Raw genomic sequence first — 66138 nt, forward strand, 5'->3', positions numbered from 1 at the left:
AAATATGGAACTTACTTTTTTTTTGAAGTAAATTACTACTCTATATCTGAAACTTAGCTTTTGGAGAGTAAGTTTAGTTCAAGTAATAGTAAGTTTTTATAGATTAATAGTAAATATTGTTGATAGAATAGTAAATTTGGTTAATCATCAAAACTTACTAGTTTGTCGCATAAATTTACTATTTTACTTAAAGAAACTTATATGAAACAAGTATTAGGAAGTTTATTTGAAATAATGCTAAGATTTTTTTATTAATAATTGTAGCTTCGTATTATAGTTAGTAATTACTCGTAATGTAAATGTATGATACACAATTGTATGTATCATTTATAAATGTTATATGTTTTAAACATTTTAAATATACTATGAAATTTTATTTTTTTTTGCATATGACCTTATAAAATATGTAAGAATAATTTGTCATATTATAAATTTTGAATCATTTTTGAATTTGTGAAAGGTTAGAAAGATTGGATGACAGTAACAACAAATCTTTCGAGTTATATATAAAATTGCACTTATATGTACATCACCATATTTTCTATAGATGAGTTTTATGTAAACTGTTAAAATTATGAATTCACAAACGACTAAATCTGACTACTTTATGGCATATATTAGTCTAAAAGACTAAAAAATTACTGTAATCATGTGCACGTTGATTGTTGAATTGAAATTTCCTTTATTACTAGTACAAGTTCTTCTAATCAAAGCAAAATAAAACAAAATATCTTTTCCTATTGTATGTAGTAGTTATGTTTAATAGAAAATTATTAAAGCATTTTTACAATACATAATTTCTCCTAAAATTAGTAACACTTTCCATGACCTCTAACCTTGTCAATAATAGTAACCACCGACATGTAGATAATCTTAAAAGCAAAAGCCATCAATATGACAAAAAAAGAATGTTTTCATGCTGAACAAAAAAAATTGTGATTCTATATAGAATCGAAGAAATTCATCATGAACGAGAATGAATTGCAAAGTTATCACATTTCTAATTTCATGTGCATCCAAAATTTTACGCAGCATTAGTTTAGAAGAACTTTCCTTTTTCACACTAAGGAACCAATCCCAGTCTCTACGTCTTTTTTATCTTTTTCTTTAACCATTAAATGGGGTCAAAGTTGTTAGCAGTAAAATACTAAATAAATTTAATTCCATTTCAAACTCTAGTTAATTGTATACTAATATTTTACACCACAATCAATTGAGCACCAATTTTCCTGTTTTTTAAGTAGTTTTTATTTATTTTATTACTTAGATTAAATATTTACATATAAAATAATAGCAATAAAATGCCAATCCTTGGATCAATAGAACTTCAATTATTGTTAATAAAACTAATTTTGCATTGATAAAAATTAGTCTACAAAATGAAAAGTCAATGGCAACAATTGCTAAAATATAGCAATTTTTAGAGAGTAAGTTTAGTTCAAGTAATAGTAAGTTTTTATAGATTAATAGTAAATCTTGTTGATAGAATAGTAAATTTGGTTAATCATCAAAACTTACTAGTTTGTGGCATAAATTTACTATTTTACTTAGAGAAACTTATATGAAACAAGTATTAGGAAGTTTATTTAAAATAATGCTAAGATTTTTTTATTTTTTTAATGATTGAAACTTAATATTATAGTTAGTAATTGTCGGTAATGTAAATGTATAATACATGATTGTATGTATCATTCATAAATGTTTTGTGTTTTAAGCATTTTAATAAATGTATGTATCATTTATAAATGTTATGTGTTTTAATAAATTTATTTTCTAGGTGACAAGTATAAAAGTTAAAGTTGTACTAATGTAGCATAATCTTTGAAAATTATAGTAAATTTACCCATATATTAAGTTTCGTGAGTTTCAAATAAATTTTGTATCATTTACAATATGGATTTATATGCACATTTTTATCAAAATTATTTTTAATTCGCAAATAGCATGTAAATTATTATAAAATGTCATTTTATAATAATTATAATTTTTATAAGTGAATGGTCTATGAACTGCTAAAATTGTCAATTTATAAATGAGTAAATCATACTACTTTATGGCATATATCAGTCTGATCAACTAAAAAACATTACCTTAATTAAGTGCACGTTGGTTGTTGATTTGAAAGTTGCACCCCTGTCACTATTTCGTTATTACTACCACAAGTTTTTCTAATCAAAGTAAAACAAAATCAAATATCTATTCCTTTTTATATGCAATATTTATGTTTAGTAAAAAATTAATAAACCATGATTACATTTCATAATTTCTAATGAAATTAATAACATTTTCTAAATAAATTGGAATAGTTTGTAAAACATGTTATTTTTTTACCAATATAATCAAAAGAAATTTGCACCCTTAAAAAGCAAATGGGAAGAAAGGACGATGGCATAAGTATAAATGTAAACAATTATATACATATCACACCATGAGTTTAGGTTTGATTTGTTCAAAACATCAATAATTTATTTGTTGGTAGATATAAAATGCATATTATTTTTCTACATATGAAAAATACAATTTCATATATACTAACCATTAATAGAATATATAGTTTGAACACGATCAATTGAGCTCATATTTCATTTGTTTAGTTATCATTTATTTTGTTACTTATTAATTTCATGAAGTCATCTGAAGTGGAACAAATGAGTTCAATCATGGTACAGTTTTGTAATTTAATACGAGTTTTTTGTAGTGACTAATTTTAAATGTCATTGTAACCGTTGTCTTCACTGGCATGGTTAACTCACTAATTCTATTATGGTGTCATGAATTTTCAGTTTCAATCCGAGACTGAACGTTTTAACATTGCAATGGAATTGATCCTACACCCTAAGAATTTGTGGGGATTTCTTCTACAAGATCATTTGCAGAGAAGATGAACAATAAAAGTATTCATAGTTGGGAAAAATTATAATTTATCTTTGCTATTTCTAGCTGAATTCAGGCCTGAGAAAATGTATCAGACCGAAAGTGTATCCCCAAGTTGCAGTTCAGTAATAAGCCATTACCTACGCTACATATGAGAATGAAAGACTGAAAATATACATTTTTTTCAGTTATTTTTGGAGAATCAAGGACCTACAAAATGATAACCTTCAGGATTAATAAATGAGTAGCTCGAAAACCAGAGGGTATTGAAGTTTGATTCTGCATTTCCATTTTAAACTAGAAAGGCTGAAGACTTTTTTTTTTTAACAGGAACATGCAACGTTGATATCAATTACATTTTGAGCTTAAACAATCCACAGGGACTCGAATCTTTCTAAATTGTACACAAGGGACAATCCCTTCTAAAACCATCAAAGCCTGCATTAAAAATCATCAAAATATTCCATGGTCTGATTTGTCATTAATCCTTGTTGACAACTGCTGCCGCAAATTCTTGGTGTCAAGATTCCCCAGTTGCAATTGTTCGGTTCTCACGGCATTGTTGTGGACTCCACCTAGTGATTGTCCTTTCTTCAACAATGTAACTTTCTAAACATGGAGGCAATGTTACATTCTCTCCACATTTATCAATATTAACAAGCAACAATGTCTTTGCAACACTGCCACAAAGTCAAGTGTGCAATGATAATCAGACCAAACCATCAAACGCCCATTTGTTTCACCATTGTTATCAGACAAAACAATCACAGCATACTCTGAATGCACCAAAGATGGATGATGCCGGTAGGCGACAAAGTCCACACCATACTGTGATCCTGATCTAACCACCCAATTCTTCATCCGAAGATGAGAATAAGATTTGAATAAATTCGTAAAATTTTCCTTTTTGGACATCATGTACATCCACAACTCTTCACTATCAATTTCACAATTATTTTCGTTGACAATTTTGATGCATTTTAGGACATAGAAGAGGTAAAAAGCTTCCTCCAAACCTAATTGGAACCACTGCTTATCCTTCTCAGCTGTGACTACCGGGCGGCCAAAACAAGCTCGATTAAGTAGATCAGTTTGGTTGGCATCTGCTTGGAAGAGTACGCTCTGACTTTTGAAGACTTGGGAAGCCTCCTTTGAACGTATATTGATCACCAGTAATACAAAGCCACATGCTCTGACTTTTTCTGAAACCAGGATATATATATACACACACACACACACATATATGCTTAAAAGCGTCCCATTAAGGCTTTCTTAACTACAACTTCACCAAAGAAGCATCTCGAAAGCTTATTACTATGGAATTCAGACTGAAAGTGTGGGAAAGTCTTATGGAATTCAGACCGAAAGTGTCTTCTTGTATGCATAATAGTTGAATTTCATCAGAAGATAATTTGTCAAGCCGATCAATAATGGTTCTCCCACTTATACCACCACCATGCTTGGGCGATTTGTTAGATAACTGTACTAGCTCATCTACATGAACTGTCATTTCTTCCATTTTCAGCATGATGCTAGAAGCTATCATGTCAACATTTGTGTTGGTGTATGCTTTCTAAGATTTTAACTTAAATTTTTTGTAGTACATATGAAATATTGCAACTTTGTACTCCTACGCAATCCATACTCAAGCTGATCATACCTAAAGATTGCAATCCTACGCAACCCATACCCAAAGATTGCTGAAAGTTATCTCAAATTGCATCCCTGTTTCATATGTAAAAGTTTAGAATTAATAAACCACGGATTTAAATGATTTATTTAATAGTTTTATCATCTGATTTTTCTTTTAGTCTTGAAGAAATAGATTTTACCGAACAAATTTGTGCAGTCAACTTGTCCTCTTAAATTATGCATAAGATCGAACTTTTGTATGCCTAATGAAACACTACATAGTAAGAAGTTAAAAGGCTTTTTGCATTTGACAAATAAATTACTCTATTTGGGTCGGTGGATTTGAATTCAATAAAGCATTCAGTTGAATGGATTCGGTGGATTTGGAAGTTAAAAGGCTTGTTGCTTTGTGCTTTTAACCCCGTACAGGCATCAATCATATCATACAAATTTCTTTTTGACATTTCAGCAAACAGCTTATATGCATTCCAGAATTAACTGCTTTTCCCATGAATGCCGACACCCTACTATGTTTCACATACAGGGTCTAAGTCATTTCCCATACATTTTTCAAGTTGACAATCAAATCAAATGAAATATAAACAAATTAAAGCAATATAATGAAGCGATTTTCAAGAAACATGATAGTCTAACCTTTTGGCTGTTATTTTTTATCTGCTCTCTTGCTTGATACCACCACCCAGCCTTAATAAAATTCTCAACCTTTCTGTTGGGTTTGCATATGCCCGATCGATCAGGAAGTAGAGATGGAAAGTGTGGACTGAAAAATTTTGCAAGGAAAAAATTTCTATTCCATCCTGTTTTGAGGTGAGAAAATAAAAAGAAAGCAACCAACTTTAGAGAGGCAAAACCGTTTCAGAAATCGGTGGTTTTTTACTTAAATATGAAAATTTTTTACTTTTAGTATTAGTAAGTTTAATTTAAACAAAAGTAAATTTTGTCAAATAATAAGTAAATTAAATTACTCAAACTGTAAATTTGTATTTCTGACTAAAACTTATCTTTTAGGCATATACTTACTAGTTTTAATTAAAAACTTACTAACGTTAATATTAATTAGTTTAATATAATATTTAAAAAGTCACTAAAAAACTTGATCTGTCACTAAAGATAATAGAAACCTATAATAGTAGGTTTCTCTAATATCGTTATCATAACTATAGGCACTGTAGCATTGTCAGTTTGTTTTACCCTTTTTTGCTTCTTAAAACTAGGGTTATAAGCGTTGCAACTTAGCGTTGATTTAGGAATTAGAAGCTGATTGATTCCAAAAAAAAGGGAGAAACAGATAATAAATAAAATAAAAAATTACTAGAAGAAAAGGAGAATTCTAGTTTGATATAAAAATTTACTATCAATACTACTACATAAGTTCTTGCATAATTCGTTTACATAGGCATCGAAAGTTGTAGTTTGGGATTGTAATTATGAAAATACTAGTTTTTTTTTATCATCTTTCTAACCTATAAAAATTAGACATTTCAATCCTAAATTTCAAAAGTATTTATTTTAATATTCGCATACCCTTGTTAGTTATTGTATAATATAAGAATTTTACAAGACATTAGTTTTATTTCAAACTCAGCTGATAGCCTATTGAAATGCAAAAAAAAAAAAAAAAAAAGATCAGGGAAGTTTCTTTATAGTATATATTCTTTATATTTTAAAGAAATATTTAATAAAGTTGTTTAATTATCAACAAAAGTAAAAAAAAAAAATGATAGAACCCATTACCAGTTAATTATTACTGGCGAAAAGTAATACATACACATATTATATCAAATTTGATATCAATTATGCAAAACTGAAGAAGTACATTAGAAATTAGTGGAATGCATAAATGAAATAAACATAAAAAAGAGAAAGAAAGTTAAATTAGAACTTTTTCTTTGTCTCCAATTTTATTAATAGGCAAGAGAGACACAACGGATCTTCTGTCTCACACCTTATGCCACTCTCTGTGCCACTTTTTACTATATTGCTATTTCTCCTTCATAAATATCATGTTTTAGTTCTTTTTTGTTTCCTTAAGATCCAATAACTATTAATTCAATAATACACAAAATTTAACAAACTCAAAAAATCAAAATGCATAAAAAATGAGATTTTTTCTAAATTTTCTGCTGTATTTTTTAATTTTCTATTATATATTACTTTTTTGAAACTGTTGTATTTATTTTTTACTGAATTAATAGTTATTGAATCTTAAGAAAACAAAAAAGAATTAAAACATGATATTTATAGAGGAGAAATAGCAATATAGTAAAAAGTGGTACAGAGAATGGCACAGGGTGTGAAACAGAAGATCCGTTGCGCAAAAGAGAGTGTACAAGGGATAAAACCCCCAAACGTGTATAGTGAACTATGAGCAACAAAAGCTATAATAGATACAATCAAAAGAAAATAGTCTAGTTATACAATTGTTCACAGAAAAATTGACAGATCAAAAGCCAAACTCATACTCAGTTCCCAATTTCTTCTCTCCTTTGCTAAACTTCTCAGCCATGAACAACATGGCACAATCTTGGATTATCCATTGGATAATGGAGTGAGTAGGCCTATGCTTATGTTTTACTAACACCAAGTTACAAGCTCACCAATCTGATGAGGAAAAGAGTTAGAATTGGCATGATGGCTCCACCAAGCTAGTTCAGTAGACCACCCACAACTCCTCTGTACGTGAAATTCAAGCTTTGAATTTGCTTCCAAGTATCATCAGCATAGGAACAGAGAAAGGACAGGTGCTCAACAGATTCATCCTCGCTTCCGCACAACAAACAAGTAGCACTTTGCGCTCAGCCCCACCTATTTAGTCTATCCAAAGTGCTGAGCCTACGTTTACACAATAGCCACATTATGAAAGGAAAACGAGGCCCGTAATTGTTGAAGCACATCACATTTGACTAGGTAACAGCAGGGAAAGGCTGAGCCAGAATCTGGTAACAGTAAATTTACCCAATTTATGAGGTAGCCATAACCGATAATCTGAATTGTGACCACTAGCTAGGCTTAACCGTTGTAATCAAGAAAGAGGCTTAAACGTTGCAGGGGTTCCTTGAACTCATTGTAACTCCTACACCTCTTCTTTTACCACAGGGTCACCGCCAATTATCATTCTAACTCACATTTCATTCCTTATTGAAAACAATTGCTTTCTAATTCACATCTTATTTCATCCTAAAAGGCTAAAACCCTCAATAGCGTTATTCAAAAATTTGGAGGCTATAATGATTCAAATTCTAAAAAATATGGACCAGAAGTGCAATATTAAAACTGTTGACTAACGACAACTTGATTCTAACCGTGAGTCATTATTGAATTTCATCAATTATCCTAATTGTGTCTAATATCAATTACTTTAAGGACTAGATTTGTTTTGGTCAAAATATTAGGAACTAGTTTGGCACACAGACTAAATATTGAGGATTAAAGCTGCATTTCTTCCTAATGAAATATATATGGCTTCATAGTAAAGAAAAAATTTCTAAGAGTTTTACATAGATGATGATAAATTATACAATCTATTGGAATCAATTGCCTTTAGGAATTTAATAGTTAAAATGACAAAAGAAAAATAATTGTTATCTAGATTTGGGGTAGTATAAGGTGCTCTAATAAAGGGTGAGATATGGTTGAGCTTAAATAGAGGATTCAAAGCACTCTAATGTATGCTCAATTCGTAATGTTTATTGTTTAGAGGGCAAAATTAAGTTTGGAAATGCTGAAGTTGGATGAAGAAAAGTCATTGGTATAAGAGTATTGGGTTGGGGTTTATTCCACCAACTCTTGGGTTTGAATTTTATCTCACCAACCATTTATTTGTTGGGGTTGGGTTCACAATCCAAACCCAACAAAATGAGCGGTCTGTGCGATAAAATCCAAACCTAACAAAGAGGTAGTACCTTTGAATGTCTGTGTCTGTATTATTTATTAGTGCAAAATCATTGCCTTTTAGTTAACTGACAGGTTGTCAACCTGTGCAATAATAAAAACCTGCTCAGCTAAAGTTAATTTCTGTAGATAGTGGTAAGCAGGGTCGAATCCACAGGGACTGGGAGTAATTATTTCTTTTCAAGTTCACAGTGACAAGGGGGGTGTTTTATATCAGGAGTGACAATTTAAACAACTCAACTAAAAGTAAAATAATAAAAATAAAATAGCCAACTAGAAATTAAATTAACAATTTACTAAAATCAAAGGATCTAGCCAAGGAATAACTTCAGCAATGGTTCACCTAATTGATCATCGATAAGCAAAGGCAATTCCAATTATTTACTAATAAATAGGTTATAACTGCCAAACAAGCGATGACAGTCAACCCCTCCTTACTGTGTCGGTGATCAAGGTACGCCCGTTAATCACTGCTCTAATTGAGAAATAATCCTAGGTACGCCCGTAGAATTTAATTCCCCAATTGCCTTACGTATTAGAGGAGCCCTATTCTAATCAAATAACGCACTACCAGGGTTATTTTAGATTAGCTCGCGTATCCCCCTGACACGAATCTAATCGTGCCAGTTATCACTATTTTGAGACAATTAAACAATTACGGATTTAACACCTCAATTGACAATAGATTATTAAATTAACTAATTATCCGGATCCAAGACAATCAATTAATTAAACAACCATAAGCACTGCAATCAGGGAATATGCAAATACCAATAAATAAGAGAAAAATATAAAATTAAATCGATCTCACAATTTTAGATGACCCAAAGCATCCGTTGTCCTTTGACTAGATAAAAGGGTTTAGCTCATTGTTGATGAGAAAAACCCATACAAAACTGACGCAAAAGCTGCGGCCATGGTCTCCGATTTAGTGGACCCAATTCGTTTGAATCATCAAATGAAAAGCTGAACTACGAAAGTGATTGTTTCATTCTAATGGTCCCTGCCATCCGCAGGGAGCCACTACTCAAAAACAGCCATGGAAAAGTCAAAGTGAAAAGCTATACTACAGGACGAAAAGCTAAGGAAGCCAGCCGTTCTCCTTCTCTGCTGTTTGTTTGGTTTTTATCCTCTGCCTTCCTCAGATGTGCGGCGGCCCACAGGAGAAAGGAAGACTTCAGCCCAAATTACAAAGGGCTCACGTCTTTTTTTGTGTTCCCAAAATGCCCCTGTCAACCTCTTATTTGAATTCTTTCCTGATGACTGTCAAATTAGTATTGATTGTAGTATTTTCGTTCTACTCCCTGAAATAAATGTAAATTACTAAAAGTGAGTAGAATCCCGCAATTAATCCACATCAAGTCAGGTAATAGAAGGAATTAATAATAAAATAAATGATAAAATTGCAACCTATCAATTCCCCCCACACCTAAACCATGCTTGTCCTCAAGCATGAGAACAAGAAACAAACACCAATATTTGATAGTGGCTATTGCTCTATCTAACAAATTGCCAAGATACCAAGAAAAATAATATTCAAGCAGCAATGGTCAAGTCCAAGAAACATCACTCCGGTTAGCTTCTAAACCACAAACTCCTCTAATTCCAGGTTAACTAATCTAAGAAAAAGGAATGACACACAACATTTATCAGCAAATGGTCCAACTATTAACCAAAATCTCAACATTAAATCCATAATTCGGCAAGCTGACTTTTAGTACACACTAACACAACCTTCACTTTTTTTCACATTTTTTCTACTTTTCTCTCTTTTTTTTGTTTTTTTTGTTTTTTTTTTATTCTTTTTTTTCTTTCAATAGTAACAAAAGACTTAGTCGCTAGCCATTTGAGCCTTTTGACGCGAACTCCAACATTGGCCAGATGAAGGAGCCCGGTTACTCAGCTTCTATTGCCACGTGACCACGTACTCATAGCAATTACTACTTTTTGACGCGAGAATCGACACTTTTGGTGAAAATCCCCGGTTACTCGGTAGTAAATACTAGCGGAGTACAGTCAACTCTTATTCACAGCCAAATAATACCAAAAATTCAAAATAACACAAAAATCAAAAGGAACTTTGCAGCTGCTAGTCTCATTTTTAAATATGGAGAACTAAGGTTAATAACCGGACCAATTCACATGAAAATGCCAACAGTCATTCCCTATGCCCAGGAAAGTTAACCAAAAATTATAAGAGTAAAACAATCATCGATATTCACCAAAGAGATGTTTTTGGATTCAACCACATTAACTTGGTACCCTTTTATTATTAAAACTTGGCAAAAGTAGAAATAGAGGCAATAATCCAACATCAAACTTGGCATCCCATACGAGCTAATCACTAAAAAAAAAAAAGAAAAAGAAAATGAACGAAAGACACTAGCACCATAACTGCTCCCCCCACACCTAAATCCTACATTGTCCTCAATGGAGGGAATAAAGCAATTAAAGCGAAAAGGGCAACGAAACTTCCCTCACGAGTGGTGAAAGGGTAGGCGGGAACGGTGCACGGAAACCGATGTGATAGAAGTACGCGGCCAAGGTCTGAGACATCTCAACTCAATTCAACCAGCAAATGCAAAACTCTGTCCACCCAAAATCTCAAAAAAAATGGCTCCAGTTGGCCAGTTAATGCCTTAACTTAAAATCAGCAATTTCAACAATGACAACTTAGATATTTGACAATAATAACTCAGCCAACCAAATAGAGGTACCAAATTCAATTGAAAATATTTCCACCAATACCACTGGGGTAAAACGTAGTCCAAAATCAATGAAATTGCTATAGCAGAGTAGAGCAGTAGTAAAGCAAAAACCCCCAAATAAGTATTCACCCACCAACAAATACAAATACCCAATTTTCGACAGCCAGACTGCCCCCCAATAGATCAATTTGAAACTAGCAACAGCAGCAAGTAAATCATGTGGCACAGGTCTCCCAACTCAACATACAATTTCCAAATTACTTCAACCGAAATCTCAATAGAAACCTCAGCGAGAGTAACAATTGGAAACAACGGTCAGAATGTCCCCAAGAATTTCAAGCAGAATATTCAAGCAATTCACGTAGATGCACCCAACTTGAATAAGCAATGTAAAAGGCATAGAAGCTTCCCAATCAGACAAACGAAAGCAGGAATAGCCCCACTAAAGTGGCAATAGACGATCCAAGCAGACGATACCCAAATTAATCTCCACAACTGACCTCAAGTTACTCAGTAATAAAGCAGCAGAGTGGGTCACAATTGATCACAAAAGTTGTCCACGCACTCGAATTTGCAAAGTCACCAACAAGAGTTTCTGGATACGTTAAAGAGCAGGAGTTAAAGGAATACCTCCACCTTGACAATGGTGCTGCAAGAGGGAAGGCCGGTGGCGCTGCGGCTTGGTCGCGGACAGGAGCTTGCGACGCACAGGTGGGGAGCGGCGGCAAGCATGTTCTGTGGGAAGAGCTGCAGTGGTGGCGTACGGAGCTGTGCGTGGCCGTCGCGTGGCTGCCAGCAGTTCGGGCGGCGAGGTGGGAGTTGCGAAGAGGAGAGGGAGGGCGCGAGGGCAGGTTGCGGTCTCCGTGCGGACAATAGGTGAGGTGGAGTGAGGCGTGCGAGGAGCAGAGGAGCGAAGAGGTACAAGAGACGCGAGCTCCAGCAGCGGCGGCGCGCGGCTGCTTGGCATGGCTAGGTGGAGGAAGCGGCGGCAGCGTGCGCAGGTGAAGATGCGAGGAGCGAGGAGAGGGAGTGAGCTGGTCGGAGCTCTGGCGTGCGGTGGAGGTGAGCTGGGGCAGAGGTGGTGACGCGCTAGGCGTTGGTCGCGGGTGAAGGAGATGGTGGCGGGCATGAGGTGTGCTCGGCCGACAGAGAGGAAGAAGAAACAGGGGAGAAGAAAGAAAGAAAAGAGAAAGAAGAGGAAAGAAAGAAAGAAAAGAAAGAAAGAAAAAAGAAAGAAAAAGAAAGGATTTTTTTTTTTTTTTGCGTTGACAAGTCAAGAACTAGCTACGGTTAAGGAGAAAGAAAATTTTTTCCTTTTGATTCCGTATTACTTCCTCTTTTTTTCTTTTTTTCTTTTTTTATTTCTTCAAAAAAAATTTTATTTTATTTTATTTTTATTTTATTTTTTTTCCTTTTGTAACAAAAAAAAAAAAGAGGTAGCTACGGTTAAAAGAATTTTTTTTTTTTTTTGAATCCTTACCTTTCCCGCGAACGTGACGCGGGCGCGTCATGAGGGCAAGAGAGCTCCCAGAAGTTTCAGAAATTTCTGATCGTGAGCTTCCTGCACATTACCACGCGGGCACATCATGAGGGCAAGAGAGCTCCCAGAAGTTTCAGAAGTTTCTGATCGTGAGCTTCCTGCTGTCACCATGCGGGCGCGGCATGACTGAAGGGCACCTATAAATCAGCAAAAACGAAAATTGAAACCCAAAATCAGTCGAATTCAAGGAGAATACATCTAAACTACCACACGAAAATGAACAAACAATTAAAAAGAACAATTGGATTGCCTCCCAAGGAGCGCCTTTCTTTAATGTCTTTGGCTAGACATTATCATGTTTTGCTCATGGAGGATAAAATCTTGTGGCTCGTCTTACTGCTTCATCCTCTATATAGTCCTGATAACCCTCATAAATAGAATAATCCTTGAGCATACGAGTTACGGGCTTCCATGGACTAGTGAATGGCGCTAAACAAGTCAACAATGATCTGTACTCTCCATTCACTCCTCCATCACACGCATTCTTCGGTTCAAGATATCTTTCCATTGCCACTCTTAACTTATTCCTGTCATGAAATTTCAAATTGTCTGGTATAATAAAATCAATTTCAGTAACAGGAATTGAAGAATAGGAGTCAGGAAAATATTGATTAAGGAGTGGAGAAGATGTCACCGCATTTGGAGATTGTTCACTGGATTCATTCACTTGAATGGGTTGCGGTTGGGGTTCCATTTCTTCCTTTTCAGCTTCTTTTTCAACTGCATCTGTAGATTTCTCATTTTGACACTCTTGCATCTCCTCATCACTAGTCAAGCAAATTGCACTCTCATTTTCTTCTAGATCAACAATGGTTTTCGAGGGCCATTCTTCCCTTTGAGAAGCCAATCGATTTATTCTGGATGTCAATAGACATAGTTGATCTGCCAGGTCGCGAAGGCTCGCTTGTGTCTCCTGCTGAAATCGATTTAGGCTCTGTGTCTCCTGATGAAATCGATTTGTATTAGCAATTAGTAATTCCATCATTTCTTCAAGAGACATGCCTGACACGGAGGATGATTGCTGAGACACTTGCTGTTGAAAATCCATTGGCCCGGTCGCATAATCAAGATTGGAATTATCCCACCATCCTTGATCATACCCGTTTGAATAAGGGTCATGCTGCGTTTGATATTGGGGTGAAAAATCTCCAAAAGTATCAATTGGAGCACTTAGATTATCTTGAAATGCGGGGCATGTGTCAGTTGAATAACCTGAATCAAAATAAGTTCCACAATTTGCAACAGCCCATTGACCATTAGGGAAAACATGAGTCTCATAACCCTATTCAGGAACAAAGTCCAGTCTATCATCAAAATATTGAATGTTAGCAGCCATAAACTATAAAAAAAAATAAGAGAAAAATAAATTAAAAATGAGAACAAGGTGAACTTAAAAAGAAACAAATTAATCTGACACCAGTCCCCGGCAACGGCGCCAAAAATTGACAGGTTGTCAACCTGTGCAATAATAAAAACCTGCTCAGCTAAAGTTAATTTCTGTAGATAGTGGTAAGCAGGGTCGAATCCACAGGGACTGGGAGTAATTATTTCTTTTCAAGTTCACAGTGACAAGGGGGGTGTTTTATATCATGAGTGACAATTTAAACAACTCAACTAAAAGTAAAATAATAAAAATAAAATAGCCAACTAGAAATTAAATTAACAATTTACTAAAATCAAAGGATCTAGCCAAGGAATAACTTCAGCAATGGTTCACCTAATTGATCATCGATAAGCAAAGGCAATTCCAATTATTTACTAATAAATAGGTTATAACTGCCAAACAAGCGATGACAGTCAACCCCTCCTTACTGTGTCGGTGATCAAGGTACGCCCGTTAATCACTGCTCTAATTGAGAAATAATCCTAGGTACGCCCGTAGAATTTAATTCCCCAATTGCCTTACGTATTAGAGGAGCCCTATTCTAATCAAATAACGCACTACCAGGGTTATTTTAGATTAGCTCGCGTATCCCCCTGACACGAATCTAATCGTGCCAGTTATCACTATTTTGAGACAATTAAACAATTACGGATTTAACACCTCAATTGACAATAGATTATTAAATTAACTAATTATCCGGATCCAAGACAATCAATTAATTAAACAACCATAAGCACTGCAATCAGAGAATATGCAAATACCAATAAATAAGAGAAAAAGATAAAATTAAATCGATCTCACAATTTTAGATGACCCAAAGCATCCGTTGTCCTTTGACTAGATAAAAGGGTTTAGCTCATTGTTGATGAGAAAAACCCATACAAAACTGACGCAAAAGCTGCGGCCATGGTCTCCGATTTAGTGGACCCAATTCGTTTGAATCATCAAATGAAAAGCTGAACTACGAAAGTGATTGTTTCATTCTAATGGTCCTGCCATCCGCAGGGAGCCACTACTCAAAAACAGCCATGGAAAAGTCAAAGTGAAAAGCTATACTACAGGACGAAAAGCTAAGGAAGCCAGCCGTTCTCCTTCTCTGCTGTTTGTTTGGTTTTTATCCTCTGCCTTCCTCAGATGTGCGGCGGCCCACAGGAGAAAGGAAGACTTCAGCCCAAATTACAAAGGGCTCACGTCTTTTTTTGTGTTCCCAAAATGCCCCTGTCAACCTCTTATTTGAATTCTTTCCTGATGACTGTCAAATTAGTATTGATTGTAGTATTTTCGTTCTACTCCCTGAAATAAATGTAAATTACTAAAAGTGAGTATAATCCCGCAATTAATCCACATCAAGTCAGGTAATAGAAGGAATTAATAATAAAATAAATGATAAAATTGCAATCTATCATTAACAATTAGAAAATTTTTTAAATTTCAAACTAAACTAAGTTGGGTGTTGAAGGTTTAGTTCTTTGTTGCTTATTTTGATATCTTAATAGGACCCAAATTCATAGATATTCACAATTTCCTTTTCGTATATCAATTCATGATCAAGTCATGACTAGAGTTATTGAGCAAACTCTACGCTTTATTTATTTATTTATTTTACTGAGCATAATAATTGAGATATTTATTTCAATATCATTGCCCTTTCTTGTACTTATACACTTTCTTAATTAATTTTAATTTTAAAAAATTTATGAGTATTCAATAGAATTCCGTTAACCATGCCCATTTTTGGTTAACCAATTTTCCAAAATATTGTATGGAATTTTGCTAGCTTTCCATTTGATTTAGTGGGGCATCAAAAGATCTTGACCCATAAGTGCACAACGGTAGCACAGCCTCAACCACACCCAAACTCAAAGCCTTGTCTGGAGAACCAACTTGGAAGCCTTTCTCTATCAGAAGCTCCATGAAAATTTTCACAACTTTGAAGGACCAAAATTCTCTGTCCGTGCCAAGGAGATGCCAACTATATATATATCTCCTGTATATAAGGTGATGTGTGAAATTTGCAAATTTAATTTGGCAAAAGTTTCATCCACAACTCATATCATAGGTATTTGTATTTAGCTTCGCGTATCAAATCGCAAGAACACTTGTCAATTCTGTGGATTAGAATATAAATCAACACACAATCTGAAGTAATGAAGACAAAACGTTTAGCAAAAGACTTCTGTAATTTCTGTCTTCGCCTATTTGGTGTTGACATTCAAAAAAAAAAAAAACTTATAAACCCCACCAGACAGTTTTGAGCCAAAAACAGTTACAGAATAATGTGAAGACATTATTGTACTAATTAAGTGGATGAATCGTTTCGACAAGCCCGGAGACAATGTTATCCCTGTCATCTACAAAGTCATCAAGTTTCGTGACCATCCTTACATCTTTGCTCTCCATGCTGTAGCCGAAAATGGTTGATCCTAAATCTTGGCCACTCGATGAAACAATCTCAGAAACTCGAAACAAAATCTCACCATTTTGGCATGAACCAATAGGGTAGACCGCAATCAATCGGCCCTCAGATAATTTCATTCGTGCCCAACTTTTTGCCAAAAATAAATCCACAGCAGTCCACTTTCCGCCCTCGAAAGCTTCTTCTAGCATCCAAATCCTTTCGCCATAAACATCAATTATAGCAAGCCGTCCTCCAATCTCACCTGCAAAATCTACATAAACTCGCCTGGGAAGAAGCAGAAGTTGAAATTTCTCATGACTTAGATCAAAGGCCAGTATGCATTCACTCTCGGACGAGGACATCACAGACAATTTACTATGGGGAGTGATGATGCTATATATTTCCCCGTTGATGCTGCATGATGTCTTGACAGTGAAGCCCTTGCTAAGGTCTTGTTGCACAGAATAATCAATACTTAAAATTTTCCAAGAATTGGTTCCCAGAGTCAAAACTTCTGCATGGACATGGACTTGGTTTTCATTAATATCAAACTCGTTGTAAAAAATATCATCGTTATTGGCCCGAATGGGTTTTCTTTCAAGCCACGTAAGACAAATACTTAATACCTTGTATTTCTTGGATGAAACATCGAATCCCAGAAAGTATTTACTCCAGGCACCCGAGTGGTAACATCCTCTCATGTTTCCCATTTTCTCACTGATCTCCTTCGCATAAGGATTCGGATTACGTGGGGGAAGATCAATGAATTTTCCTGTAGTAGGGTTCCATATGAGGTTGTTACAGAGCACTAAGCCTTCAACAAGTTGATCTAGGTGAAAGAAGGTATTTTTGAGAATATTTGGAACAGCGACAGGAACCGATTGGCCTTCTGAATCTATTACGGAGAAATCATATACCCTTGTATTTTGCCCTTCAACAGTTCTCTTTCCGAAACGGATCTTGCGTACGAGGAGGTTGGTGCCACGATTATGGGATCGAAGGCGAAAACCATCGGCAAATTCTTGATCTTCAATTATGCTGTACCAACTTTTCGAAACACTCTTGAACCTCAATAGTGGTTTTGCTGGAAGTTTTTCGAGTATTTGAACAAGGATGTCATCGGGAATTGCGGGGACAAGAGTTCTCTTAATTTGTATCATCTTTGTCAAGATTTCCGCCGAGCTAGTTTTGTAGGCCTACAAAATAATCAATATAAGCCACAAGGTGAAATCACAAGAAAACAAAATAAGTCCCAAGGCCAACTCGAAGCTGTTTTTGCTCTCTTATATCGATAGACCAAGACCTATAATTCTTATATAGACTATCAAATACCAAAATCCAATTGGGATTCAAACTACCAAGTCATAGTTAGAATAGGAAATCACAACTAAATAATAAATTAAATCCTAAAAAGACTTGGTTTAATAAATCTACAAGTTTAGGGTTTTGACAATTGGCTGATTTGATGGCGATAAAATCGAAGGGTAGGATATATGAATAGGGAAATCTAGTCACGGCGGTGAGAGTTGGCCGCCCTGCTTCCTTTTCTTTCCATGTTTTGCTTCTTAAAGTCTCAGGTCAGGATCCTTATGCATTACGACTTAGCATTGATTTTAGATATTAGAAGCCTATTCACTCTCAAAAAAAAAAAAGAGAGAAAAAACCTTTAGGGTTTCATAGTAAAGAAAGAATTGCTAAATTTTTTTATAGGCGACATTAAATTATACAATCCATTGGAATCAATATTTTCGGAATTTAAATAATGAAAATAACGAAAAAATATATATGTTACCCAGAATTAGGGTAATACAAAGAGCTTCCATGTCCCCCATCCCATCTTTTGCTCTAATCCCAAATTAAGAGTAAGTGAGATAGAGTTAAGTTTAAATACAGGTTTCAAAGCCATATAACAGATGCCCAGTTGGTAGTGCTTATTGTTCAAGAGCGTCCGAAGTCTACAATTGTTAATGTTGGATCAAGAAAGTGTTATAGATGCAAGCGGCAGTAACCTTGCAAGTCTGCATTTGGCATTTGTGTGTTATTCGTCTGTACTAAGTCAGTTCCGGTTGGACATGTATTGAGAAATCTTGTTCTGTTATTCGTCTCTGCTAAGTTAGTTCAGTAACCATGACAATAGCAAGGTTCTTTACGTATTTATTTACTAAGCAGGGCGCCTGTGTTCTTACCTGTCATTGAAATCCTTTATTTCTTGTTTGATCGGGGGCCCAAATATTACCTCTTAGAAAAATCCGAGATTGTAAAAAGAAACTTGGCATTAATTTAGGAAACAGAAGTCCACTCGTTTAAAAAGAAAAGAAAAAGTTTAAAACCATAAATATCATCTCTTTCAATCAACTAAAAATCAATTAAAACCATAATATATCCTTTTAATTAGATCCCTATTGCTGGTGGTTCTGGAGTATTGCAGATGGCACCAGGGGCTGCTATTATGAAGAGAAATATAATAGAATAGTGTTGCTGCCCTGAAATTACTACTGGTATTTCTGGATATGTATTTTTTTTCCCAAGCAAAATCCGTTTGTGGAGGGTTTTGACAAAAAGATATACCTTTGAATTTGAAATTTAATTGTATAACATGATTTCAAATCTTTAAACACTGAAAATGAAAAAGGAAACTTCACCCAAATATGCTTGAATTCATTGCCGCCTCCCTCTCCGTATCACCTCAGATCAAAGCCAAAACACCAATCTAAAACACAAGAGAATGTTTAAAAGCAAACAATCTCACAGACAGACAGCGGTAGAAAACATGAAAATGCAGCCATTGCTTTAAAAAGTGAAGGTATTGGGTGGGACATTTGGGCTCTACCCAGGTGGCGCGAAAGCCTGAGGCACTGGGCGTAAATTCAGCAAATTTTGATTTTTTTTTTGTAAATATTTAATAGTATATAAAATATAAAAATGTTATAAAAATAAAATTAAATATAAAAAAATTTGGGAATAATAGCATTGAGAAACATAGAAAAGTTAGATTTTTAAACTATTGTGGCACATATAATAGTATAAAATTAATAAAATTGGGTAATGTTTGGTGTTAAATCAGAACTTGACCAAAATTATAAAAGAATGGAATTAAAAAAAAAAAAAACTGCTACTTCGTAAGAGCTGTTGATGTTGGAATCTATTGGCAATTTATGTGTAATCTTGTAGATAAAGTTGGATTTTGTGTTTGACTTATTTGGGAGTCCAATGACAAACTCAACCCGCCTAAAATTTATTTCGGTTTCTAACACTCAACCCAAAACTTACCCATAACCGAAGAACTGACCTTTCTGATTAGTAGATGAGTTGAGTAGGTTGTTGGATTTGGATTTAATTTTTCAACTCTAAGAATTATCCTTACATCTTCGTTCTATATATTGTAGCTGAAAACATTTGACCCTAATCTCTAGGAATAGGCCAAAATTGAAATTTCTCATGACATATATATCAAAGGCTAATATGCACTTCAACTTGTGCGAGGACATTATAGACAATTTATTATATGGAAAAATGATACCATATATTACGCCATTGATGCTACAGGATGTCTTCGTTAGTGATGGATGACTAATAGATAATGATACAAGAATTTCTGTTAAGGGGTAATATCTCTTTATCTTCCCAAAAGGAATCTAAGCTAACCAGCTAATTCGGAAACAAAAATAAATTAAAAAAAAAACCAAGGAAAAAGAAAGAAGGGAAAAGAAAAAAAAACCAATCAATTTCCGGAAGGAGTTCTCATGTCCTCCCCAGAAGTCCTGTTTAACACAAAAAATAAAGAAAAGGATCACAAACTTCACATGAATGATGCCAAAGCAAAAACACACAGTTATGAATTAATCAACCTACAGACTTTGCACGACTGATTCCAAAAGCAAAATAGCATAATGCAAGAATTAGAAAACCCTAAATAAAACAGAAACAAAGAAATCTGTATTCCACTGCTAAATAACAATCTCTAGGCTTCCTAGTACATTATTCAATCCTAAATAGAGCAACTAACCAATATCCGTTGGACAACCTGACAGGTGTCGAGCCTGTACAATAATAAATACCTACTCGAGAAAAATGTAAATTTTACATATAGCGGTGAGTAGGGTCGAATCCACAGGGACTGGGGATAACTTATTTCTTTTAGAGTTCGAAGTATGGGGGGTTTTTGATGGGAGGAAAATAAAAATAAAAATAAAACAAATGAAATTCAAAACTAACTCACAAAGCACAATTTACTAAAAATAGCAATTAATAAAAGTTCTACCCAAAGGATCAACTGCTTAGGCACGGTCCAATTAAATGCTCATCGATGCAAAGATATTTCATCCATTTATCACTAGATTGGTTATAGTTATCAATAAGCTCTGACAACCAGCTCTTCCTTACTTTTTCGACAGACAAGGTACAACCATTGACTGCTTCTCTAACCAGATAACAACCCTAGGTACGACCGTAGGAATTTAATTACCCAATTGCATTAAAGCTAGAAGAACCCAATCCCAACCAATAAACACGCTAAGAGGGTTTATTTAAGCTAGATCTTACGTTTCCCCATCATAAAGCCAATTATGGTGGTTGCCACGGGGTGTTAACTAAATGAACAATTACGGATTCTATTTAATTAACGTGGCAGTAGGCTATTAAATTAAATCAAATACCCGGCCGTTGCTATTCAATTAATAAAATACCCAAGAACAATTAATTCAGAAAACGCAGGAATAGCAATAAATTGGAAGAAATAATGAAGATTTGGTTAGATCTCACAGATATTATGGACCGCGCCCTCGCGTCAACCTTTGGATAGAGAAGAAAATTAGCCGCTCCTCATCGTGTCAATCCCGCGTGATTTAATTGAATTCATTCAATTAATTGCCGAAGAATTGGAAAAGATGAATTAACGAAGGAACGGCTGAAAAACCTTTGCTTCCCTTTGTTGGGTTTCGTGTTCGTACCCCTGGAGCGAAAGTAGAAGCAAAAGTCGAATAGGAAAAATTGTACAGAAGCCAAAAGCAAAGCAAAAGAGTCAAAAACGTGAAAGCCAAAAAGCAAGAGAAGAGTCTACAACGTCTGACGGCTAGGGAAAAGAAAACTAAAGCTATCTAAAATCCTAATACGTGAATCTGGCTTTCTTTTGCCTTTTGTAGCTGCCGCAAGAAAGTCAAGCAGAAGCCCAAAAACGTCTGGCCCTTTCTTTGCTTTTTAATTGAAGCCTTTGGAGTTTTAATCCTGTGCTCCTCGCGGTTCACGTGGACCAGGGTCCGGCTTTCGGTTTCGTCCACCTTCTAAGGCGTGGCCACGCCCTGAAATGAGAAGTCTTCTGAAAATTCACCTCAAGACATCATTTTTAATGCTAACCACCTACAATTCACACAAATATCAAATATGAGTGAAATTCCCTTTCTTAGCACCATGAATAGCCAAAATTAGAACAAGATGACAATGCAAAATGTGCCAAATAACTGCTCTATCAAATCCCCCACACCTAGACAATGCTTGTCCTCAAGCATTTCGAAACTCAGAAGTACAACCAAGAGAGCAAAGGTCATGTAGTAATCTATACTAACACAAACATTTCAGATCCCTGACAATGTTGCCAAAATTAGAACACACCGGATAGGTTGTAACTCAAAGAAAATACATGAATACTGGGAACGCTCAAATCAACATCACGGAATGCCATTACCATAGGCTTGCACATTTATCACATTTCCACCACTCAAAAGTGAACTAAATACATAAATCAAAGGGACTTTGATAGGGTTGTAATGGGGTTCAGGTGAAAGGCTGGATGGGAAGGTAAAAATAGGGTGTAATGTGTCAAGAGAATGTCCAATATCCACTACATAATCACAATGCTTTATCGGGGCAAGTTCTCAAGTAGGACGTTTCCATTTGCTGTTTTCATTGTGCAAGTGTCGAAACTCGTTCCTCTTTTTTTTTTTTTTTTTTTTTTGGATGTCTAGCAAAGCGTGGGCACGCCCTGGAAGACAGAGTCTTCTGCTCACCAGCTTTTTGCCGATTTCTCCCATTTTTTTTCTTCTTTTTTTTTCTTTTTTTTTCTTTCGATCTCAGATGTACAAAAACAGCACCATACAGCATCTTTTTGACAACACTTGCGCCCATAGATTTATTTGCCTTGCACAAGTAATGAATCTCAGACATCCCTTAATAACACAAGATTGAACAAGAAAGTCTAAAAAGGTCATGTGTTATCAAACACGGCTAACAAACAAAGAGAGGGATAAAAGTTCAAATTGGTTCACTATTGGAAGATAAGATGAGGGCTTGATTTTTTTAGATAGCTAAAGAGGGTTAAATCCTAAATGCCCTTATCATTTCAAATGCATCCAATTCAATAAAAATGTGGTCTCGACATGTATAAACTAGCAAGTTCTAGAATGCCAATACCATGCGTGATACCCACTCAATCAAACAAAAATATAGAGCAAACAAGAATAATGTGCTCATATAAGGCTCAAAAGCTCCCAAAAGTTTCAAAAATGGGTCTAATCCAATATATCCAACATTCAACAATACTGTCAAGGCAAAACGAAATGCATAGCTAGTATATCTAACCACATGGCCGTGCACCTTGATTGAGTTATTCATCATAGCAAATAAGTTAGCTAACTACACTCTTTTCCTTTTCATTTTTTTTCATTTTTTTTGTGTTTCTCTTTTTCTTTTTTTTTTTGTTTTAAAAGCAAAGCAAAAGGAGATAATAATGGAAGCCATCCCCCCACACCTAATACCTACATTGTCCTCAATGTAGAAAAGATGAATGAAGTATAAGGAGAAAAGGAGAGAAACTTCCCTGACCACTGAGATGGTGCAGTGAGACACTAAGGCGGAGGAGGGTGAGGTGGCTGGGATCCAATGTGAGCAAAGAAAACTGTCTGATGAGAGAGATAGTGACGGCGGGGAAGGCAGCGACGTGCGATAGATGGCGCGAGGAGGAGAGAGAGAGTTTCTAGCGGCGGTGGACAAAGGGGAAACCTTGGACTAAGACAAAACAAAGAAGATTGAAAAGTAGAAGCTGAGACAATGAAAATTGACAAGACCATACAAGACAAGAAAAGAGAAAAGTAGAAAGTGGGATTAGAGAGGGTCCTGGTCAATCTTTGACTGTCGTTGGCGCAAAGGCTGGAAGGCGTGGGCACGCCTTGGAAGCTAGAGTCTTCTGACCATCAATTCCAAAGCTTCATTCCTTAGGCCTGATCAACTAGAGTGGGCATGTCCAACTGCCAGCTTCCTGCCACAAAACAACAATCCACTAAATGACACTAACACTTAATAAAAATTCCGAAAATATAAGAAAACTAAAACAAAAGAATCCTTGGGTTGCCTCCTAAGCAGCGCCTTTCTTTAATGTCTTTGGCTAGACATCGTCATGTTTATTCACGGAGGATAAAATCGTGTAGCTCGTTTCAGTGCTTCATCTTCTATGTAATCCCGATAGCCCTCGTAAATAGAGTAATTCTTGAGTCCACGAGCTACGGTCTTCCATGGATTAGTAGATGGCGGTAAACAAACAAGTGATGACACTAAATCTTCAGTCACTCCTCCATCACGAGCACTTATTGGTTCGAGATATTTTGCCATCGCAACCCTTAACTTATTCCTGTCATGAAATTTAAAATCTTCTGGTATAATAAAATCAATTTCACCAACAGGAATTGAAGAATAAGAGTTAGAAAAATATTGATTAAGGAATGGAGAAGATGTCACCGTATTTGGAGATTGTTCACTAGATTCATTCATTTGAACAATTTGATATTGGGGTCTCATGTCTTGCACTTCAACTTTCTTTTCAACTGCATTTTTAGACCCTTCTTCATGAGACTCTTGCAGTTCCATGTCATTTGTCAGGATAATTATACCCCCATCTTCTTCATGGTCGATAATAGTCACTGAGGGCAATTCTTCACAAAATGGAGAAATCAATTTGCTCATTGTAGATGCCAATTCACGCCTTCCATCTTCCATCTCTTTAATCAACCTTTGTGTCTCCTGTTGAAATTGACGTGTCTCCTGTTGAATTTGATATGTCTCCTGTTGAATTTGATATGTGTTAGTAGCTATTAATTCAACTATTTCTTCAAGAGACATACCTGACATGGATGACGGTTCTTGAGACTCTAGCTGTTGAAAATCTATTGGCCTTTGTTCAAAATTAAAAGTGGAATCATCCCACCATCCTTGCTTATACCCGTTTGAATAAGGGTCATGCCACGTTTGATATTGAGGTGAAAAATCCCCAAAAGTATCGATTGGAGTACTTCGACCATCTTGAAATGCAGGGCATATGTCGGGTGAAAAATTCGAAGCAAAATAAGCTCCACAATTTGCAACAGCCCATTGATCATTAGAAAAAGCATGAGTCTCATAACCCCTTGTAAAATTAAAATCCAGTCTATCACCAAAATACGGAATGTTAGCAGCCATAAAATATATACAAAAAAAATAAGAGAAAAAAAAAATGAACTAAAAAAGAAACAAATTAATTAGGCACCAGTCCCCGGCAACGGCGCCAAAAATTGACAGGTGTCGAGCCTGTACAATAATAAATACCTACTCGAGAAAAATGTAAATTTTACATATAGCGGTGAGTAGGGTCGAATCCACAGGGACTGGGGATAACTTATTTCTTTTAGAGTTCGAAGTATGGGGGGTTTTTGATGGGAGGAAAATAAAAATAAAAATAAAACAAATGAAATTCAAAACTAACTCACAAAGCACAATTTACTAAAAATAGCAATTAATAAAAGTTCTACCCAAAGGATCAACTGCTTAGGCACGGTCCAATTAAATGATCATCGATGCAAAGATATTTCATCCATTTATCACTAGGTTGGTTATAGTTATCAACAAGCTCTGACAACCAGTTCTTCCTTACCTTTTCGACAGTCAAGGTACGACCATTGACTGCTTCTCTAACCAGATAACAACCCTAGGTACGACCGTAGGAATTTAATTACCCAATTGCATTAAAGCTAGAAGAACCCAACCCTAACCAATAAACACGCTAAGAGGGTTTATTTAAGCTAGATCTTGCGTTTCCCCATCATAAAGCCAATTATGGTGGTTGCCACGGGGTGTTAACTAAATGAACAATTACGGATTCTATTTAATTAACGTGGCAGTAGGCTATTAAATTAAATCAAATACCCGGCCGTTGATATTCAATTAATAAAATACCCATGAACAATTAATTCAGGAAACGCACGAATAGCAATAAATTGGAAGAAATAATGAAGATTCGGTTAGATCTCACAGATATTATGGACCGCGCCCTCGCGTCAACCTTTGGGTAGAGGAGAAAATTAGCCGCTCCTCATCGTGTCAATCCCGCGTGATTTAATTGAATTCATTCAATTAATTGCCGAAGAATTGGAAAAGATGAATTAACGAAGGAACGGCTGAAAAACCTTTGCTTCCCTTTGTTGGGTTTCGTGTTCGTACCCCTGGAGCGAAAGTAGAAGCAAAAGTCGAATAGGAAAAATTGTACAGAAGCCAAAAAGCAAAGCAAAAGAGTCAAAAACGTGAAAGCCAAAAAGCAAGAGAAGAGTCTACAACGTCTGACGGCTAGGGAAAAGAAAACTAAAGCTATCTAAAATCCTAATACGTGAATCTGGCTTTCTTTTGCCTTTTGTAGCTGCCGCAAGAAAGTCAAGCAGAAGCCCAAAAACGTCTGGCCCTTTCTTTGCTTTTTAATTGAAGCCTTTGGAGTTTTAATCCTGTGCTCCTCGCGGTTCACGTGGACCAGGGTCCGGCTTTCGGTTTCGTCCACCTTCTAAGGCGTGGCCACGCCCTGAAATGAGAAGTCTTCTGAAAATTCACCTCAAGACATCATTTTTAATGCTAACCACCTACAATTCACACAAATATCAAATATGAGTGAAATTCCCTTTCTTAGCACCATGAATAGCCAAAATTAGAACAAGATGACAATGCAAAATGTGCCAAATAACTGCTCTATCACAACCATTAAAAAGGACTATCTGTTGCAGATATATATATTTTTTCTTTTGAATGGCAAACTGCACCTGCCTACTTAAGTGGTTGTATAGTTGCCACAAGATTGGGGAAGATGCTGCCGAAGAAATTCTTCATCCTTGTCAGAAACCGGACTTTCCTTGTATCTTTGCTCTCCATATTATACACATAAATAGTTGACAGCGAGGATTCCTTGATATTAAGAGAAAATTCCTTAACTTCAAAGAAAATCTCTCCACTCGGGTTTAAACCGATGGGCTTGACTATCTTTTCTCGCAATGAAATTTCCCTTGTGTACCAAAGTTCCGGCAACAATAAATCCACAACAGTCCACCTTGGACCTCCGTAATCTTCTTCTAGTATCCAAATCTGCTTGTGTTTTTGTTGCATCAGAGTCAAGCGTCCCCTCAGGTCGCCTACAAAATGTACCATACCACCAATCCCGCGGGGAAGAGGCAATAGTTGAAACTTCTCATGAGTTATATCGTAGGCCAGTATGGTGTCATTCTGATCTGAACGCCGCCGTGGAAGTTGAAATCTTTTGCAAGGGGGACAAATGATCATATATATTACGCCGTTGATGCTACAGTATGTCTTGACATGGAAGTCCTCGAAAAGTTCTTTTGGAAGAGGATAATCGCTTGTCGTTTTCTTCCAACAATTGGCTCCCAAAGTCAATACTTCTATAGATACTTGGCTTTTATGAATATCGGAATTTTCAATGTAGTCATCCGATATGGTATTCATACGGAAATCCATCCGACAAATGCATAAGACCTTGTGTTTCTTGATCGAAACATCGAACCCCAAAAAGTATTTACTGGAGACACTCCAATTGTCACATCCTGCAACGATTCCCATATTCTCAATCACCTTGCTTACGTCCCAAAAGGGATTACGAGGAGGAAGGTGAACAACTTTTCTGGTTGTAGGGTTCCAAATAATGTTTTTACGATGTACTAAGCCTTCAACGTGTTGCCATTCGCCATCGTCGTTGGAAAAGAATTTTTCTTGGAGAATAATGGGGACTTCAAGGTGAGCAAATTTACCTTCTGAATCTAGTAGAAAAAAATCATTGAACTTCCTTCGGCCTTCAATAGTTTCCTCTTCCTGTGTACACTTCCTCCTAACGAGAAGGTTGGTGCCACGATTACAGGGGCGATTGCGAAAAGCATCAACAAGTTCAGAATCTTCAATAATCGAACACCAATGCTTTGATACACACTTGAATCTCAATAATGGTTTCGGTGGAAGTTTTACGAATATTTCTAAAAAGATGTCTTTCGGAATAGGAACAGTATTTTTTCTCTTAATCGGTTTCATCTTGTCTAAGGACTTGTTTAGGTTTTCGAAAATTGATGTTGATGACCAAAGGAAACTCTCTCTCTCTCTCTATATATATATGTGTGTGTGTACACATATATGGGAGAGTCCAAGTTATGGGTGTTACCCTTTTTCCCTTTGGCCTGTCTAACGAAAAACAAGTAAAGTTAATTAGTTAAGTAGGAACGAAGTTGTGGAGACAAGGAGTCATCATAAGTTCATAACTCACAAATGAATATCTGACATGATACCATGTGTAGGTTTTAACCTACTATATATATATTACTATTTTCACCAGAAACAGAATTGTGATAGTAAATTTAATAGAACTTTTCACAATTTATTTAACTTACTCTTTGAATGACAAATCTTACTAAATTATTAGCTAATATACCAATATTTGTACAAAAGTTACAATTTTTTTTTTTTATATAAAACTTACTACTTTTGAAACCTAAACTTGTGATTTCATATTAAGAAATCTTACTTTTTTTAAATAAAATTTACTACACCATTGGCAAATCTTACTAAGTTTCGAGCAAATTTATCATTGTTCACGGAAAAATTACTAATTTTTCAATAAAAAATTCTGAATTTATTAATAAATCGTGCCACTCCTTATCACTTCAAACTTTTCCTTAGGAAAAGTGTAATTGTCAGTGCATGTATGTAGTAGGTTAGGTGCGATTTGGATACTAGTTAAAAAATTCCCTTTTTTTATTTTTTTTCTCTCCTTTTCTAGCCCCTTAGAGAGCTGGACTATAATTTTCAATAATTTAGAAATCAGTATGGATTCATTGAATAAAGGAAAAAAAGTTTCACGCTTTTTAGGTGAATAAAGTTTAGGAGTGCTCAATTATACTTTTTTTTTTTGTAATATTCCAAACCTTAGGATTGTTTGGTGAAATTGTCATCAATCTCAATAGAGGTTTTGAAAATTACTCTCAGTTAATAAGTACATTTGTACTACAATTTATGTGTGTTAAACAAATGCCTCTTAGGCATCATGTAGAAATCCTACATTTTAAATGGTACTATGTTGAAATCTTAGCTGTATGTTGCTTATTTAATGTCTTAAAGGATCTATTGAATCAGTGTCTATATACTCATTAATACACTCAACTTATATCAACTAAATGTCTATGTGAGTAATAATGCTCCCATCGTTGCACCTCGTTACTTTTTATTGATCTTACTCTTTTCTTTCAAAGAAAACAAAAAATTAACACTTGGGGCTCAATCAAATTTCCAATCGTAGCTGTAAATAAATTTGCCTGGTGAACTTTGTGGTGGTGGTGATCAACAAGGCACATTTATGTGAAAGCCAAAGACGTATATATTTGGCTATTAAATTAAATGTAAATGCATGGGGTTGAAAAAAAAATGCTCCATCAACCGGTACGTGTTCATGATAATTGGGAGATGTGGGATCTATTGGTGATAGTATTGAGGTATGAGATCTACTAAATATCTTCAACCTATTCTTTTAGAAGTATTATCTAATGTAATTTCTCAGTTGATAAAACTTGGACGTTTCACCCAAAAAGACACTTGGATTCAAATTCACTAGCTCAGATTTCGGCCTAATTTCCAAGGATGATACATGAAGCAGTCCATTAAGTGAGAGACTCCGATGACTTTCGTGGCCTATATGGATGCTGACTTTATTAAATATCTTTCTGGGTTTTTCTGGGTCAAATGTCAACAATCTACATCTATATCTACTCTTATTTCTATATTATGAGAAAAAGGATAGATCTAACTAGATCATTGGAAATTGGAAGGAACTAAACCACCTTTAAATCATAAATCAGACGGGTATTCTTTGGAACCCATTGAATTTGAAGAAATCGTATAGAATGGCAATTGATGGTAGGACGAATGTGGAGTTTTCAATTGAACGAAACTTGTGTGGTCTCTGTTAAAATGAAGGTACCAATAATTTCTAAGCTGGGGCTGGGATCATTCAATTTTTCATTGGCTACGTTACAAAAATAAAATAAAAATTGAAGTTTGAAGTTCCAACTAGAAGACGGTTGTCCACAAAAACGGGATACATTTTAGATACTTTGGTGGTAATCTTTGGCTAATTGGTATTCCTTTGATAAACTCGGTCTGGCCGAAAGTCGTATTTGCAACCTACTGCGACGTTGGCCGTCCAAAGTAGCAAGAATTCTTAATTCAGCCCTCCAAGCTCCAAAGTTGTGTAATTTAGGGCCATAATCAAATTTCATCAATCAACTAATTGCTGACTAGTCTGTAAGATTCATTATTCTTGAATGCATGTTTGAAAGGATTACAAGGATATTATATAGACACCAAAACCATATCCAAAACTAATTAGATTACCCCAGACGGGATTAGTATCCCCTGCCAATTAATCCTATAACGAAACAATTCGTGGTCCGCATAAATAAACTAACTAAACGATAAAAATGTTTATAATCCCGGATTAACAATTTTTTTTTTTTTTTTTGTGGGAGAGAGCTACTGCCGATTGCGCCAGAGAACTTGAAGGACTAGTTGAACATTGGTCGTCAGAGATGTGCGCATTTTGGCTAGTGTCGATGGCTTTTCTTACAGGCTGAGAGAGCGGGCTGAAGTACTGTCAGCGAAATCATCTGATCTTCTACTCCCCACCCCAGTGCTTGAAACACAAATAACTCAAATTAGTTGGCAGACTTGGTTGCCATAGTTAATGCTGTCAATTTCAGTTATTGACTTGACTGAAGTAAACGAACGTCTTTTGTGGCTGTATTTATTGGAACCAAACTGAACGCCAGCTCCACTGAAAAGGAACTTATCATCCATCATCTTTGATTCATCACCACTGTTTAGGTGTCGCTATGACTGACCAAACTGCAACAAATCTTGTCAAAACGCACGAGGCTGTTGTTTCAATTGTGCCCCTTTTATTTAGTTAGAAAAGATGGAAATGTTACTAGCAAAAGAATTTGCTCTTATGTGTTAAACATATGTCAAGATGAGAAATGGATAAATTCTCGGTGCCATTAAACACTCCTTGTATAATTGTAATTTTGATCAAAGCTTTACTCGTTACTATAAAGTTTTTCCTAATCAATACATATCATCTAACGTTTTGGGGGGGAAAAAAAGGATAGATAATTGTGAAGGCCAAAAATTATCACGAACGATAATTTAGTAAAATAATTAGTCTGACGGTTTCTGCATTATACGAATTTACTGAATTATGATCGATAGATACACAACCTCTTCATATATTTAATCTTCTATACACACTTGTACGCAATTACATTTATTTCCATTGCATGGGCTCGGTTTTATCTGGGCTTAGCTTCGATTGGATCACTCTCGGTTCAACTTTAATTTCTGCGGGAACATGTCAAGTCCGGTTTTCTTAGCCCCGTTCAGACGTGACTATACCACAATTGCGTCATCATCTCTCTCTCTCTCTCTCTTTTTTTTTTTTTTTATATATTCCTCTTCATCATCTCTTTGACTAATAATCGTCAGATAATTTATATTACCTAAAAAGTTTAAACAGAGAATGAAGAAAAAAAGTAAAACTTTGGCCTTCATAAGGTTGTCCAAAATGTAGACGGTGGACTTCGAAGCATATTCATCTCATGGAGGCAAAAAAAAATCAATGTGCATTCACTTGATTGACACCGAGTAATTTATAACAAGAGGCAAGAGTGCATGGAGCCATGGAGGTCAAATGGTTTTGGGATATTAAATTGGAAAATTTTCTTTACTTAAGAAAATTATAAATAGATGTCCAAATTCTGATTCTCTCAGATAAATCTTACTCAATAGAAAAAGAATTTCTATTTGCATATGCCCTGGTTAAGCAAAAAAGTCTACAGTGATTGAAATTAGTGTACTACAAACCCAAATGCTTATCAAACAATCGAAACAACTACAGCGATTTGGATGAATTTCAATTCCTATACCAGGCACCTTCGGGGCTCCACGCCCTTGGAGCGGCCTCTCTCTCTCTCTGCATTGCAGATATGGAAGAACGAAGGTGCCTCGATAAAGATATACAGGTTTTAAGTTGTCCATGGCCGCTGATAAACAAACATTTGCAAATTGAATCATTCTTTCATAAAATTAATTAAAATATGATCAGAGAATGTTGTGGTGCCTCGAAGATATTTAAAGCACTTCTAGAGAATGATCTTTCAAGTTATTAACGTCTACGGTATGGTCCCTCAAAAAAAAATTAAAAAGAAAAAGTCTAAAGTATGGTTACAGTTTTTCCAAAGATACACTACCATTACAAAAAGGTCGGACGTTGTCCTCAACACTTATTGTGGTGCTCAAGAAACAAACCTGCTACTATCTCATATCCAAAAAAAAAAAAAAAAAAAAACCCACGTGAAAAACTTGTGCTAAAAGGGGAAAATTATTTTTGAAAAAAAAAAAAATTAAACAGCCACTCCTCCTAACATAAAATTAAAAACCTCGTTTTTCTGATGCCCAATTACTATTTAGGTTATGAGTGCCGAACGCAACGGTTGGCATAATCACAGGGTCGGGCGGCTCGGGCCGGGATGCAATTCGCGTAGCGCGCACTTTCGCAGGTTGGCCTAGGCGAACTTCCGCCAATTGCTCTGGGGGCAGAGGGCGAAGGTCTTGGATATGCTCCAATCATACTACCCCCACCTGCCAAATACAAAAAATCAGTAGTATTACAATAAAATTAGATATTAATATCAAATCCACGCACTTCAATTTCCTGCTATCCTTAAAAGTCTATAGGAAGTGTGTCAAATTTAGATGTGAATGTTTTCGATTAAAATATACTCGATCGCAGTTAAGCAATAAACAGAAAATGTAAACAAAAAGATGTATACTATACTTACTACTGCAGAGAGCGGGTTGGACTAAAATCATGGAAATCATCAAAAGCCAATAAAAGATGAAAATAGGAGAAGCAAAAGCCTCCTTGCTCATCATTAGTGTTTATTTCTGTGTGGCTGTCTGAAAACTTGTTCTGCAAGCTCCAGCAGTGTATAGTAGTAGTATTGGCTTGTGATTCTACTCGGAGAAAGATTTAAAAGGAGAAGCTACGTGGACCGACCGTGGGAAAAACTTTTAAAGACTTCACGGTCTTTTCGGGCTGCTGCTACCTTGACCCCCACCCGAGTCTTGAGTGACAAGTGAGTTTCCCTTCGTAACTCAAACTGGACGCTAACTAATTATGACAGCATTTTATTGGCTCTGGAGACATGACCCACTATGGTTCCATTGATTTAGATTCGTCTGTTTTTCAAAAACTAAATTTTTTAAATATGGTAAAAATTTTTAAAAAGTACTCTAAAAAGTAGTTTAATTTTAAAAGATATCCTAAAATATATTCCAAAAATATCTTCAAAAACACGATAAAAAAAATCTACGGTAAATTTTTTTGAAAAACTCTGCTACGGTAAAATTTTTCAAAAACACTTCTAAAAATGACTAACGTCTTAGAGTGTGTAATTGAATTTTGAAGTTTGAAATTAACGTATTGGTACCAGACAAATGTGAAATTTCCACTGAATTTGACAAATTCCATTCATATGAAGAAAATATTAGTACTTGAATGAAACTGTGGATTCCATTCCAACTTACTCGTTCGACTTCATCCCTCTCTTTCATTCAAACAGAACAGGTCAATGATGGAAAAATTTCGTAATGTACGGGGATAGAAATTATAATGCATGCACGTTAAAGAAAAAAGAGACTTCATTGACTGAGAAATTTTTCCCCCAGGGATTTCACACGTGCAATATGGTTCATGTTAATAGTGAAGAACTTGTGCTAAAAGGGGAAAAATTATTTTGATTACTTGTTCATATTATTATTTTTTTTTCAATTACCACAAGTTATACCGAGACACAAAGATATGATGGAAGCGATCCAGAGCCATTAGCTTGCCACTATTTTTGTCCATTCCCAGCAGATCCGATCAGCTATTGATATTACAAATAGATCCTCTGACTATCATGCTTGCTAATTGGAGCCTGCTGACTTTTCTATGTCAAGAATTTTAGCATGAACTTACCCTCCAGAAATACCGAAATAGGCATTAATTTGAGAGACACTCCAAGAAGTGCTTTCTCCTTCACTAGCCTCCTTGATTGCCTGCTCTAGAAGTGCACAAGCAGCAATATGAGCTCCTGCTGACTGTCCCATCAAGTAGATTCTGCCAATAAAAATGATGATTATGAAAACCAGAACTACTATGTCATCTGGATATAGGCCATAATGTTAGATTCATGTATAAAAGATTATGTACCATATTGATTCGAGAGACGAAGAATGAGTAGTTAATATGTAAGTAAGAATTCGAAACCTAACAGTTTAATCTTTTGAGTCAGAATTGAATTTTTAACTTACATATTAGATTATTTTTATGGACTCTCTCGAAGGTGTTTTCTCCCCAACACATAAGATAACAGCACATAAGATACCTATTAGGATCACCTCCATATTCAACAATTTTGTTGCATATAAATGAATTACCTCGGGAAGCATCCTGAATCATATCACCTATTGTTCCCTGAGGGAAGTTTCTGCAATTAGCAATCCAGAATCAGATGTAGTTAGAGCCAGTTAGTTAGTGCGATATTCTAGTGCTAAAACTTCAATGTGGATCTTGCAAGCTAAACCTTCTGATTTGAATTAGATCAAATTTCACTTTTTATGAAAAAATGAATATAATTCAGGTCACATCCTATTTTCTTTAAGGGCAAAAATGATTATAGATTAGATCATTTATTTAACTATAAATGAGATTTAACCCTTTTGTCCCAAAAGAAAATACAATGTATGGGTTACATGAGGGATTCAGGATAAAAAGTGGTCAAAACTTAGGTTGGAACTAAATTTTACCGATTTGATTTTGTTAAGGACGCAAAGTTACTATATTAAAAATGAAAGATGAAAAAATTCATTTGATGAAATATGAGAGATGCTTTGAACGATTTTTCTTTTTAAAAATTGTCGTCCAAGATCAATGTGACTACATCAGCAATGCACCGGCAAGGGCTGCCTAGTCAAAGGACTGCTTATAACTTTATCGAGGAGAGAACATACACCTGGATTGTCTACACAGAGTAGAAACTCAAGATAATGAACCAAAGAGCATTATTAGTTATGGCAGTATAACTCATCTTGTATATTTCGGAATATTTCCTTATACTACATAAGAGTGAATTGTGGTCAAAGGAGGTTTGAATTTGAATCCCATGGATAGAGCTTTTTAGGGAATGTGGTACAACTGATAGCAATATATGTTTAGGTATATTTACTGAAATACCCTCATTTTGGTACATTTAAAACTTTGATTATGGAGACATCTAAGTATTTCTAGAATATGAAATTATTTTGTAACAGTTTTTGCATCGAATACAACTCTTATAAGCATATTTGTTTGTATAATTACTGAAATGGTATTATAGATACATTTAATTGAAGTATGGCTTTTGTTGTGCAATTAACACAAAAGCATGTTAACATGTTGTGCAATTAACACATTATTATAACTAATCATTGGAGGATATTCCATTGTTTGAAACAATCTATGCCTGTTCTTGGGTGATTTTCAACTAAGATTTGTAGAGGTTTTTTGGGAATGGTAAAATTGTAAAAACATTGATAAAACAAAGTGTACAAGTGTGTACTGCAATTAAAATGTACTGTTATTAGTTTTATTATATTTGATAACATTATTATTTGTTCAATGAAAAATCCTGTCTATCCATATGTACCAAACACTAGCGTGATCCGCGGGCACTTCCCCACTAGTTGTAAATATATATATCAGCTGCCATCACCAATTATATACTGTTGACATTTTAATCTTAGCAATATTAATTGTTTCCGTGTTGCTAATAAATACCATGGGACAGACTGGCTGATCAGTTTCAATTTTCACGTACGGTTTGCTACACTTTGGTACTAAACTTAATTTAGGAGTTAACTCTTTAATTCCTCTGCTAATAAATTTCGTTACGTTTTAAGTCCTTGTTATGAACTTATCTTTTGATGTTAATACCAAAAGTACAAGTTTTTCACTATTTGACTTGCAAATACTCCAGTGGGAAATGGACTGGATCAATGGATACGAAGTCGTTTTTTTAACAGTCAAAATGATCGTACATTTGTTTTATAACTAATGGTGGCATAAAGTAAGGATAAATGACTATCTATGAAAATGAAGCTTTAGACGCACAAGGATTTGGGACATAAGTACATAACTATATATTATCACAGATTGAATTACGCAGTATCTATATCTTTTATGCTGTCAATTGTGATTAGATCGCTGATAAGTGGTTTTAGCATTGAATAATGTCCTATACTCCTATTTAAGAGGGACTTTTAATCAGTTCAGGGGTACTCTAATACGAATTACAAACCAAAGAGTTGACAACTAGTTCAATGACAGGAAACACGGAAAAGAAATAAGAGGATGAAAAGGATAGTCGAAATGGGAAAATGAATTGGAATAGTGAAATTGACATTTTTTGTTTCATTTATAAGCGAAATTATGGGGTTATATACGCCTTTAGATTAAGAGTTTCTGAGTTTATGCAACGCACTCTCCAGCAACTACGTTTAATAAAAAGAGAGTATGGTTGTGAAATAAAATGTTCTCAAGTATCCCCTATTGGAACATGTGACATAGTCAATATGAGCCTTCTCAATTTCATATAATTTAAACCATTGCCTGCATTTCACAATTACTTTGATGTCTCAATTGCTAGTTAATTTTACTTACATTATTAGGGTAAATATTTATAATTTTACTTACATTATTAGTGTAAATTTTTATAATTATCTTTTATACATGTGATGTGTGACTACGTTCACGTACAGTATCGGCGTAATAAAAATTAATCAATATAATTAATCATTCCGGTGTCATAGAGTACAGAACTCCATCTAAGGAGTCAACTCCTTGTGCAGATTGGGTGTGAATATTTAAAGCGTTGAAAGATAGCTTAAATTCCCTAATAAGTGTTTGAAGTTAGGTCAGCACTACCAAAAATATTTGACTTGAAAAAGTCGCATTTCTGGTGAAGACTTCAGCAGTATTACTTAGTCATGCTGCCATCCGTATATAAGCACAAAATTGGGAGAGGAATTATGGCCCAAAATTATTAAAAGCATTGATTCTAAACAGATTTTATACAGGGGAGAAGCACAAGGGATGGGGAGGAAAGCAGCATTAGCTATGGCGTTCAATCTGCTGTGGATTGTCATTATTTTCTATTTAATTGAGATTTCAACAGCTCGAAAATTGTTGTCAAAACTTCCCGGCAAGTGAGTAAATTTCTTTTTTTTTTAATTGCCTTTCTTTTTGAATCTCCGATGTCTTCCTTTTCTTTTGATCAGAAATGAAAAGATTAAAAAAAAAGTGAACTTTATAACTTGTATTTTTCAGTTACGATTATGAAGCAAAGTTTAAGAATGATTTTGAAATCTTTTTTTTTTTGAAGCCCAAAAAAACAAAGAATCTTCTCATTGACGAAAACAGATAGTAGTTTGTAGAACCACAAAAAGAATCCACCACCATCTAACTACTCAGTAGTCACTACTCATTAAAATTACAAATTCAAATATCTAAAAACTATCAAATTATTGACACCGTATTATGCTTTTCTTTTCTTTTCTTTTCTTTTTTATAAAGAGTTCTTTATTTATTGTTTTTCTTCTTCTTGTTTTCTTTTTTTCAAACTACAGAGTACCGATAGGCGGCTCCCATCGGGGGCCTCATCATTAGGTCCAAATGCTATTTCTGAATTCCGAATTTCCGATGAAGACAAAACAATCGCCAGAAGAAGAAAGTAGAACAATCAGAATGGGCTACGTCATGGCAAGTTAGGATTGTGAATTTTTTTTTTTTTTGGTAATCCATTGTACAAGAGTTGCAAGTTCATCAAGTAGCTTTTTCCTTTTCTTATTGCTAAGTTAGAATTTAATATTTTTTTGGGGGGTTCTTGATCTTTTCTTGTGAAAAACACAATCTCAATCTTCTTAGAATTTTGAATCATTAGTTTCTCGTTTGATTAGAGGGAATTGAAAGGAGAGTGCAACTCGGTGTCAACAACGATTATTAATTGTTAAAATTAAGCATCCAACACACTAATATGTGCTTAACAAATAGTTTAATTTGGGTGGATTAAATATAATACGTGCTAATTAAAGTAATAAGAAATACTTCATCCGAAATGACTTATGCCTAACACAACCATTAACATATCCAAATCTTTTTGATAATTGGCAATTAGAAATAGAAATTCTTGGTTAAAACTTGTAGAAAAAAGAAGGGATAATTCAAATACCTCCCTCTAAAATTAAAAATTACACTCACCTCCCTTTGATGGGCACATTTGATAAATATTATAACCCTTGTCATTAAAAGAAAGTTAAAAGGGTGGGAAAAGGTAATGACACACAAAATTTTGTCAACTGTACCCTCTTTATGTTCTGAATGAAACATTTGCCACTTTGTTTATAAAAATTAATTAAAAAGAGAAAAAAAGAAAATAGTAGGGAACCTCTTAGTACAATAAAGTGTACATCTACAATTCTGCACTTTTTCCGTTAGAAGTAAGAAGAGTTGGACAGGTTGCAACGGCTTTATCTTGGCAGCATATAAGCTAGATAAACAATAAAAAAATGCATGCTATTTTCAACTCTTGGCATTCTTCCTCTCTATGGTAGTTGAGGAAAAATAAAATCAATTTTGCTTCTCGAGATGACAAAATCAAATTTACTTTTGCAGATGCTCACACCAAGAAGCAAATAAAAAAATATTATTGTTGAAGGCAATTTTTCCCTCACATTTTTGCAATAATATTAGCCACAACATTTTGAGGGCAAGTTGGTCATTAGGAGGCTTTTGGTGCTGACATGTTGTCACATCCGTCACAGATGGGAGGTAAGTGTAATTTTTAATTTTAGATGATAGTTAAGTGCAATTGTCAGAAACATTGCGGAAGGTATCTGAAATTATCCGAAAAAAGAAAAGTACTCAATGGAAATCACATTAAACCACTTGCTCCATAATTTACTTTTTCAACGTTAACTTTCAAGTTCTTATTTCTCTGGTAGAAGGTTTTATTCATATTTTTTTTCATAACAAAGGTGTCATAATGAAGTAATGTGACGGTGATGAAAACATAATTAATTATTTCAATTTTATCAGCGCCTCCTGCATTTCAGCGTATTACTATCTGGGTCGGAGAAGATTTGCAGCGCTTGAGGGTGGATCGTCTATCGACTTCAGCGTGTAACCTCTCTCCACGAATTCGTAGAAGCACACGTAACCGCAATCGGGAGCTAGCTATTGTCTCGTTAAAAACATCAAACACCATTTCTTCCCCACAGGCACGAAACCTGCAAAAATATAGAGTAGTTCCAAAAATATTTTCCCTGAACGTCCATCTGAACTGTTTATTATATTTTAGAGTTTTCCATCCAAAATCAGTTATCTTTAGATTTGCAATGCACCGCCAAGGGCTGATCTTTCATGTAATTGAATATAACTAGTGTATATTGAGAAAGCCAGGCATCAACCTGCAGTACGGTCTTTCATGCACTATAACTCATCTTTGATTCTTGTCAAGGAATTTTGTGCTTCATTAGTGCTGTATATATACACACCAGCCACAGTCATGGATCAATATGAATTGCACTTGAGATTCTCGGTGACATGTTTTCTATGCCAACCCAATGCCACCTATAATATTACGCAAAGTGTCTTGTTATTATTTACACTTTAATTTTCTAATAATTCAACTTGGTTTGGTTTAACACAAGTGTAAATAATAACATGACACTTGGCGCAATACTATAGGTGGCATTGGGTTGGCATAGAAAACATGTCACCGAGAATCTCAAGTGTATTAATTGAGCCCATCTTAGCAATATTAATTGCTTTTTGGTTTGGTAATAGATAACCATGGATGGATTGGCTGAGTTTCAATTTTCGGCCGTTTCAATACACTAAGGCAATTAAATTTTTTATAAACTTGAATTTCTTCCAGGTTACGAATAATCCTGCTAAATTAATTTGAAAAAGGAATTCAAATTAATTTTTCTTGCGCTATCAGTGTAAATTTTTACATTTCTCTTATGCGTACACATGACGTGCCTACACTATTAGTCTAATAGTAAAAATTAATCTGTACAGTTAATGAATGAATGAATGTCAAAGAGTACCGAACTCTATCTAAGGAGTGAACTTCTTGTGCAGATTGGAAGGTTTGAAAGATGGCTTAATTTACCCAAGAGTTTGAAGTTAGATCAGCACTGCCAAAAATAATTGACCTGAAAAAGTCACATTTCTGGTTTAAACTTCGTCAACATTAATCGATCATGCTGCCCCGTGTATAAGCATGCATGTTTGACACATGAACAATTACAAAAGGGGAGAGAAATTAAGGCCCAAAAAATATTAAGCATTAATTTTAAACAGCTTTATTACAGGGGGAAGCACAAGGGATGGGGAGGAAAGCAGCATTAGCTATGGCATTCAATCTGCTGTGGACTGTCATTATTTTCTTTTTATTTGAGATTTCGATTGCTCAAAAATTGTTGCCAAAACCGCCGGCTGAGTGATTTTTTTTAAAATTTTTTTAATCTCCAATGTCTTCCTTTCCTTTTGTTCGGAACTCAATAATATTAAAACATGAAGGAACTTCGTAACTTTTTTGTCAGTTAGGATTATAAAGCAAGTTTACGAACGAATTTCAAAGTTACTTTTAATCTTGGCAACATCTGAACAAATACAATTAACTCTACAAGTTCTAACCACGAATTTTAGTTGATAATACGTTCTAAAACTCTTAGTAATTATTGGTCGTAAACATAGAAATACGTCTTTTTGATAATTGGTGATTAGAAATTCTTGGCAGAAACTTTTTTAATCCATTGTTCAAGGTTGCAAGTTCTTCCTTATTATCTTACTGGTTAAAATTACGTGGGTTCATGATCATTTCTAGTGCAGTCAATCTCAAATTCTCAATCTTCTCAAAATTTTGACTCTTCATTTCTCGTTTGGTTAGAAGGAATTGAAACAAGAATGCAACGCAGTTCGACAAAGATCAATGACTGGTACAATTAGCACCAGTATTTACTTAAAGAATAGGTTAATTTGGGTGAATTAAATACGACACATGCTAAAGTAATGGAGTGTGCGGAATACTTTATCCGAAATGACTTTTCCCTAACGCAACCATTAATATGTCCAGATTTTTGACAATTGCAATCAGAACTCGTAGGAAAAGAAGAGAACTAAATGAAGATCACATGCAACATTAACTTTCAATAATCCAGGTGATGCTAAAGCAAAAGGTTCTGAAGACATGGAAAACCCAACGAAAAAAAAAAAGAAGGGAAAGAAACGACACGAATATAATTATCAAGAAAAAAAGGAAAAGAAAAGACGCGAATGTTGATACGATATTAAGATTCTTAATAATTCTTCGATTAATATTGACGAAGGAAAAGGTAAATAAAGATTTCATGAAGTAATTTGCTTCAAGTTCTTATTATTATTATTATTATTTTTTTGCTACTGTGGTGGAAAACCAAAATGTCTATATTAATCTTGTATATGAGGTGAAAGCTTTATTAATCTTGTATAACAGATTTTTCATACAAAGATGCCATAATTATATCTTGAATTAATTTGGCGATAATGAAAACATAGGTTTTTTTTCCCTTCTGCATTTTAGGATACTTTGTCCTGAGATGCTGTAGACGCACTGGTGAGTATGACGGTATCTGACAGCTATTTTCTTGTCAAAAACATCGAACGCCGTTTCGTCTCCACAAGCACGAAACCTGCAAAAATATAGAGTACTTCGAAGAATATTTTCCTTGAACGTCCAGCTGAAGTTTTGTCGAGGGTGTAAAGTTTTCCATCCAAAATCAGTATCTTTAGATTGGCAATGAAGTTCTAAGTTCTCATGACTCAAAGCATTGCATATAACTATTGTATACTGTTCAAACCAAGCACAAACCTGGGCTGTCTGAACCAAGTAAAAAATCAAAATAATGACCCAAGGAGCTGTTCTATTGACAGCAGTATTCCTCATCTTTGATTTTTATTAAGGAATTTTGTGCTCCGTTAGTGCTGTATATATATATATATACACACACACACACACACATCAGACACAGTCATGCATCAACATTAATTGAGCCCATCTTAGCTCATATTAATTGTTTTTGTTTTGCTAATAAATAACCATAGATAAATTGGCTGAGTTTCAATTTTCGACCGTTTCCATTCACTGAAGCAATAAATTTTTAAGAAACTTGAATTCTTTCTAAGATGCGATATAACGCTGCTGATGAAATTCCGTTATGTATTGCTCCCCTCCACACACAACACCAAACACAACATTTAAAAAAAAAAAAAAAAAAAATCCATTATGTATTAGATCCTCGAAATGTGCTTTATCTTTTGACGTACTTGATACCAACAGTACCGGTTTTTCACTATTTGACTAGCATAAAATCAATGGAAAAATGGACTGGAACAATGGATACGGTATCGAATTCCACTCCTCAAATGCTCACACATTTTTTTTTAAAATAAAACTTAAAATATATTAGGAGAGTTCGTTAACCTATGCATAGATGATCCTAAATGCTGATATAAATTACAAAATTTAGTATTAACGACTAACGTGAGAATGAAGCTTCAGACAAAACAAATCTCGAGGAGATATTTAACTATTATGACAAATTGAATTAAGTAGTAGCTACATCTTTTTTGTTGCCAACAGGATCATACTACTAACAAGGGCTTTCGGCATTGAATAAAATCCTACTTTAATCAGTTCCGGGGAAGTGTAATGGAGACCAAATAGTTTTAAATTAGTTCAAAGACAAGAAACTTGAAAAGAAATAAGAGAATGCATGAAAAGGAGAGTTGAATGTTGGAATAGTGAGATTGACATTTTTGTCCTGTGTAAGCTAATTAATTGTGGGTTTATATTTGTCCTCCTCTTGGTTAATTAAGATTTTCTGACTTCGTGCAATGCATGCTCCGGCAACAGTGTATCGCTGTGATATAAAACATTCTCAAGTATGCCACTATTTGATTATGCAACAAAGGCAATATGAGCTTTTTCAATTTCATATGATTTAAACCATTGATTGCACTTTACAATGATCTCAATGTCTCAATCCCTATTAGAAAAAGAAATTCTAAAGTAACTTTTCTTAAGCTGTTAGTGTAAATTTTTTTAATTTGCTTATACATATGACATACTGTTACGATTGTTCACACAATCAATGTAATAAAAATTAACTTGAATAGTTAATTACTGAATGTCAAAGAGTACAGAATTCCATCTAACGAGCGAGTTTCTTATGCAGATTGAGCTTGAATATTAAAAGATTTCAAAGTTACTTTTGATCTTGGCAAAATCTCAGCAAATACACCGTATTACACATGCTTTGCTTACTATAAGGAGTTATTTATTTATTTGTTTTTCCATTTTTTGAAATTATAGAGTACCTACGGGTGACCGCCTAGCCTCACCCTTGGGTCCATATGCTATCTCCGCATTGCCAATTTCCATGAAGACCGAAACACCGACGAAAGGAGAGAGTAGTATAATCAGAAAGGCCTATGTTATAGCAAGTTAGGATTGTTAAAAAAAATAAAAAAAAAAAGGATAAAAAAAAAAGTTAGGATCGATTGTCAGTTTTTATTTTTGTAATCCATTGTATAAGAGTTGCAAGTTCATTACTTTATTCCTTGTTATTTTGCTAGTTAGAATTACTTGGGTTCATGATCTTTTTTAGTGCAGGCAATTTCAAATTCTTAGTCTTCTTAAACTTTTCACACTTCGTTTCTCATTAGATTAGATTGAATTGAAACCAAAGAAGGCCTTAAAAGTTCAGACATCAGTTGCGTTTTGGATACTTGCCCGTCTTCAGTTGACAATCATCTCTGGATTCAACCTCCAACATTCTGGCCACGGCGTATCCACAACAATCCACTTTCCACCCTGAAAACATTCTTCCAATAGCCAAGTCTTTTCTCCTTCAGCGCCATGAATCAGAGCAAAGCGTCCCCCAACCGCAAAATGCATATAAATACCAGCTCCTCCTCCACCTCCGGGAAGAGGCAAAAGTTGAAAAACTTGACGACTTAAATCAAAAGCCAGTATTCGGTATTCCAGAACGGAAGAAGACATTCTTAACCAGATGATCATGTAGATGATGCCATCGATGCTACAGTAGTTGTCAACGAAGCCGAAGATTTTGCAAAGCTCTTGTGGGAGAGAACATTTAGTATTTTTCCAGAAATTATTTGATCCCAAAGTCAAAACTTCTGCATAACTAAGGTTTTCGGTACCAACAGTACTCAATCCCATCCCCACATCCACATGAGTGATGCTGAACACCTTGTATTTCTTGATTGAAACCTCGAACCCCAGACAGTAATCACTCGAGATAGACCAACTGTGTTTTCCGGCTTGGATTGTCATATTTTCAATAACCTTCTTCAAGTCCGAACTGGGATTTCGTTGGGGAAGAGTAATGGTTTCATTCATAGTAGGGTTCCATATAATGTTGTTACAACATACTAAGCCTTCAACGGGTTGCCCTAAGATAAATTGATTTGTTTGGAGAATAACCGGCGCAGCAAGAGGAACAACGGATTTGTCTTGTAAATTCACTAGGAAGAAATCATAATTTTTCCTTCTACCATGAATCATTATATCTTGTGAACAAGACTTGCGAACCAAGAGTTTGGTGCCACGCTTATGGGAGCCAACCCGAAAAGCGTCAACGAATTCTTGACCTTCGATCATGCTGCACCAATGCCTTGAAACACACTTGAATCTCATGAGTGATTTTGCTGGAATTTCTTGGAGTATTTGTAGAAGGATCTCTTCTGAAATTGAAATTGGGGTGTCAAGATTCCCCTTAATCCGTTTCATCTTGTCAATAACTTAATTTTAATGTTTTGTTAAATATTAATGTGGATGTGAAGGTTGCGATATCTATATATACACGACTTCAGGTCATGGCGGTGTTTCTTTCCTTTCCTTTACTGTAAAGGAAAAAAAATATAGAGTTAGGTTGAAATTTATCTTACGTGCTAGCACTTACTATTAACTTAGGAATCGTTTTCTTCTATTTCTTTCCTTTTTACACAAGATTTATCCATAACTTAATAGGTTAGAACTCTTAGGTCTTCACACTTAACTAATGTAAACGAAAAAGAAAGTTATTTTTTAGATTGGTGATCAACAAATGCCAATTTTTTGAGTGGGAAATACTGTGAGCTCAATCTCACTATGTTATTCACCTCTCCAACTGGCAACTGAAGGAAGTCAAGCATTTAAAGATTTGGGCTTCGCAATTCGGGTAATGTTCCAAGAGATGAGCCTTGAATTAACTTATAATGTCGATTGTTGAGATATTTTGTCGTTTCAACAACAAAGTGCTTCTCCAATTAAATCCACAGGCTCAAAATGAGGGGTTATACATGTTCCAATATAATATCTCTACATGGCTGAACTTGAGTTATATAAGGATTTTACTCTCAACTGGATGTGTTTTCTTATCTGTCATGAACCCTTCAACTTCAAGACAACTAAGGACTAAAGGTGCATTTGATAAAATTAAATCTTACAATTTAAAATTTGAAATTTGAATTCATTAAATTACTGAGTTATTAAATACTAAATGTGATACATTTGAATACATATCATATTAGTGCCACTTAATTAAATTTAGATATTCTATTTTTTATTATCAAACAAGTCTGAACATGTTAATATCTAAAACCATTAAATTTAAGTGCCGAATTGAATTATCAAATAAGGTCTAAATTTTTTTTCTTTTTTTCTTTTGTAAGAAACCTTCATTTTATCAAGGATTTGGCACGAAACGAGATCAGGTTGGTCTTAATTAAAGAATAAAACATTAATTTCAGTTGACGGTGGGCAATTCTAAGAAAGAGTATGTTTCAAAGCTAATTAAAAACGAAAAACATGAATATGAAAGAACTGAGGAAAAATAATGAGCTTCGGTATCTAATATTTTGATGGAATTCTTTCCTTGATATAAATTGGGTTCACATTGCTTCTTAGCATAATGTATTAAAATAACACTCGTAATCTATTATTTACCAATCATTAGTGTAACACCAAAAGTGTCAATCTAAGTCAAAAATAGCAAACTAGAAATTTAGAGGCTGACAAGTGTCGAACCTTTACAATAATAAATATCTATCCCTCATAGGAGGTCCAGCGGTAAGCGGGCTCTTAAGGATCCTTGAGGTCTTGGGTTCGAATCTTATCCTGAACTTAAACCCCTATGAATCTTACCCTGGGTTCGAATCTTACCCTGGACTTAAACCCCTAAGACCCTTGATGTGCCGGCTCGGATTCTAAGGGTTCGAGTCGGGGCATGTTCCGGGTTACCAAAAAAAATAATAATAATAAATATCTATTCGAGAAAAATACAATTTCTGTATATAGTTATGAGTAGGATTGAATCCATAGGGATTGGGGATAATTTTGTCTCTTCTAGAGCTCAGAATATGGAGGAATTTTTATAGAAATATGAATAATTAAACAAATCAAATAAAAAGGCCTAACTAATAATTTACTAAAAATGAAACAATAATAAATAAACTCTAGCCAAGAAATAACTTCAAAGATGATTCACTCAATTGATTATGGATACACTAATAATTTCATTCACTCACTGATAAACAAGTTATAACTGTTAAACAAGCGATGACAATCAACTTCTCCTTACTGTATCGTGATCAAAGTACGACCGTTAATCACTTCCCTAATCAAGAAATAACCATGCGTGCGACCGTAGAGTTTAATTCCCCAATTGCCTTTAGAATTAGAGAAACCCTGTTTTAATCAAATAATACGCTATGAGGATTATTTTAAATTAGCACATATGTTCCCCTGACACAAATCCAATCATGTCAGTCATCACTAATTTAAAGTAATTAAACAATTATAGATTTAATTGCTCTAATTAATTTTAGGCTATTTGATTTAATTAAATATTGGACACTCTTGATATTCAAATAAAATAATAACAATAAGAAATTAAATCAGAGAACATACAAATACCAGTAAATAAAAGAAATAAAAATAATCAATTCGATTTTATAATTTTAGATAAATCAAATCCTCCGTTTTTCTTGACTAAAAAAGAAGTTTAGCTCATCTCCATGGAAAAAGAAGAGAACGTTTCTAATTGTCTATTACAACCGAAAGAAAGAATATGACTACTAGTCTGCCGCCCCTTCCTAACGAAGATATAAGGAAACGACTAAAGAAGAATGCTACTAACTAGTCTCCTACTACTACTAAACTACTGCTGCTAAAACGAAACCAAGGCAATTGTTGGCTCCTTCGAGTATTAATCACACGGCCCTAACCGTCTTATCCTTTTCCTAATTTTTAGCTTTGTGAAACAAAATAAACTTCCTCCTTGAAAAAAGGAACCCTTCACAGATAATGTCAATCGTTTACTAAATAAATAAAAATCTAATTGACAAAGAAAGAAATTTTCTTAGTCTTCAACCTTATGCCTGCTCGGAATCCGATTTGTATTAAGAAATCTCTACACGTGAATCCCAAATCATTTGGACTTGACATCAATTCTTGTAAAATCACTCCTTTTTATCACTTTTTGCTCTACCTCCCTACAATTAGCACCAAATATCAAATATGAATAGAATCTGCCAATTAAAATAATATTTGGTAAAATAAAATAGGGAGATAATCATAAAATTTATAACAAAATTGCAACCCATTAGAGGCCCAACAAGAAATAATTATTCTTTGAGGCCAATAAAAATGGAAAAGGAAATGCTCACCTCCGAAAAAAGTGTTAGGATCATTTGGGATCATATTTGCAAATTAAGACCTCCTATTCCTAGAACTAGAAGTTTTAGTTGGACTAAATGGTGCAAGTTTGTTTAATTCGTAAATAAAGATTCCTAACTTTACTGATCCCGTTTGGATTGCATTTTCCATGATTTTTCATGGAAAAATTATTGTAGTGATTTAATGTATGTGAGGGAAAAATGTAATAGGGAAATGTGATCACGAAAAATGATGCAATTTTTCGACAGAAAATGACAATCCAAACAGGCGGTTGTGATCATGATTATGCGTGGACCACATGCTTGTTGGTCATATTATTGCATTACTTCACTGGTGTCCATAAACTTAAAGCTACAATCTATTGTAAATTTTAGACCTATTTAAGGGTCTTATGGCTCACACTAGAACACTAACGTCTGAAAAACTGTAAACTCCATCTCCCATAATTGGTTGGGTTCTTGTCATTTTCCCTCTCCTAAACCAAACTCCTCAAACAATTTTAATTTGGGTAAATTATCAAGGCAGCTCCCAAATTATTTCAATCATTAATTAGCTTCTGGCCTCTTATCTATTTCAAGTCTCGATTGACCTTTTAAAAGTTAAAAAAAAGGCATCAAATTTTAATTATTTAATTCATTTTCATCATTAAATGTTATAAATTTAACAACAAAGTCTCATGAATCCAATGGTGAAACCGGACTGAAGAATCAAAATTCAATGCTCTTTGTTATTGAAGAACCAATTTGAGATTTGAAATAGATTAGGGGTTAAAAGTTCATGATTGGCTTAGTTTTAGGAGCTCCCAAGGTAATTTATCATTTTATATTTTGTATATCATCTTTTCCACTTTTTTAGGAAAATATCATCATCATTTTTCACCCTTTTTTCTTTGAAAAGAGAATCAATACTCTAAATAATAGACCATATACATCCCATGATCCATCACCGAAGTGTACGAACGGTCATCCCACCCAATTCTCCCTCTCCCCCAACCCCTACTACTACGATCGTCATTTCGTCGTGCTTTCACGCAGTCTTCTAACAAACAACAGAATTTCAAGAATCCGGAGATTCCAAATCTATCCCCTCCAACCCAAAGAGTCCTCCTTTTCCCTCATTTTCCAATCTTTTCCTCCATTTAGAAACATCGCAGATAACCAAAACCAATCCTTCACCAGTGGTTGTTCTTGATTTCTGGTTTTGGTTTCATTCTTGGTTTAATCATTTGAAAAAGAATGGGATTAAAATCATTGTTCAATCGAAAGAAAAAGAGATTGCAACAATCACCTTCAGCAGCAAATCCATCACCAATGCAGTCAAGATCGTCATCAGTTCAATCCAGAGCGAGAATTGAGGAGGAACTCGAGCAGGTTTTCAAGAAATTTGACGTCAATGGTGATGGAAAGATCTCTGCATCTGAACTTGGCCAAATAATGGGGAGCCTTGGCTATCCTACGACAGATGAAGAGTTGCATAAGTTGATGAATGAGGCAGATTCAGATGGAGATGGATTCATTGATTTGCAAGAATTTATCGAACTCAATACGAAAGATATCGATTCGGATGAAGTCATGGAGAATCTCAAGGATGCATTCTCTGTTTTCGATATAGACAAGAATGGCTCAATCTCTGCTGATGAATTGCAGAATGTATTGAAGAGTCTTGGTGAAGAATGTTCATTGGCTGAATGCAGAAAGATGATTTGTGGGGTTGATGCAGATGGTGATGGGATGATCTGTTTTGAGGAGTTTAAGGTTATGATGATGATGGGATCACGTTTTGATTCTTCTGAGCCTAAGGCTTAAGGAAAAACGATCATCATTTGATGATTAGAATTTCCCCATCTTTTTTATGTATTTTCCCCTTTTGTTCATTCCGATGCTATTTGGTTAACTACATTAGGAATTCTGATGCAAAGAAAATTTAGTCTAGTCTTTTGACGTGTGGATGTTTTGGGATCCAAAATTGGGAATGCAAGTCTTCAAGATTGCTCTTTTCTTTATCTCCAAAGATGTATATCACTTATTATCAGATATGCAATTATCCTTTCCCCTTTTGTGATTCGGATTCTTCTTTCTAAATCTGATTTCCCTTTTGAATTTTCAATATTCTTTTCATCCAGATTCTTGGAGATGTCATATGTGCGTGTTTTGGAGGTTTCTAGGTTGAATATGGTGTTGATCTTGTATGACATAAGATTGTTGTTGGATGTTATGTTTGCTAATCCTTTTTTTTTTTAGTAGGTTTTCTGCAGCCTGCAATCCATTAATTTTATGTGAAAATCAAGTTTGAATGCTTTAATCTCCTCTCCCTGGTCGGTTTACTTGGAATTATATGGCTGCATCCCTGAATAAAATAAAGAACAAAGTAAAAGGGATCTATTAGTTCTTGGAGGATGGTATGAGTAAACAAGTAACACAATTATCCTGATCCTGTCGTATGCTGTTGACTGGTTGAATCTGTGCTATAAATATTGGTTTTCAATTCTCAGGCTCTTTAGGCCAATTATTCAACTGCCAATCTCAAGATTCCTTGTGTCAGGGATATAGAGCAGCAGCACAGAAGCACAGGCTTTTACTGCATTCTAATATGGCTATACTAATCATTTCTTATTAAAGAAATCTACATTATGGTGATTCAGATATCTTAACTTTGAAGATTTCTATACTGTTTGAAACTTGAAAGACAGCATTTGGACTGGAATCCCCAAAGTTGACATGAATGACGCAGCAATTTATGGAAGTTTTTAATGTATGTTGGTTGTACAGAGCCAGGTGGTGTAAAACTACAGACTTATGAATTGGCTGATTCAGGGGTGTACTGCAGAATCTTGACCATTGCAGAATTTTCTGCAGTTATTACTATTCAGAAAGAACACTTTTTCCATTTGGCAGCATTCACCAATGAAAGAAAATGCGGATCTTTTGAACTAGATTCTACCCACTTCTTTGACTTCCAATTGATGTTACTCTTTTGAAAGAAAAACTGCAATTTCTGAAATGTCCTTTTTTTTTCATGTTGTTGTCTGAGACTATAGAACATATCTACTTCTGCTATTTCCCTTATAATGCCACATTTTTAACTTCCTGTCTTTTGGAATTTTAGGTGATGACATCTTGACCATTACCGGGACATTCATTTATGAAAATTTGACTTTTGCTTCACCTGTAATTCCTGTACCACATTTAACCTGATTGTCTGCAACAATCAGGGATCAAACAAGCAAAATCAAAACTTTCAGAGACCAAAACCAAAAAATATATATATAAATAAATAAATAACCACAAAAAATAAGAATGCAAAAGGAAAGGTGTGAGAATGAGAATGTCAAGCCTGTATTCAAAAGCTGTAAAGGGTTCAATTCTTGGTAACGGTCTTTTGGAATATGTCTCTGTCCTGCCTAACATTAAAGAAAATCTCTTCAGTTATTAGAAATCTGCCCAACACTTGTTATGAACTCTTTTTCCATTTCCACCTGATTGAACTACAAATAGTGTTGATTTTATCATACCAACTTAAATTGCCAGATTTTAGATGTACACCCAACTTAAATTGACTGCATAAATGTGAACCAACTTAAATTGCCAGTCTATTTACATATTTTGGTTTGGCCTCCTCATTTTTCTTTTTCTTTATTTTCTAAAAATTATAAACAATGATTTTTCACTTACTCCCTTGATGACTTGACCTCATGAGTCAAGTCATGGATGGAGCGTTTTACTAATTAAACTACGCTTGGTTGTCAGTTTGGCCTAAGGCTGCAAACGAACCGATCCGCTTGCGAGTGGCTCGAGTCAAGCTCGATCAATATCGAGCTCGAGTCGAGTTCGAGCTCAAAATATTAAACTCGTCAGACTCGCGAGCTCGAGTATATATATATATATTTATTTATTTATTTATTTTAAGTATATTTATTTATTTTTTTATTTTAAGTATATATATTTTTAATTTTAATAGTAAAATTGCATATATATCCTTAATATTTTATTATTTATTAAGAAAAAATATTATATTATTTATTTTTTTAAAAATAAAATAATTATTTTTTATTTTTTTCGAGCTCGAGCTTGAAATTGTCAGCTCGTCGAGCTCGAGCTCAAGTTCAATGAAATTATATCGAGACTCGGCTTGATTAGACCAAAACTCGACCCGACTCGACTCGTTTGCAACCCTACTTTGGCCTCCTCTTGAGAAGTTACCAAACCCAAATTCATGATGCATTGACATGATAACAAACCAAATCAATTCACAAAATTTACCAACTTGATGAATGAGCTAAGGGTCTCGACCTGATCGCAGTGTCAGTGTCAGTGCATAATCAAATCAAGTTGTTGACTACCCAAAACTACCAAACTAATTTTTTTAACATTCAAAGGAGATTCAAAACCGAAAAAAAAAATTCTCAAATTTACTTTTTACTTAAGATTAATTTTTTCTGCATCATCAACGTATACACTGACAGGTTGGAAGCATTTGAATTTGAACATCAGATTTTACCTACACCATTACCTTGATTTTACCAAATGTGTGAGGTTTGATTTTGATAACCTTTGTACTTATTATAAGCTTGGGCTTTACTCTATTTTCTGGTTAGAACCCAGTGGGCTTATCTCCCATGAGGATTTGGCCCTTTTGATAATCCAAGTCCAAGCACCAAAACACTTGAGTTGAGATGATTTCCGATTAGAGAGAAAACCCAAAATGTCCACCAAAATTATGTTCATGGCCTCTTCACTATTCCAAGTCCGGCCACTGACCTGCGCGGCCGCCGGTGGCCTCTCCTCCGGCCGGTTGGTCCCGCAGCCACCAGACTTAATCAAATGGGTGAAAAGAGAAGGTGGGTTTGTCCACCAGGCGGTGAGGGTAGCACAACAACTAGATGGACTTGGCCTGATTGCAACTGCAGAAATCCCAAAAGGGTCTGACCTGATTGTTCTTCCAGAACATATTCCGTTGAGGTTTGAGGCTTCTGAAGCTGATTCTGAGAAGGGGTCCTACTCTTCTTTGATTAAACTTGCTCAGCATATTCCTGGTATGAATTTTTTCCCTCCCTTTTTTCCTTTCCTTTTGCCTTAGTCAAGATTGGATTTTTACTGTTTTTCCTTTGTTCTTGGATGTGATTATGTTTGTACTCTAAAATTTGTAGGTTATATGGATTAATGGTTTAATGGAACTGTTAAGTATAGGATTTTAGTGTTTTTTTTCCCTTTTTCTGGGTATAATTTCTCGCATTGCAAATAAGATATATTAAACTCGGTGATATTTTTAAAACTTTTGTCACATGGGAATAAAGTTGACAAATTTCTTTTGTTTGTCATTGAATTTCACTGACAGATACATTCATGGATGCACATACTTTCGGTTAATGTGTGGTGGTTGGAAAAGAATTGAGCATTTCAGAGAAAATTTTAACAACTAAGAAAACTATAGAGAAAAATAAAAACAAGGAAGAGAATAGAGCATGAAGATAAATGATGCATATACAGAGGATACCCTGGCTAGGCCTTCTTTTGATTACAGGAAATGCTCTTTTATGGTCAACTTTCTTTACAATGTGAAAACTTTTCGTTGCATTTAATGCAATTTTTGGGGAAAAGTGGAGAAGAGAATGTTTTTCTGGGTTTCTTGTTGCATAGCACTGCAGAACCAGTTCTTGTATTTCCGGGGTACTAAGTGTTAGTGATGATAGTTGTGTAATCCTAAAATTAATGATTTCTAGCTTCTGTTATTGCAAGTGAGTTGCATCATACTGGTGCTGTCTTTTGCCAATGTTAGTGTTTCTATTCTATGTGCTGAATTTTCAAGTCTTGAACTCATTTTTCCTGTATTTTAGCATTTAGATACCACTTTCTCTAAGCATAGGTTGGTGACTCTATTCTTCATAAATTAGGCTATTGAATTTTGAATATAAGGAGTAAACTCGACTCTTGGAGAATTTGACAGAGGAGCTTTGGGCTATGAAACTGGGTTTGAAGCTCTTGCAAGAAAGAGCAAAAAAGGATTCCTTCTGGTGGCCATACATCAGCAACCTCCCCGAAACTTATAGTGTGCCAATTTTCTTTCAAGGAGAAGATATAAAGAACTTGCAGTATGCTCCGCTCCTTTCTCAGGTACCTTCTTAGACTTGGGCTCAGTGTGCATTTTGATTTAATTGGAATTTAATGCCAAGGGCATATAAAATTGGGAAATTTGGTCGGCTAGTAGCAAGTGAGATAGCATTTTTAGGATTTTCTGTTGTTGAATCTTCTTTAGTACCACCTCAAATCTGTAAAAGCCATTAAGAGCAACTAATTCTTTTGGATGTGTTGCTGTCTTTCAGAAAATCCAAAGTAACCAAATGTTAAATGCTTGAACTTAAAAGTATAGTGAAAGCTTAATTTTTCCATGCTCTGATTTCTGGATATATCATATTGGTTGAAAGAAGTTATCGTTTTTTGTTCCAGGTGAACAAAAGATGTCGGTTTCTTCTTGACTTTGATAAAGCAGTGAAAAACGAAATTGAAAATCTGAGATCAGAAGATCACCCATTTGGAGGCCAAGATGTGGATGCATCTGCACTTGGTTGGGCCATGTCAGCAGTTTCTTCTCGAGCATTCCGCTTGCATGGTAATAAACTACCAGACGGGAGCCATATCAATGTCCCAATGATGCTTCCACTCATTGACATGTGCAACCACAGCTTCAACCCAAATGCTGAAATTGTGCAGGAACAAGATACAGCTAATGGGAGGATGCTTGTGAAGGCACGTAATTCTGTTCTACTTTGTGCAAACAATTGCCTTTTCTGCTGAAATCGTAAGATGGCAAAGATAAATTATTCGCTTGGTTTTATGTGCTCCGTGCTCCTCAGGTTACAGCAGGAATCCAAATAAAACGAGACGACCTGTTAATACTTAACTATGGAAATTTAAATAATGATCTATTTCTTCTAGATTATGGGTTTGTGATACCTTCAAACCCTTACGACTGTGTGGAGCTTAAGTATGACTCAGCTCTTCTGGATGCTGCTAGTATGGCTGCTGGCATATCATCTCCTAACTTCTCTTTGCCATTACCATGGCAGCAGCAAATTTTATCTCAGCTGAGTCTACATGGAGAAGATGCTCAACTTAAGGTTTGTGATGCTGCTTATCTTTCATTATCCTATTTTTGGATGAACTAGAAGCCAGATTCCATCTTTAATTGGATATATATGTATATCCTGGGGACACATACTTCTTAAGTCCATATTATCATATGCATCTAACCACTTCATATTTGTTGCACAGATTAGAACTATGTTGCAAAAGAGTTACATGTGCCATTGTAATGATATTCCATAAGTTGTCTCAAATATTTGCAAAAGTTGCTTTTCATTTGAAAAATCATCTTTGCTGCTTCACATGAACTTCTGAAGTCCATTTAGATTTAGAATACAGTAGTGTATTTTGTTCAACTACATGCACTAATTACCTAACAGCTTTTTCAAGCTTGACCTTCACTATTAAGTCTGAGAGTTGATTGCTTCTGTTTTTATTTGATTACTTCCTATTCTCCTCCCTCCTTGGCAGCGAACTGAAATTAGCTTGTTTTCTCACTGTTAAAAGATAAGCTTAGGAGGATCGGAGTTAGTCGATGGCCGTCTATTGGCTGCACTGCGAGTTATCCTATCAAATGACAAAGAGGCAGTTCAGAAACATGATTTGACCACACTTAGATCATTATCTGCCGAAGCCCCCCTTGGAATATCAAATGAAGTGGCTGCTCTTCGCACCATTATTGCGCTGTGCGTCATTGCTCTTGGACACTTCCCCACCAAACTCATGGATGATGAATCCCTATTGAAACAGAGCGTGTCTGCTTCTACTGCATTGGCCATCCAATTCAGAATCCAAAAAAAGGCTCTTATCATTGATGCAATGAGGAATCTTACAAGGAGGGTGAAGTCACTCTCTTCAAAGGAATCAGTTACTTTTTAGGCATAGCAGTATTCACTTCCGGCTTTAAAAGTTTTAGATATGGTTTGCATTTCAAAATATGCTCAATGTTTTAGCTGTATCTTTCCAATGTGAACAAAAGCGCTAAACTGAGGATCATTTTGAAGTGGTATGGATACAGAGAAAATTGCTGTTGCAATGTGCTTCAAGCCTTGATGTGCAATTCAACCAAAACTAAGATCTTCCCTGCTCTGGAATTTACCATATGGACCTAATCTAATTCATGATAGCCAACCGGTCATCCAAATGGGGAGTCTCCCTGGCAACTTCTCCCTGTTCAGAATATTAGAATAAGTATCCGGTATCAGATAGGCATCTTGAAATTCTTGAGTTTTTATATATGAAAGGATAAAGTTCAATGCACAAACAACTGTCATTCCAAAAGCATTAATTAGGCAGAAATTAACAGAGGAAAAATGAAAATTTCCAATGCTCGGAGCAGAAATCTAAAAGAAATGCCAATTTCTAGCTATTTTAAGTCTGCTTCTGCACACAAGTAGAATGGGATGCCCTATCAAGACCATCATTATAGCAACAATTTGTTGCATCAGCATCTTTGAGTATATTATTAATAATTTTTTTCTAGTATAGAACGAGAGTTTCCTCTGAGCCTGGGTGAGCATCTCCCATAATGTCCAGAGCAATTGAGCAATCACACTACCTATTTGATGCTTCCCTCTTGGGCTCTCCACTTTTGATGGTTCAGAATTGACATATTTGTTTGACATACAATTAAGAAACTGGCATCTCTCTGAAAGAGAAATACTCCAACTGAAATTCTGTCCTCCACTTTTCCTCCAAATCTTTGGACTCAAAAATACTGCACTAGGCAGCACGCAACATGTAAATCCTGTAGCATTAGTATCTGTAATCCTTCTTGTTGATCTTGCCAGATTATTGCACATGACATCCAGAGCTTTCTCTAGACCATTTACGGGTCTCCCCGGAGATTTCACCCCATTTCATGACTGGCAAATAAACCTCCGAAATGAAATAGACAATGGCATAAAACTGATTTCAGCACTAATTTTTCAGTTCTGAGATGAGAATTCACTAGATTTTATCATCATTAATGAAGTCCAGAAACTCTGTAGCTAATCTGCACAATGTTAATGATACGGTCGTAGTAAAGCATCTATGGAAAGGATCAATTTTTTGCTCTGCGTCATTTGAGTCCTTCATGAGCTTTTTAGCTAGAACTTAACGACATCTTCCCAATGCGTATAATTGCATGTTTGCTTCATTGTTCGTTTGATCTCTTATCGCTCTATTAAGTGACTGATAGTTGACTTGCATCAAAGTCTTCTGCATAGATTATATATTTCATGTAGAAACTAAAGAGTAAAGTTGTTAGTAAAACTATTATATGTACGACCCATAGCTCCAAATTTTCAAATAGACCACAGGTAGATAACTAAAACTACTAATTCATTGGGCAGCATTCCCTAACTAGTTCTGGAAGAATAAGCCAATTTGATGGATTTCTCTAGGAGAAGTGGAGAACCAAGTAAGATTTGACAATTTATTTGAAGGGAAAAGGTCAAGATTTTTTTTTTTGTCGAAACGATAGGATTATATTGATTGGAAAAGAAATATATACAGGCGAGACTTGCTCGATACTTTACAATGTGCATTTAGCACAATAGATTGGGGTTAACCCATTCTACATCAAAATAATTGCTCAAAGCTTGAGCGCTAAACAAACAACTTAGATCATTCTTTTTATATTTCCCTATGCCAAAGGAGCATTTATAGAACATCTTGCTTAGCTCGCGGATATCCTCTATCAGGGTAGCTAGCCACATGCCTACTGTTTTTGTTCCCTGTATTTGCTACAAAAGCTCCGTACTAGGGACTCCAATACATACCAGCCTCCAACCTTGTTCTGCTGCTTTGATCAACGCCCATTTAACACCTTCCGCTTCGTGTTGAACCTGGTTTGAGCTTTCCCTTTCTCTCATTTTCCATCCCATCACATCCTGCCCTCCACCGTCAGCTGCAACAATGCCATACCCAATGGACTTTGATGCCTTGTTCCACTTGGTTGCTATTCTTAACTGCATTCCTACTGTTCTATTGACTGGGGTTTGGCTGGCTTCGTGTTCCTTCCTGTGAAGTGGAGCTGTTATTGATTCACTGCTACAACTGCTAGCCTTCTTGGTCCCTTCATTGAACTCCATCCATGCGTTCCAGGCTTTGCTGATCACTTGTGCTGGCTCATGTGTTTTGTTGTTGAACTCTTTATCATTCCTGCTTTTCCAGATATGCCAAAGAATGTAAGCTGTGAGGGATATGTGGTCTATCCCCTGATCTCTCTGAATTGCTTCGGATAATGCAGTCCACCACCTGTTGAAATTCCCAGTCAGCTCCTGAATCCCATCCCATTGTACTGGTGCAGCTTTCCAGATCTCCTTCGCTTTCTTGCACTTCAGGAGTAGATGTTCCAATGTCTCTAGTTCCTCCCCACAGCCTAGGCATATAGGGTCTCCTTTAGACATTCTTCTCCAGATTAATTCTTTGACTGGAATTGCTTCTTTCAGGCCTTTCCATATGAAAATTTTTACTTTGTGGCTGATTCTCAGGTTCCACAGCACTCTCCACATGTCAGTCCTCCTTGGTCTGTTGCTAGCCTCAATCCCTTCTCTTCTCCCTCTGCACTCTTGTTCTTTCTTAGCTTGGATTGCTTTGTAGCCTGATTGCACCGTGTATTCCCCTTTCTGATTTTCTGTCCAGAAAATGTTCTCCTCTCTTCCTGTGATGCTTATGGGGATCTTGAGGATGTTTTCAGCATCCTCTTTTTTGAAATTTTTGAAAATGAGATTTCTGTTCCACCTGTAACCTTCTATCAAATCAGCAACTTTTTGAACTTGGCAGTCCCCTGGCTTGGTTGTGACAGGCCTCCCTAAATGTTGGTTTGGGATCCATTGATCTTCCCAGATTCTTGTTGAAAGTCCATTCCCTATCCTTTTCCGTATCCCCCATTGAAGCTTTTCTCTTGCACTCATGATGCTTTGCCAAAACCATGAGGCATTGTTGGGGGTTTTGGAATCCAACACACTGCAATTTGGGAAGTACTTGCTTTTCAGAATTCTGCTGGATAACAGGTTTGGGTTTCTGATGATTCTCCAAATCTGTTTAGCCAGCAGAGCTCTATTGAAACTTTGAATCTCCTGGAATCCCATGCCTCCTTGTTTTTTCTCCCTTGTCAGCTGCTTCCAAGCTATCTAGTGAACCTTATTCTTGTTGTCTTTTTCTCCCCACCAGAAATTGGAAAGCATAGAGCTTATCTCTTTGCATAACCTGCAAGGTAATTTGAAACAAGACATTGTGTAAGTAGGCATAGCCATAGACACAGCTTTGATCAGAATTTCTTTCCCAGCTGAGCTTAGAAGCTTGTTTTTCCAGCTTAGCATCCTTCTTTTGATGTTATCCTTTATGTAACCAAACAGCTGTCCCTTAGACCTTGATATCACCATGGGCAGTCCTAGGTATTTCCCTTGCGATACTGGTTGAATTCCTCCTAGTTCTGCACACACTTCCTCCTTAGTTGCCACATCCACATTTTTGCTAAAAAACACACTGGACTTGTCTAAGTTAACCATCTGACCAGATTCTTGTTCATATACCTCTAAAATCCTCTTCAGCTCCTTTGCTTCTTGAGAGTTGGCTTTGCAAAAGATCAGGGAGTCGTCAGCGAAGAAAAGGTGGGTTATTGAGGGCCCATGTCTGCTTATCTTCATGCCAGCCATATTCCTTGTCTGTGTTGCTCTCTTCAGCAGGTTAGAGAACCCTTCTGAACATATGAGGAATAAGTAAGGTGATAGAGGGTCACCTTGTCTTATCCCTCTTTCTGGTACAATGTATTCCTTACACTCTCCATTGATGTTGAAAGAGAAAGAGACTGTATTTATGCACTTCATAATCCATGTTATCCATTTCTCACAGAATCCCATTTTTCCCATCATAGCTTGCAAAAACTGCCATTCAACTCTATCATAGGCCTTAGACATGTCAAGCTTCACAGCCATAAATCCATCCTTACCGTACCTTTTATTTTTTAGATGATGCAAGTACTCATGAGAGATAATGATGTTATCAAGAATGTGTCTCCCAAGGATGAAAGCAGATTGATTAATGCTGATGCAATGATGCAGAATTGGTTTGAGCCTATTGACTAGAATCTTGGCAATAACTTTATAAATCACACTACACAGGCTAATGGGTCTGTATTGCTTGATGTTAGTGGGGCAAGGGACCTTTGGGATCAAAGAAATGATGGTATGGTTGATAGCCTTTAGCATATGACCAGAATGAAAAAAACTTTTTATAGCATTTACCAGGTCTCCTTTGATTATATCCCAGAATTTTTGGAAAAAAAGGGGGGACATCCCATCTATGCCAGGAGCCTTGTTGCTATCCATAGAGAATATTGCAGATTTGATTTCCTCTTCTGTGACAACCTTAGTTAGATCCTGGTTCATAACCTCAGAAACGGATTTTGGGATTCCATCTAAAATCGCATGATTACTACTCTCGATTGATTTGGTGAAGAGATGCCTGTAGTAATTACCAATTTCAGTTCCTAGATCAGCCTCATTTTCTGTCCATGTCCCATCTTCATTTTGTAGTTTCTGCATTCTGTTCATCTTCCTTCTACCGTTAACCTGTGCATGGAAAAATTGAGTGTTCTTGTCTCCTTCTTGTAGCCATTTGAGTCTAGCTTTCTGGCTCCAAAACATTTCCTCATCCCTATAAGCTTCCTTCAACTGCATTTTGAGAGAAGCCTTTTCCTTCCTGAGACTTGCCAGTGAAGTTCCTTGGATTTGGTCCAACTTCTCCTTTATACTCTCAATTCTTTTCCTAGAGTTCCTGTTGCTTTTGTTGCTCCATCTAAGTAGAGCTATTCTACAATTCCTCACTTTTGTCTTAACTTGAAACATCCTGGACCCCTCTACATTCTTGTCCCAAGCTTCCTTGATGACCTGAAATATTCCTTCCCTTTGAAGCCATCTTTTGTCAAAAAAGAATCTTTTTTTCCTGTTCCTTTCCATGGGGTTAGTATCCAAAAGTAGAGCACTGTGATCGGACGCATGGGACTGCATATGAGTGCATTTTGCTTTTTCAAAATTCAGATTCCAATCTACACTACTCAGTGTCCTATCAAGCCTTTGTTTAATTTCACCATTCCCTTCCCAGTTATTGCTCCATGTCCAAGGCTGTCCTTCGTAGCCAATGTCAATCAGCTGATTTTCATTGATGAAGTTCCTGAAATCAGTGAAAGTCCACTCTTCTTTTATTCTACCCCCCCATTTCTCCTCATTGGACCAAATGTCATTGAAATCCCCTGCTATTATCCATTTGTTACCCCATAAATGTTTCCTTCTTTGTATGACTGACCACTGTTGTCTTCTTATTGAATCATCACAGCTAGCATAGATCCCAATCATCCACCAGTCACTACTGCTGCTTTGGTCCTCTATATGAGCCTCTAAAGTGAAGGCCGTGTGTTGTACCTGCAATATTTTGGTGTGTGCACTCCAGAATAGGACCATGCCACCTGCTCTTTCCATCGATTCCACTATATAGCTATTCTCATAATTAAGAATCCTTTGAATCTTTTCCATATAGTGTTTCCTATTCTTAGTTTCACAAAGAAACATCATTTCTGGGGAGAGGAGTCGCTTGTACTCCTTCAAGTGGGGAACTGTCAAGGGGCTCCCTGCACCTTGGCAGTTCCACACCATAACCTTCATGGACTACTTGGGGTCCAGTGAAGGCTGGCACCCACCCCTTCCTCTAATCCTTCTATTTCCATTACTTGGTCTCCCCCTTTGCTTTTTTTCTGGATGTGTTCGCTGACTTCAAGGTCTGTCATACTTTCATTCTCCAAATCCAATTTTCTTTTGGTCGTTCCTACTTGGCTCTGACAATTGCTATCAATCTGTTGCAAAGCCTTCCTCCCCCTTCCCATTGATATCTTTACTGTTTTCCTTGTTTTCCTTTCCTGTCTCTGAGACTGTTCTACTTGAGGACCTTTGCTGTTTTGACACACAGGTTTATCTTGTGCCTCAACTGGCATAGTCATGTTACTGCTGTCTTCTTGGATGATTAGACCAGAATTTTGCTTTGGTTCTTGCAGCTCCCTGTCCACCATTACCTCATCATCTCCATTAATTCCTTGGAAATCCGGCTTTTTGCATCTTTTCATTTCTTTTAGAAGCTCCATCATCTTGTTACTGCTGGATGGTTGAGCTCCTGCCTGGACTTCCTCATATGTTATTCCCTCCACATAGTCCATATCTGTCTGATTTTCTCCTCTCTTTTCCTTGCTGACCAGAGTCTGTACCTGTAGTTCCTCATTCAAATTCCTTGGTATATAGTCCACTCTCTCCAGTGGTTTATTTTTCTCCTTATCCCTTTCTTCCAGATTTTCCTTTCCCCTTGGAGCTATGGGTGCATGTTCCTCTTCCTGCCTCTTTGATTCTTTCCTCACCAGTTCCCCATTTTCCACCCCCTAGTATTGCCTTTTAGAAGGAGATTTGTAATAGTTATTTTCCTTTTGGGGTGAAGATTTCCCAAAATTTACTCTCAGCCATGGCCCATACTGGTTCTCTTGCTGACCATTTCCTACTAGTACCTTTGACTGACAAGCCTTTTCATTATGGCCTATAATCCCACATGTGTAGTAGAAATCAGGACACCTTTCATATTTGAATTTAATCCATCTCTTTAGCCCATTCATTTTGATTGTTGTTCCCCGAAGCAAAGGATGGAAAATGTCAGCCATGACCAGTGCCTTCAGATGCTTTCCTTCTTTGCCTCCATTCTGCGGAATAACTACTTCCCTGACTTCCTTAAACACTGCACCTACTTTCTTTCCTACCTCCTTAGAGATGCAATGTAAAGGAAGGTTCCACATTTGAACCCATAGTGGTGCTAATCTGAAGGCATTAGGATCATCCTCAATTCCCTCGTACCACTTACTCAGCACAAGTATCTGGTTATCTATAATCCAAGGCCCTCCTTTGACTATCCTTTCTCTAGATTCCTCCCCTTGAATTCCGAACTGGAAGAAATTTGGCCCTAATTCAGTCACTTTAAGCTCTCTCGGATAACCCCAAGCATTTGCTACAAAATTTTTAACCCCAGTGAAATTAGCTATCTTATCTCCCCTGATTCTCCCCAGCAGACTGGTCTGGCATTCCTGCCTACCTATACAAGCATCCCCTGCATCTAGATCAGTCACACTGTATTCATGGCTACTTAAGGCAAACTTTTGCATAACTTCAGTCAACTCTTCAGCCATTGTAGTAGTATGATATCTAGGTGGATACCCACTTCTCTGTAGGTATGAAAAGGATCTAAACAAACTTATACAGATGAGCACTCAAATATGCGAACTTCCACTAGGTAAATGCCTTTATGGGAGATCAGCATACAAGAACCCAAAAAGAAAAGAAGCAGAAAAGAAAGCAAAAATGTAACTTATGCAATAATTATGTTAAGGAAGAAAAACCTAAGTGAGTTCCAGGCTTTAAGTAAGCATGCATTTATGGCTGCGAATCCCGTTCTGCGCTGTACCTACTTCTCCGCTCCGACCAGCCAGTAGAAGGTAGTACGAAGCTCCTGGAACCTGGGCACCCCCTATTCCGACACCAATCAGCACTAACACCTGAACTTGTTTGGAATTGCGGACTGATTCACGTTGATTGGTTGCAAGTTTTTAATTGTTTGCTCCTTGTTCGATTCTCTGTTTTTGGATTTTTGAAAGTTTGAAAAGTTTGCAGAGTTGGAAAGTTTTGGCTCCCACTATTGGGGGGAAAAGTTCTCGTAGAGAGAGAAAAAGCTCTCATAAGAGAGAGATTGGGAAAAGGTCAAGATTGCTGGCCCCATTTTTGGTATCTCCTGCCTTGCATCTTTCAGGTACCATGGTCACAAGCACAAGCCGCAGAATTGATAAGTGAATCAAAAATTGCTAATTATAAGTGAGACTGGTTTAGGTAAAAGAAATCCGGAAGAAAAGGGAGGATAAGAACTCTAAATTGTGATAACTGAATCAAATCTTGGTTGCAGAGAAGGCAGGAGAGAATTATAGAGACATGAATCAACTATAGCACATCACAGTGTACTTGAGCAGCCGAGTCCAACAATAATCTTAACAGAATGCTCAAAAATGGAAGCAAATCATCTCAAACATCCACGTTCACAACCAGACACAATGTCTGTGGCTGGAGATAATTTAGAGTTTATAAAACCACCAGTTTGGTGATAGGAGATAGTTTTGGTTCTAATAATTCCCTAGCCCAAAAATTCCACACCCTTGAGGCATTCATACTTGCACCCCTGGACCAGCTGCGTATACCTATCATTAAACTCAATCCTTTGAGATTCAGAAAGGAACTACCCGCTCTTATTAATATCATACTTGAGAACCCACTTAGAAAGAGCAGGAGATGCGTGGAGAAACAATCCCACAAAAAGCCTGCTCTGCTCATCTACTACCCAGAATGATAATTCCAATTGACAAAGGTTCATAGATTGAGCTTCAAATTCTTGATGAGGAAGCCTATAGCATGACGAAGCACACACCATCAACGTGTGTAGCTGTGCCATAGGAAAAGGGAGTTCTCTGAACCCAGTAGCTACCAAATGCCACGTAAAATCACCTAATCCAAGAGAAAGGGAAGAAAGTTGGGGAACATCTTGGAAGCACATGTTTTAAAGAGGAGGTGTTTGATCTAGCAGATAATGGACCGGCATTATAGCATCAATCTTTCCAACATACATAAAAGACACAAGATTGGTGGCCATTGAGACCTCGAAATCCAGATACTCGTCACAGCATCTGATCTCCCAGTGCTTCAACTTGGAAGAATGACCAGCAGCTCAGCAACAACCTTCATGTTACATGGTGTTAGGTTCATGAGTAAAGGGTTATATCCCACATTGGTCTGAGAGATTAAGAAAGAGCGGTTAATATGTAAGTCAAGACCTAATGGCTTAAGCTTTTGGGTCAGAGTTGGGTTTCTGACTTACATATTTGACTCTTTGCTGGACTCTCTCGAGATGTTTTTCCCCTATCACGTAGAAATGGTACCTGAGCGAAAGATAACTCCTCCAGGATTGGACAATTACACAAGAAGTAGCTCACGTGACCATCAGCTGCATTGAGAGAGTTCAGGCGGAGGGAAATCAGCTGCTTGAAGCCACCAGCGGGGAACTTGGACAAAACCTTGGTTATTGGAGTCAGCAAGTCGTAAAACCTTTCCAAGTGCGGAATACAGCAGCCTGGACAAACTACTTCCATACTTGAAAAGTCCGACTCAAGCCTTCAATCCCCCTAGCTGCTGCAAAACCAATCCATCTGTCTATACTACTGGAGTCAGCCCTGTCCAATTCAAAATGGACCCTCAACTATTCAATGGACTTTCTGCCTCCTTGATGCGAACCTAGTAATTGGTTCACCCAATTCACGTATTTGGTTCGCGCCTTTTTACGCAAAACCTTACCACTTATATTCTTCGGCTTTCTAGTCTTTGTTTCCTCAATGTCCATACAGCTGTGGTAAAATTTCCATAAACTCTCCCATCTGTGGGAAAAAACACTAATTCTAGCAGCCTCTTTCATTGACAAGCGTGTCAAGATTTCTATCAGAATTTCATTGCGCAATTTGTTACTTATCAGATCATCTGACAATGGATCATCCATCATCATCAGCAAGCTTCTTCTCATTTCTTAAACTATAATTGATACTAATGCAACATGGATATAATTGGTGAAGAAGAAATACCTTGGAAGTAGAATTCAGTAAATCATGGCAGCACCAAGACAAATCAAATAAAAGAGAGAGCTCAAAGCAATACCTTGGAATCAGAACTCAGATTCAGAAAAGGCTCCTATCCAATCGATCAATAAATGGAATAGAGGTCAAGGTTCAGCTGCTTTCCCTCTTTCCTTTCTTCCCTTCTTCTCCTATTCGAAACAAAATGTAATCCTAAAGTTAAACCGATATTCACCATAGCCAGTTTTTCATTTCTTCTACCTAGAGGCTCACTTTTCTCCAACACATGCTCACTTCTTCTCCATCGAGGTGATGGGCTGGAGACAGAAGAAATTTCCTCCACTAAATTACCTTCTTTTCTCTACTTCTCTTCCCCAACCTTCTTGCTTGGGATAAACAAAAGTATAAGAGATAAGAGATGGAAAAAAAAAGTTTTTGGTTGTCTATTCTAGGGATAAAAATTTGTTCCTTTTCTCCCAAACACTACAATGTTTCCTCAATTTGTAGAGATCTCTTCTCTACAATCCGTTAAATTAAGAGCTACTAACTTTTCTTTAGGTTCTATTCTAGAGTGGGAAAAGCCCATTTATTTTTTTATTTAGTCATTTTAGCCCTTTTTCACTGGAAGACATGGAAGTGAAATACTCTCCTTTAAATAGATAATGGAGGTGATTTACTTCCAAGGCGTATAACTGCTTACATCATGACTCTGTACTCTGTAGTTCATTCAAACCAAACAT

General features: G+C 35.9%; 5 protein-coding genes and 1 pseudogene across 5 annotated transcripts; 2 read left to right on the top strand and 4 right to left on the bottom strand.

The window, feature by feature from the left end:
• Positions 1-3157: 3157 nt before the first annotated feature.
• Positions 3158-4420, bottom strand: LOC113752449 (annotated as a pseudogene).
• An 11925-nt stretch (positions 4421-16345) lies between these two features.
• On the bottom strand, positions 16346-17608 carry LOC113752450 (putative F-box protein At5g62660). The gene has a single exon (XM_027296561.1). It carries the CDS (start codon positions 17606-17608, stop codon positions 16346-16348), a length of 1263 nt encoding a protein of 420 aa, XP_027152362.1.
• An 8887-nt stretch (positions 17609-26495) lies between these two features.
• Positions 26496-27764, bottom strand: LOC113752451 (F-box only protein 8-like). The gene has a single exon (XM_027296562.1). The coding sequence runs from the start codon at positions 27762-27764 to the stop codon at positions 26496-26498; it is 1269 nt and encodes a 422-aa protein (XP_027152363.1).
• A 15935-nt stretch (positions 27765-43699) lies between these two features.
• LOC113752452 (F-box protein At5g62510-like) lies at positions 43700-44713 on the bottom strand. Its single transcript, XM_027296563.1, has one exon. The coding sequence runs from the start codon at positions 44711-44713 to the stop codon at positions 43700-43702; it is 1014 nt and encodes a 337-aa protein (XP_027152364.1).
• Positions 44714-48621: 3908 nt separating this feature from the next.
• Positions 48622-49702, top strand: LOC113753991 (probable calcium-binding protein CML25). Its single transcript, XM_027298290.1, has one exon. The coding sequence runs from the start codon at positions 48877-48879 to the stop codon at positions 49444-49446; it is 570 nt and encodes a 189-aa protein (XP_027154091.1). The 5' UTR covers positions 48622-48876; the 3' UTR covers positions 49447-49702.
• Positions 49703-52336: 2634 nt separating this feature from the next.
• LOC113753564 (histone-lysine N-methyltransferase setd3) lies at positions 52337-55753 on the top strand. The gene is made up of 5 exons (XM_027297751.1): positions 52337-52673; positions 53585-53751; positions 54085-54384; positions 54492-54755; positions 55228-55753. Exons 1-5 carry the CDS (start codon positions 52343-52345, stop codon positions 55597-55599), a joined length of 1434 nt encoding a protein of 477 aa, XP_027153552.1. The 5' UTR covers positions 52337-52342; the 3' UTR covers positions 55600-55753.
• The last annotated feature ends 10385 nt before the right edge of the window (positions 55754-66138 follow it).

This window comes from Coffea eugenioides, chromosome 11, assembly GCF_003713205.1.
Source record: "Coffea eugenioides isolate CCC68of chromosome 11, Ceug_1.0, whole genome shotgun sequence".
NCBI classification, from domain to species: domain Eukaryota; kingdom Viridiplantae; phylum Streptophyta; class Magnoliopsida; order Gentianales; family Rubiaceae; genus Coffea; species Coffea eugenioides.

Excerpts from the sequence above, each read along its gene's own strand:
- LOC113752450 (XM_027296561.1), bottom strand. The coding sequence starts at position 17,608 with ATGATACAAATTAAGAGAACTCTTGTCCCCGCAATTCCCGATGACATC.
- LOC113752451 (XM_027296562.1), bottom strand. The coding sequence starts at position 27,764 with ATGAAACCGATTAAGAGAAAAAATACTGTTCCTATTCCGAAAGACATC.
- LOC113752452 (XM_027296563.1), bottom strand. The coding sequence starts at position 44,713 with ATGAAACGGATTAAGGGGAATCTTGACACCCCAATTTCAATTTCAGAA.
- LOC113753991 (XM_027298290.1), top strand. The coding sequence starts at position 48,877 with ATGGGATTAAAATCATTGTTCAATCGAAAGAAAAAGAGATTGCAACAA.
- LOC113753564 (XM_027297751.1), top strand. The coding sequence starts at position 52,343 with ATGTCCACCAAAATTATGTTCATGGCCTCTTCACTATTCCAAGTCCGG. Across the intron at positions 52,674-53,584 it reads ACTTGCTCAGCATATTCCTG|AGGAGCTTTGGGCTATGAAA; the intron begins GTATGAATTTTT and ends AGAATTTGACAG. Across the intron at positions 54,385-54,491 it reads ATGGGAGGATGCTTGTGAAG|GTTACAGCAGGAATCCAAAT; the intron begins GCACGTAATTCT and ends CGTGCTCCTCAG.